The 61,346-nt window shown below is 31.9% G+C and overlaps 1 protein-coding gene across 1 annotated transcript; it reads right to left on the bottom strand.

The window, feature by feature from the left end:
* Positions 1-6,052: 6,052 nt before the first annotated feature.
* On the bottom strand, positions 6,053-55,174 carry LOC143228839 (LIM/homeobox protein Awh-like; the record flags this gene model as incomplete). The annotated part of the gene is made up of 5 exons (XM_076460226.1): positions 6,053-6,923; positions 8,702-8,710; positions 9,139-9,373; positions 21,774-21,991; positions 55,035-55,174. Coding segments are annotated over 5 exons (711 nt in total), but the record flags the coding sequence as incomplete, so codon positions are not given.
* Positions 55,175-61,346: the final 6,172 nt, after the last annotated feature.

Below are 61,346 nucleotides of genomic sequence, written 5' to 3'. Positions count from 1 at the left end.
ATCCAACTTTTTCGTCTTTTCAATCGCACTCAGGTGGTTGGTAATGTTTGACTTGCTTATGCGTAGCTTTTCTGCAAGCTCACGTACTGTTGTGTGATGATCTGTCTCAACTGCTTCCCTTAATGTGTTTTCATCTAAGGATGGTTTTCTTTCACGACCTTCACGGTCTTCAAGACTTTCATTTCCATGTGGAAACCTTTGAAACCAACGCTGAACTGTACGCTCAGTAACAGATCTATGGTAGAATGTCTGGTTGATGTCCCGTTTAGTTTCGGTAGCTTTTCATCCAAGTTTGAAGTCGTAGAGGGAAGTCAGATGAAAGTCCTTCTTGTCCACGCTGCCTTAGGGATTGTGAAACGTATTGTGACTAGAGTTGAAACAGCAGACAATTAAGACACACTTGTAAGCGACAACACTTAATATCCAGCTTCTAAATATTATCGTGAGAATTTCGACATTTATTTCTGGACAACCTAATATATTCATTATATTTTTTATATAGTAATTATTAGTGAGTGTTGAAAGGACGTTTTGTTAAATTACATGTATTATTCTGTTTGTCGTGAAGTGTCTACATATGTACTTAAGCTAAAAAGTATTTTATATCTCTGACTGGCAAACAATAGTGTCGATCAATCTAAATGAATTCATTCTTACCACCATTGCTGAATGGTGTTTGTATTATAGATTTTTGTGGTGTTGCAGTGTTACGTTATTAAATATAGATAGGTTGAAGGTTCGTTTTTCTCAAGTACAAAGTTACACAGTGTGTTATATATGCTACATCTCCACAGATACTGAAACCCTGGATTTAACGTTGTCAACATACAGACTTACTACAAAGCCACTAGGGTCTTATGTTAAAAACACTATGATTCGTAAGTTTAGTTTTTCTTCATCTAAGTACGTGCACTTGTAAGTGTTCGTTACAAGGTTTTAGTTCTCATATTCTGGATTATTATTCTAATTTAGTACTTCTGAATCATGGTAATTTTACAAGTTATACCATTTACCATTCGATACCAGTTTGGCCTAACAGAATGCATCTTTTTAATATAACATAAGTATCGTTTGCTGAGCTATTCTGACAAACATGACACCTTCCATTTGTGTAACTTTCAGTTCAAATTTTGAACTAATTGTTATAAATTTAAATATTTTTTTTAGGTTTAGAGCACTTGGTACAAAGCTGATAACGTGCTGCGTGCAGAACTTCTGTATCGTCCTTAATATATTGAAATAATAAAACTTTGTCCCTAAAATATTCAACAAGTATTTTTCTTTCTAGAAACAAGATGGAATCTTCAATAGCAACGGTTGTAATTAGATCTGAAGTCGGTCAAGAGAGGGAGATATTAGCTAATATTTTGTACTTGAAAAAAACAAACAAACACCAACTTAGAGTCATTCTATGATCCACTACAAGGCGGCTGAAAGATTACCGAAATATAAAAAAAAATTTAGCTAATTATCACTGTCTTCATTAACGGGTTAACAGTTTACACACTGTATAATTATATTTTTCCTGGTGTTAACTTTCGTATTCTTATTTATACACACACAAAAAAATAAAATATAATCTGAAATAAATATCATTGTATTTATTTCCACAGTTGTTAAAATAACAGCTGAAAATTATCATTTTTTAAAAAGATTTAGGGATTTTATATTCACCAACAATAATTAAAATTTCAAATTAAAGAAATGTTACTTATTCTTACGTTCAGGCAGGTGGTAAGGTTTCACCTGGTGTTGGAAGTTGTTTGCGTATAAAATAAGTTTGTTTTTTAATTTCACGCACAGCTACACGAGGGCTATGTGCGTTAGTTGTCCCTGGTTTAGCAGTGTAAGACGAGAGGGAAAGCAGCTAGTCATCAATAAATAAACAGTATTGTCTTCTAATACATTTTTAAGTATATTATTCAAATACACGTGCTTATAAACAACTGCGTGTGCGAGTATACTATTCACGCTACACAATGTTTGTTCATTCTGTAATCACGATTCTTGTTCATGAAATAACCTCAGGTAATGTAATAAAAATCTATTAGATGGTTTAGTCTACATAAGCCCAATATGGCCAGGTAGTTACGACGCTCGACTCTTAATCTGAGCGTTGCGGGTTCGAATCCCCATCACAACAAACATGCTCGCCCTTTCAGCCGTGGGGGCGTTATAATTTTACGATCAATCCCATTGCTCTTTGGTAAAAGAGTAGTCCAACAGTTGACAGTGGGTGGTGATGACTAGCCGCTTCCGCCCAAGTTTTACACTGCTAAATTTAGAAGAGCTGATGCAGATAGTCCTCGTTTAACTTTGGGCGAAATTCAAAAAACAACGAAACAAAGTTTAGTTTATGTAAATATTTAGTCATTGAAATATGGTCATGCTGTAAGATATATCTTAACAACAATATATCAGTCATGGTAAATATTAGGTCCTTGTAGTTTCATAGTAATTCACTAAACTCGTTACAATACTCAAGTGGCCATTGACCACTGCACTGAAAATGTTTTTAACAAGGGAAAATCAAAGGTATATGATGAATGTATACGAAGCAACATTATCTGTTTGGGTGTAATACTAAATGTTTTACAGCGGAGATGAACGCATTTTATAATATATTTATCGATTAAATTTTATGAACAGATTCATTAATTAAGACACCATTCTAATGTGTTGTTGTCTGCGGGTGCAAATTAACATATTCAGGTATTTGAGTTACCAAAAAGTGTTAATAAATGTTATCTACAGAAACTAGTAGACTGGCAAAGGTAAGTAAACCGTGAGAGAAAACAACATGAAAGACAAGATACATAAAAAATAAGTGAAACACTTAAACTAATAAAGATGGAATCCTAATGTGAAGACGAGATTTCGTTATGTTACTTTAAATATTTTGCCCTGCTAATTAATACCTTAATTGTAATTCATTCAAAATGTGTACTGTGTTTTGTGTTATACACCGATGACAATGTTATTGTTTTTTGTTTTAAGAATTTCGCGCTAAAGCTATTCGAGGGCTATCTGCGTTAGCCGTCCCTAATTTAGCAGTGTAAGACTAGAGGGAAGCTAGTCAACACTTCCCACCACCAACTCTTGGGCTACTCCTTTACCAACGAATTTTGGGATTGACCGTCACGTTATAACACACCCACGTTGAAAGGGCGAGCATGTTTAGTGTGACTGGGATTCGAACCCGTGACCCTCAGATTGCGAGTCAAGCCCCTTAACCACCTGGCCTGGTTGTAGGTAGTTAGCACACGCTTCTTACATAGTATAACATTTTCCTATGTTAAAAACGCTATGTTTTCTCAGTCTGAAACAGATGCTTCTTCAGGGCTCGCAGAGATCTCAGGAAACTAGTAATAGTGCTTCCCTTCGTAAATACGCCCCCCTCCAGTGGCACAGCAGTATGTCTGAGGACTCACACCGCTAGAAGTCAGGTTTCAATACCCGTGGTGGTCAGAGCACAAATATTCCATTGTGCAGGTTTGTGCTCAATTCCAAACGAACAAACATTCGTAAATACACTCATTTTGATCGTGTTTATGAAATAAAAGGTTTTTTATTCACTGTTTTAATGTAGAAACCAAAATGTCGTCCCCTTTTTATTTCAGCCTATTAAAGTTCTGAAACCTACTACGTATCCTCTGTCTTCGTAAACCTCCACTGAAACAAGTGTTATTGTGTGTGGTATCTTTCTTTTCCGGATCTCAATTTGATACTGGCCGACACTGCCAGGTGGTTTAGGCACTCGACTTGTAATTTGAGGGTCACGGGTTCGAATCCCAGTCACACTAAATATACTCGCCCTTTCAGTCATAGGAGTGTTATAATGTGACGGTCAATCCCACTATTCGTTGGTAATAGAGTAGCACGAGGGTTGGCGGTGGGTGGTGATGACTAGCTGCCTTCCCTCTAGTCTTACACTGCTAAATTAGGGACGGCTAGAGCAGATAGCCCTCTTGTAGCTTTGCGCGACATTCAAACTACATGTTAAGAACAATTTCTGAAGTTAATTACATTCGTACAGCTAACATTATCTATAAAAGTTTTATCATTATCAATCGTTTCTTAACGGGTAGAATAAAATTATTCGTATAATTAAGAGGATTTTATCAGTTTGAAAACATTAAGTTCAGCCACTACTCTTCAAACAAAGACGAAAATCCAAATTCTTTGTTTATAGTTAGACATAAAGCTAAGTAATGGACTATTTGTACCTACCACGGATATCGAAACCAGGTTTATAGCGTTATAAATCCACAGACGTTCCGTTGTACCACAGCTGGATAGGGGCAAACCCCAATGTATGTTATTATATAACGTTCATTACAAAACAATATATAACGCTTGGTTTATAAGTGTACGTTAGTATACGCTGGCTTTGTATAAATAATTTATTAGGCGTATTATGTTTCGTTTTATAAAATTAAAAAAATAATAATAATCAGAAATCATAAATTCTCAACCAGCACGTTAGTATTTTTAATTTTAGAAGAACGAAAACAAAAAGACAGATAAATGAACATTTGAATTTATAGACACCTAAACAGAAGCATTTTATGTACAGGATTCACAGACGTGGCCAATCGCTGATGACTATTTTAATTTTTGACACACACACACACACATATATATATATATATATATATCATCACTATTCAAAGAAGTCCAGGTAGATGATAGACTGTTTAGTATGGGATCGAATAGTTGTGAGCAAACCACGTGTTTCGATAGGTAATACCAACATAGCTTCATCGTCACTGATTATTAAAATAAAATTCACATCCACTGAAACTGTAAGAACGTGGCTCTAGAACATGCTTCACTAGCTCACGATTTACTTGTAAATAAGATATGATTAAATATTATTAAATAAGATATTATTTTGTACCGGGATATTCTGAAACATCACCAGTAGTTTCGGTCTATCGTGCGAATCTTGGGCAGCTTTCTAAAAGCAACTAGTCTCATACAGTCCGTGTTTCACATGATCACTGACCAGTTTGGATTTACTCCAAAGTTGGACAACTCCTCAGAAACTTTCAGTTTGACATGACTCCCCTATATATATTCAGCCTTATTCAATACACACGGGGCAACCTCCTATAAGCTGCCCAGCTTCGAAAAGTTGGAAGCCTCACGCAGCCAGCCCTCCAAGGAAGAGCTTACCAGTTCAGTTTTATTCACACACTACACAGCTCCGAAAAGCCGGGGGCGTCAGATGGTTGCCAGCATCCAAAAGATTGTTTGACCAATTCAGTTTTATTCACACACTATACAGCTCCGAGAAGTCGGGGGCGTCAGATGGTTGCCAGCATCCAAAGGATTATTTGACCAGTTCAGTTTTATTCACACACTACACAGCTCCGAAAAGCCGGGGGCGTCAGATGGTTGCCAGCATCCAAAAGATTGTTTGACCAATTCAGTTTTATTCACACACTATACAGCTCCAAGAAGCCGGGGGCGTCAGATGGTTGTCAGCGACCAAAGGATTATTTGACCAGTTCAGTTTATTCACACACGACGCAACTCCAAGAAGCTGGGGCGTCAGATGGTTGCCAGCATCCAAAAAGATTGTTTGACCAGTTCAGTTTTATTCACACACTATACAGCTCTGAGAAGCCAAGGGCGCAGATGGTTGCCAGCATCCAAAAGATTGTTTGACCAATTCAGTTTTATTCACACACTATACAGCTCCAAGAAGCCGGGGGCGTCAGATGGTTGTCAGCGACCAAAGGATTATTTGACCAGTTCAGTTTTATTCACACACGACGCAACTCCAAGAAGCCGGGGGCGTCAGATGGTTGCCAGCATCCAAAAGATTGTTTGACCAATTCAGTTTTATTCACACACTATACAGCTCCAAGAAGCCGGGGGCGTCAGATGGTTGCCAGCATCCAAAAGATTGTTTGACCAGTTCAGTTTTATTCACACACTATACAGCTCTGAGAAGCCGGGGGCGTCAAATGGTTGTCAGCGACCAAAGGATTATTTGACCAGTTCAGTTTTATTCACACACGACGCAACCCAAGAAGCTGGGGCGTCAGATGGTTGCCAGCATCCAAAAGATTGTTTGACCAGTTCAGTTTTATTCACACACTATACAGCTCTGAGAAGCCGGGGGCGTCAGATGGTTGCCAGCATCCAAAAGATTGTTTGACCAATTCAGTTTTATTCACACACTATACAGCTCCAAGAAGCCGGGGGCGTCAGATGGTTGTCAGCGACCAAAGGATTATTTGACCAGTTCAGTTTTATTCACACACGACGCAACTCCAAGAAGCCGGGGGCGTCAGATGGTTGCCAGCATCCAAAAGATTGTTTGACCAATTCAGTTTTATTCACACACTATACAGCTCCAAGAAGCCGGGGGCGTCAGATGGTTGCCAGCATCCAAAAGATTGTTTGACCAGTTCAGTTTTATTCACACACTATACAGCTCTGAGAAGCCGGGGGCGTCAAATGGTTGTCAGCGACCAAAGGATTATTTGACCAGTTCAGTTTTATTCACACACGACGCAACTCCAAGAAGCCGGGGGCGTCTGATGGTTGCCAGCACCTAAATAATTATTTTTACCAGTTCATTTTTATTCTCACACTACGCAGCTCCGAGAAGGTCGGGTCCTCAGATGGTTGCCAGCATCCAAAGGATCCTCTGCCTGTTTATTTGTATTTACATTTTACACAGTTCCAGAGAAACTGGAAGTCTTACACTACCAGCTTTCCAACAATCTTCTATTTGTTCAGCTTCATTCACCCGTTCCACAGTTCCTGGAAAGCTGCCAGTCTTATAGGTTTCCCATTGTCATGCTACCTGAACCATATTAGCATGGAGAGAAGGCCTAGAACACAAACAGTACATCATCCCACATCCGGGACATACAGTGGCCGACGACACAGGGTTAAAACTGTCGCTGGAAGAAGGAAAAATACTGTTAAAATTATTAATAGTCATAAACACTTTACGTATGTTTTACTTGTATGTGCCAAACCAAAAAGTAATAATAAGAAAAATATTTCCATCAGAACACGTGCAAAAGATGTTAAAAGTAGGACGTAATATTTTGCTTTAACTGTCCTTCACTTAGGAGCTTCACGTAAGAGTGATTAATTTGAAGGGTCAAAAAATCATATTTAAGTAACATGTTTTAAACTAAGTATTTATCTTACTGTCTTTCAACTGGATGTCACATCTAATAGGCCTAGCATGGTTAGGTGGTTAAGGCACTCGACTCGTAATCTAAAGATCGCGGGTTCGAATCTCCGTCGCACCAAATATGCTCGCCCTTTCAGCCGTGGGGGCGTCGTAATGTGATGGCAAATCCCACTATTCTTTGGTAAAACGAGTAGCCCAAGAGTTAATGGTGGGTAGTGATGACTAGCTGCCTTCCCTCTAGTTTTACATTGCGAAATTAGGGATGGCTGGCGCAGATAGCCTTCGAGTAGCTTTGCGCGAAATTCAAAAACAAACTCTCACGCAATGAAACAATCAGTAATTCAATACACTTCCGTTTGGGGGCGCTGTACGAAAAGACAGAGAACGTTTTCAGTTAATTTAAATATTTAAATTTTAAAAGCATTGCTATTTTATTTTTTACTTCACTGAATTCTGATGTGAAACTAACGTAGGTTTAGAAAACATACATTTCAAGCACGATTACTATAGCATGCGTTTGGTAAACAGACTTTTGTCTATGTTAAAATACATTTATTGCGAACTTTTAGTCCTACATCGGGCAACAACAAATTTCGTCACTCAGTGTGCTGTTGTCCGATGAAAGCTCCGGAAAGAGGGCTGAAACCTCGCTATCAAAGTAACTTAACGTGGAGAATAGTCCGTTTATAGTTCTAAGCATTAACTTATCTGTGTTACGAGTCTTAAACAACAATTGTAAAACGTATTTGTTGTGTGTTATTTGATTTTTAATTTCGCGCAAATCTACGCGAGGGCTATCCGCACTAGTTGTCTTTAATATAGCTCTGTAAGATTTGAGGGAAGGCAGCTAATCGTCATCACCCACCGCCAACCCTTGGGCTCCTCTTTTACCAACGAATAGTGAGACTGAGCGTCACATTATAACGTCTCCACAGCTGAAAGGACGAGCATGTTTGGTGCGACTGTTGTTTGTTGTGTATACCAAGGTATAGTAAGTCTCTGGTTAAATGTTACTGTTATATAATGCAACACAAAAATTTTTTATGTCCCTTAGATACAAAATATACCGTTACGTAGTCTATCAGTTTTTCCTCTTTTATAACATTAAAACTGTTAAGACTCAAATACGGCATTTCTAGTTTATACTTTAAAACAATCACCTCAACGATTTTCTGTTTTGACTTACTCGTAAAAAAAAACAATACTTTATTAACATTCTCACAGGCCCGGCATGTCCAGGTGGGTTTAGGCGTGCGACTGGTAATCTGAGGGTCGCGGGTTCGCATCCCCGTCGCGCCAAACATGCTCGCCCTTTCAGCCGTGGGGGCGTTATAATGTGACGGTCCATCTCACTATTCGTTGGTAAAAGAGTAGCCCAAGAGTTGGCGGTGGGTGGTGATGACTAGCTGCCTTCCCTCTAGTCTTACACTACTAAATTAGGGACGGCGAGCACAGATAGCCCTCGAGTAGCTTTGTGCGAAATTCCAAAACAAACAAACAAACAAACAAACAATTCGAATCCCCGTCGTACCAAACATGTTCGCCCTTTCAGCGGTTGGAGCGTTATAATGTGACAGTCAATCCCACTATTCGTTAGTATAAGAGTAGCCCAAGAGTTGGCGGTGGGTTGTGATGACTAGCTGGCTGCTTTCTACTCTTATACTGCTAAATTTAGGAACAGCTAGAGCAGATAGCTCTCGTATAGCTTTGCGCGAAATTCAAAACAAACGAAGGACTCGTCTTCCTAAACATTTATGTTTCTATAGCGACGAATACTGTACCTGAACAACCTGTCAAATGAAAAATTCGTTCTTGCTGTAAGTTTAAAGTCGCTAACACACGACCTGATGTAAAAAAGATGAACAGTTTCGTTCTGTATAATTTTAGTCACGTTAACCAAGTCTCAAATATGGTTGAACAGATACACAGACAGACAAACAATGACAGTAATATTCCCTTACTTACAACCAGACTTCTTAGCTTGGTTCGAGAGATATTTTTTTTGCCTAGCTCTTGAATTCTGGAACCAAACCTGAGTGACCCTCTTACTGAGCCCAGTGATTTGAGCGATCCGCTCGAGGTCCTGCCCGTCAGGATTTGAATCTAGATTGAAATTGGCTTGCAAGACCTGCAGCTGTTCCTCTGTGAAGGTTGTCCTGACCCTTTTGGTCTTCGTCTTCTGGTGGCATTCCTGGTCACCACCACTCTCTTGAGAAAAAGACAAATAAAGAAATGAAAACGTGACTCAACTGTTTATTTCAGAGCAAAGCCACAGTATACTATCTGCCATGTGCGCCGTGGATTGTAGTATTTAAGTCCGTAAACTTGGCACTGTTCTACTGAGGCACAGAATCGTGGCGTCATATCATGGGGGGGGGGGACTTGAAACAGAAAAAAAACTTCCTCCCTCCCATTTGTTCTTCTAAAAAAATGGAAGCGAGTTCTAATCATTCTAGTGAACCAATTTTGAATTCTTAATGAGAACAAAAGTAATTCGAGAGAACAAAGAAACTATACGTACCAATTTTTGTTACGAACAAACTCTTATGATTCTTATAGAATTTTAATCCAATGTTTTCTGATCAGCTGTCATAAACCTCTTTTTCCACTTTCAGTAGATCATAGAATGTAAATGTTATTGACACATTCAACAGTTTTAAACATAACTGATTGGAATTAAACATAAAGCTATCTGTGCACTGCCCACCACGGGTATTGAAACCTGGTTTCTAGCGGTGTGAGTTGGCAGACATACTGAGGGACAATTAAGCATAATTAACAGACGTTGGTTAGACTTGAAGTTCTGACAAAATAATTCTTCCAATAGTAATCCACCTAAAAACTATGACATCAGTGGGTCAGCGGTAAGTCCGATGGTTTTTTAAAATTCTTTTTCTGTTAAGGCGACAGTAAATAATTGGAAATTAAGATGGAATAATGGACCATAAGATACTGATCCACCATGATATACCCAGTGGGTGTGGACCATAAGATACTGACCCACCAGGATATACCCAGTGGGTTTTGTATTATTAGTAAAGGATTCTACTACCAAGAAGATATTGACCCCAAACATTCATTCAACCTATGCATAAATTACTTAGCTAAGAGTACCCCGCTGAGACAGCGGAAAGTCTACTGATTTACAACGCTAAAATCAGGAGTTCGATTCCCCTCAGTGGGCACAGCAGGTAGCCCAATGTAGCTTTGCTATAAGAAAAACACATTTAGTTAAGAAAGAAGCTGCTGGAGTCATTCAAATGATGCAATGACCCTCACAGAGCCCCAATCTCGACCCAAATGATTAGATATGGGATTTGATAGATCAAAAACTTGACAAATCCAAAGTTACTTCCAAAGAAACTTTACGAGAGCGTATCGCTGAACTCAAGCACTTCCATTGAGTTTCTGTTATACTAAATATGAAAATTAATAAAACTTTGATGTTTCACTTGTGACTTACCTTCCACTGCTCTTTGAAAATAGCTTGAAATCTAATTTTTGCCTTTATTCTAACACTTTTGCACAGCACTGTACGTTTGTTTACATTGTGCAATTTATGTGGTATTTGGAAACCTATCATTAACGCATTCATAAATCCATGGTCCCCGGGAGAATAGCGGTATTTCTGCGGATTTATACTGCTAGAATCCAGGTTTCGATACCCGTGGTGGGCAGAGCACAGATAGCCCATTGTGCTTACTACACACAACAATATAAACCTACAAGTAATTAATAAAACCAGTGAAGCATACGTGGCTAAAACATTTGTGTTGAAACGGTAATAATTACCAAAAACGAGAGACAGAGAAAGTGATTTAGTTTTTCAAATATTTTTTTCTATTCGAATATACATCTCCGAAGATCAGAACATCACGTAATCTTTACTCGTTATAACAGTCGTGTTTACCTACTCAGTGTATAACATTTCGTCGGCGGTGTCACATTTTATTTAGGAAGGTTTGAACTTTGACCTCGGCCCAATGTATGATACGGTCTCGATAACAGATGAACACATTGATTCGGAGAAAGCTAATTAACAATCATCAAAACAAGGACTTTTTTCGAACCGAATGCTAGATTGATTTCTTAACGTAAATCACCACCATATCAGATGTCATTAACGGCCTCTGGTGTTATCGTATCAACTAAAGATAACATTACTTGGTGATTTCCAGATGTCCATTTATTTTGGGATGATTATGTCAACGAGAGAGAACAGTTTTAGTTCATCTTCACAATTAGTAAGAAGCTTCTCCTGATTGGTTGTATTCAGCGAATAAAAAATTAAAGACTGCTTCTAACTAGTTGACTGAAACCAGTAATATCCAGTAAAAATATACGTTTCCTATCTGGTTATTGAACAAGTAGGATCCATTAACTTCTTGTTGTTTTTCAGTCAGAGTTAGATAATCCTTGTTATTATTACTGATGATTCAAAAGTGTTATAAATTCAAGATTTTACTTGAACAAAATATTATAAGTAAATTTTATTTTAAGTTAGTGTGAAGAAGTTAAGAGTTTTTTTAAATTACACGCACCATATCGAAAGATGGAAAACTCGTACAAAATGTGCACGTGGAATTCAAAATAATTCGTGAATATCATCTACACAATTAATTTTTCTTTTATTTATCAGGAAAAAACGAAGTATCATTTCTTCCGAAATTGGCCCTCTAGTGGCACGGTAGCAAGTTTGCTAACTCACTGCGCTAGAGACCGAGTTTGGGCAGAACACAGATAGTCCACTGTGTGTGTGGCTTTGCACTTAACTTAACTTAACTTAACTTAAAAAAAAAAAAAAAAAAAAAATTGTTGCCAAATTTTAGCATATTTCAGTGTAAGTAATAGAAAGACAGAATATTTAACTGACAAATTAATGTAATTCAATTTTGTATTTTTGGTCTTTCAAAAATATATTCTTGATTTGTGAAATCAGATAGCAAATCCGCTCAAAGTTGTCAAAAACACGTTGATTGTATTGTTTAAATTTATAAATATATCGTATCGTTTTTAAAAATTAAACTTCACTGGATTAACGCGTTTATTTTAATAACCGTAAGAGCCCGAATGTTCTAATTATTCATTCACAAAATGGTTTAAGAATTTCAGTTTAACAATTAAATTAGGTTTAGAGACCGAAGAGCTGTACTATTTATATATTATATAAACAAATGATATAGTGGTCTGTAATGAAACTAGTTTTGTTTAATGAAACCGACGTATTGTTAAACCAACACACTCGATTTTAATTACGTATTTAAATTGTGTTTGTTTGTGTGACATTACATCAGAATACGATTTATAATTTTAACATTTGTTAAAGGCTCGGCATGACCAGGTGGTTAAGGCTCTCGACTCGTAACCAGAGAGTCACGGGTTCGAATCTCTGCCACACCAAAGATACTTGCCCTTTCAGCCGTACGGGCGTTGTAATATGATGGTAAATCCCACTATTCGTTGGTAAAAGAGTAGACCAAAAGTTGGCGGTGGGTGGTGATGACAAGCTGCCTTCCCTCTAGTCTTACACTGCAAAATTAGGGATGGTTAGAGCAGATAGTCCTCGTGTAGCTTTGCGCGAAATTCAAAACAAACCAACATTTATTAAAAATTGTCATTTTCACTGTAACTCAAAACTACATAAACAAACCCATCAGAGATCTCAATTCGCTGGCATAAGGCGTGTTATGCCATAATAATTTATTACTCCATGTATTAATTAAACGTTTCAACAATACCTATTGTAGTTTCTGCCCTTTGAGTTCTTAATGTGTTATAGGTGGTTAAGCGCTCGACTCGTATTCTGAGAGTCGCGGGTTCGAATCCCGTCACACCAAACATGCTCTCCTTTTCAGCCGTGGGGACGTTATAACATTACGGTCTATCCCACTATTCGTTGGTAAAAGAGTAGCTCAAGAGTTGGCGGTGGGTGGTAATTGATACCTGCCTTCCCTCTAGTCTTACACTGCTGGATTAGGGACGGCTAGCGCAGATAGCCCTCGTGTAACTTTGCGCGAAATTAAAAAACAAAAACAAAACAAAAAACTGTGTTATAATATAGACGTCCCCGAAATAAATTAAGAAACAGAATATTACAAATAACACATTTTCTCTTGTTATTTTTGTCGTTTAAAAACATCTGTTAGTTTTGATCTTGAGCTCGAAGTTATTCCTTCAAATTTCGTTTAAAGATGTTTTATATTTTCCACCACAAAAAGATACACTTTTCATCGAAGCTGAGTAGCAATGAATAGTTTCACGTTACCAGTTTTATTTTCTTACTTTGTTAAAAAATAATGATATTAGTTATTTATTTCTCTGCTTAGCAAATAATACTAAATAATACTGAATCAGCCAAAGCAAAACTCGGTGCACTGCTCTGTTTGTCTGTTGTTTTTATCAGGAGGTGGTGATGGTATGAAATCAAGCTTCCCGGTTATGAACGAGTTGTCTCTGAAGAGGAAAAGAAAAAACAACAACTTCGGAGATGTAATTTATTTATTTATTATTATTTTTAAGGAAGAGTTGATACTAAAATAGGGACAACTCACGTATCTAGCTGTATCCATAAGATTATCGCGTGCGCGTGGAGTACTTGTGAATGATCAGAAATATTCTAGGCGCATCCGTCGCTGGAAGTCACCAGATAATTTGATCAAAATCAAGAAGAGAAGAATTCGATGGTACGAGCATCTCTACAGATTGACATTTTCAAATATGTCACTACTTTCCTGCATGCTTTCCATCACTCTTGTAGAAGCAAGTTGGAGCCACTTCTTTGTACTTGAGGGAAAAGTGGACGATCCAGTTCTGTTCTACCAAATATTTGTTGGAAAAAGTGTACAGGAACAGAACAGCCAAGACCGGAAAGATTGGTTTTATCCAGAAAACCGGTATATTTCTTCAAGTTCTCGAAGGTTATGAAGCCATGCCAGTATTTATTCACTAGTCCTCTTCAAAACTGTGACGTGAAGATAATATTTTCTGGTGTGAAAGAGCAGTAGAAAGACCAGAGGAACCAGGAGGGGTTAGGCGATTCTACAGTTCTCAACAGACATAGGGATGAATTGTGTGTAATAATGCAACATTGTGAATTATTGAAAAGGCAAGTAGAGTAAAACGAAGGTAAATCTATTGAATTGAAGTAAAATAAATCAAAAACTTACTTAGATTTTTATTTATAAATAACTGTAAATAAAGACAAATTGGTTTGAATTTCGCGCAAAGCTACACGGGAGCTATCTGCGTTACCTATCTCTATTTTAGTAGTGTAAGACTAGAGGGAAGGCAGCTAGTTATCACCACCCACTGCCAACTCTTGGGCTACTCTTTTACCAACGAACAGTGGGATTGACCGTCACATCATAACGCTCCCACGGCTGAAAGGGTGAGCATGTTTGATGTGACTGGGATTCGAATCCGCGACTCTCGTATTACGAGTCGAGTGCCTTAACCACCTGGCTATGCCGTCCCCAAAGATAAATCAAATTATTTACAAACTAGTTTATCCTGATTTATACGCAAAATTATTTCCCTAAAATAAAAATCCTAAACATAACAAAAGCTTCCAGGGCGTGTTTCAACGTTGGATCCAAATATTTCCAATCAAAATTGTTGGTTTTTTTTTTGTTTTTTTATCGAAATCGCCAGAAAGCCGCAGAAATGTTCTCTGCAAACACTATCACCACTGTAGGCATATTTCAAAATTTTCCGTTGGCTGGAGAGAGATGCTTCTGCTAAAACAAATTTGTCCCGGTTTTTCACGTACGAAATCTGGTCGCCCTGAGTTCCAGAATAAAAACATTGAACTGGAACTAGGAAGTTCAATGCAAACAATCAATCAGAAGACGACACACGCTACCTCTTTTTGGAAAAAAATATTCCCGAGCTAATGTTTCCAGATTAAAAAAAGAAAATGAAGAAATTAGAATAATTGTTGAACCTAGAACCCAAGGATTAAGTTTTTTAAAAAATCTGTTCTTATCTAATATTTCGTTGAGTATTTACATATTAACATACTGTTTATTATCAGGTGTACATCAACTGGAACTTTTCGAACTTCATCAAATAATATATATTAAATTCACATTTTTACACGACTGTTATTTTAGCCCCTAGTGGCGGAACAAGAAGTTTACAGGTTTACGATGCTACAGTTTGGATTTCGATACCCGTGGTTGCCAGAGTACTGACAGCCCGTTTTATCGCTTTACGTTTAACAACAAACAAACCAAATGACAGGGTTGACGCTGTTTAGTATTCATCAACCACTGTTTAGCGCCCTCTATCCCTGTTTTGTATTTTGGATAAAGGTTTTCTTTTCGGAATCAACCTCCTAGTGCAGTGGTTCTTAACCTGGGGGTCGTTTGAGGTTTCTTGGGGTCACGGAAGGTTTGGGAGTTATTGGGGAAATCACGGAGCAGTTTGTAGTTTTTGTGGCAAGTGCATGTAACCTGCCCACCAATGAGAAACACGCTGATGTGCGGCACTTGAACCACGTCGAGATGCTTGTTGCGCAACCACCTGTTTAATTTTGAGTAAAAATGTTCATATATTACAACGTTTAGAATTGTCTAAATTTTTTTAACTATATAATATTAATATAGAATTTAAAATTTAGATATCAGAGTTTCCATCGTATTAATATATTTTCTCATTATATATCAACCTTCACACTGAGTGAATATGTAGGTTTTGTATGCTGTTCAGTAATTCCATGGATTTTGCGTTTATCACTTGTAGCATTTTTCAAGGTCATTTATTTGTAACATTTTCAATAAATTAGGACCTTTATATAGTTTTGTTTTATTCCACCTTTACGCAAAGTTCAGCATTACAAAAATTATTATACGGGTCACGGTAATACCTTGGAGGGTCTCAGGGGGTAAGACGAGGAAAAAGGTTAAGAACCACTGTGACCTAGTGGCACAGCAGTAACTCTGCTGACTTACAACTTTAGAAATCGGGTTTCGACACCCGTGGTTGGTAGGTCATTGTGTAGCTTCGTGCTTTATTTCAAAACCTACAAACTTCTCAATAACATGTGAATATCGTTTTCAATATGCACGACAAATGTCAAATAGACCGCGGACTTACAACGCTAAAATCAGGGGTTCGATTCCCTTCTGTGGGCTGAGCAGATAGCCCTTTGTGGCTTTGCTATAAGAACAACACACACACTCAAATAGACCGTTTCAAATAACGCAGTGTTTCAGAATAGCTAAATGGTATTGTAGAATTTTGACATTAACTACTGTCAACTTATGATACGAAAGGTAGGTCTTTCTGGCTACAGGGGCCTCGCATGGCCTAGCGCGTTAAGGCGTGCGCTTCGTAATCTGAGGATCGTGGGTTCGCGCCCGAGTCGCGCCAAACATACTCGCCCTCCCAGCCGTGGGGGCGTTAGAATATTACGGTCAATCCCACTATTCGGTGGTAAAATAGTAGCCCAAGAGTTGGCGGTGGGTGGTGATGACTAGCTGCCTTCCCTCCAGTCTTACACTACTAAATTAGGGACGGCTAGCACAGATAGCCCTCGAGTAGCTTTGTGCGAAATTCCAAAACAAACAAACAAACAAACAAATTCTGGCTACGGGATTAAAACAAAACTTTGAAAGTGTTCGAACTTTGTTGGTTGTAAAATTAGAATCTACTGCATTTAAAAAACAACTCAAAGTCAGTTGCTCCCGTTCTCGCTAACATCAATCTATCTTCCATCTAATCGCTTCTCCAGGTTATAACTAATAGTAGTAAATGGGACCTCCTGATCAACACGTGACACCCGCGATGTTTCCTTTCCCACCCAGCCCGACATGGCCAGGCGGTTAAAGCAATCGACTCGTAATCCCCGTCGTTGGAATCCCCGTCATACCAAACATGCTCGCCCTTTCAGCCGTGGGGGCACTATATTGTGACGGTCAATCTCACTATTCGTTGGTAAAAGAGTAGCCCAAGAGTTGGCGGTGGGTGGTGATGACTAGCTGCTTTTCCCTCTAGTCTTACACTGCTAAATTAGGAACGGCTAGTGCAGATAGTTCTCGAGTAGCTTTGCGCGAAATTCAAAAACAAACAAACAAACAAATAGTCCGAACACGCGATATAAACGGAACGAATCTCGATGGTCCTAACTGACTCGAAAACATAATACAAAATACAGGTTTGATCTTATCTAGAACGAAATTTTCCAATGCAAATCTCTATTAACATATCAAAACGAACAATAATATTTACATGGTGGTCAAAAGCCAAAACAGTGATTCTTGATATAACATAATCGTGTAAGTGCTATAAAAATACATTAAACACGTATTTAAAGAATATTTTTTGTTTGTTTGTCGGATTTCGCGTAAATATAGTCATGACTAACTTGCCATCTCTATAGGCTGATAGAGAATGTAAATGATCAACATCCATCGCAAACTGTTACTCTTATCACATCTAATGGTTGGATTTAACCGACAATTTTATAACGAATCCACGGCTCCAAAACTGTTTGTTTGTTTTGAATTTCGCGCAAAGTTACACGAGGGCTATCTGCACAAGCCGTCTCTAATTTAGCAGTGTAAGAGTAGCGGGAAGGCAGCTAGTCATCACCACCCACCGCCAACTCTTGGGCTACTCTTTTTTACCAACGAATAGTGGGATTGACTGTTACATTATAACGTACCCATGGCTGGAAGGGCGAGCACGTTTGGTGTGACATTCGAACCCGCGACCCTCAGGTTACTAGTCGAGTGTCTTATCCACGTGGCCATGCCGGGCCTTGCAGAAATGTAAGCCATTCACAATGGCTCCATTGAATACTGGCTTTCAACGAACAGAACGACGACAAGTACAAATAAATTGTAAAAGATAAACTTGTGATTATATCCATAAATAACGAAAATAATTCTAAGGTTCCAACTACAACTGTGTACCAGCTTTAAATAAACAATGAGTTTAAATATGTATTCTAAAATTGCCCTTATAGTTGTTTTTATGGGGCCATTTATTTCGTTAAGACTGTTCAAAAATAGCACTTTAGGACTTTGAACTATTTTTATTTTAAAACCTGCGGATAGTGCTATTTAAGAGTTTGGCATTATCTTCGATATTTTGTGAAACCGTAAGAACCGGGTACATAGCTATAATCTAGGAATACTGAGTTGTTGTTTTTTTATTTATTAAAACGTCCACTGCTGAGACGGCGGTAAGTCTTCGAATTAAACAATGCTAAAATTAGGGGTTTGATTCTCATCGGTGGACCCAGCAGATAGCCCGTTGTGGTTTTGCTGTAAGGAAAACTCACAAACACACATTTACTAAAAGTTTTCACAGAGTTGTAGTTTACGAGTTTCCAGAAAATGAATGTAGGTCCTTAATTAAATGTCAGTGAGACAACAACAAAAGACAATATTCAAGGAATGATCAGCTTTTTTATATTCCAGCTATAACAACAAGCGACTTTTGATGATGTCAGTGGGACAATGAGTGAACAGCCATGTAAACTGATGTGTAAGTATCCTTCCTCTCATGGAGTCTATAGCCTCAACCTATTATTTGTATTCCCAGAAACATTTATAAAGAGAATCAATGAGCTGCTGGAGAAAATGTTGATCGCTGCTTTATCAGAAATGCTTCCAATTTATTAATACTGTTAGCCAAATCACTCGCTCTCCGGCCTCTTCCCTGAATATCTCATAAACATTCATTTGGATGTTCCATTCACACGATACTATATTCTTACCGGAAGCTGCTGACCAGTTGGGAACTCTGGCATGGCTCCGTATCAGACGAATTTTGACCATCATAATATTAACGTTAATTTCGGTATCACTATATTGCATGGCCTTTACCGTGCGTTGTCATTGCATATGTTACAGTCAATGTGGCTACCATATACCCTGTTGAGACTTCCGGTTAACCAATTGATCTAAAGGCGGTCAACATTTTGATATCTTGCGATTCTTATAGTCACTCTGCAATGACAAGTCTTTAACCAGCACCTGGATGACCTATTTCCCTCATGGTCATGGAAATCTCTAGATGTTTTCGTCGAAGTATTTGAATGTTTCTCTTTCAATGTGGACTCCTTTCAATATCCTACCGTTGTTTTCCTAAATTAGAATAGATTGTGTTACCTTCACCTTTGTACAGAACTGAAATGTGCATGTCAGCCCACATGATCGACAATCTGACATAACACTGGGAAGGGTCTCTGATATTATCTAACAACATTGTGTCATAGATAAAATATCGATAACTCTTCTCATTCCCCGATGGTTTTTTGAATAGCGTGTCATTATACCAGAGTTAACAAAACAGTTATAACGAAGTTTGAAATATTAATCTAATATCTTTGGATCAGCTATTAACTATATATTAAACAGAATAAAACAAGCACTCCCATATGCATGTTGTTAACAATAAATAAACACAACATGTAAATTTTGTTGTGCCGCGAAAACATTTCGAATAATGATGAGAAACTTATAACTAGAATGTTTACAATGAATCAAAAGTATGACTGCAATGTTCACAATGTGCTTACTGCAGAACCTTAAGGACGAACAAAATCTCTCTTATGGTAGGAAAAAGGTTCTTTTAGGGTCTATTTGTAATTTTATTTCAAGTAACATGTTTTTATTTATTATAAAAATAAACTTCGCAGTCTTTGATTCGATAAACTTTGTTTTGAATTTCGCGCAAAGCTACACGAGGGCTATCTGCGCTAGCTGTCCCTAATTTAGCAGTGTAAGACTAGAGGGAAGGCAGCTAGTTATCATCACCCACCGACAACTTTTGAGCTACACTTTTTACTAACGAATACTGGGATTGATCGTGACATTATAACGTCCCGACGGCTAAAATGGCGAGCATGTTTGGTGTGACGGGGATTCGGACCCGCGACCTTCAGATACAGACTCGTCTGCCTTAACCACCAGGCCATGCCGAGCCGTTTGATATGCTACCAAAACATAGTCAATAAACTCGGGACACATTTCAACAAACTTTTCGTAAACAACAAATTAATGAATATATATGCAAAATTTGTTTTATTCATTTACTATAACAGCTTTCAGGAATATATCTCATTTCAACTACAATATCTAAACTTCCAAGTTGGCGTTACACATTTTCAGTAACTCTTTTCACAGTTTTACTAGGCACATCTATTCTATCTGCTGTGTCTACCGCAGGAAATCGAACCTCGAATTTTACAATTTAGCTTACCGTTGTCCAACCTAGAGACCTATCAGATTTTAAAGTCATTAAAATAAACAAGAAAATTCAGCTATCTCCAAACAGCAGTCCCAGTCATAACTTAGTCATAGTTTGTTGACTGGCGAATTGTTATTAAAGTAAAATCACACACATTAGACTATCTACAGTGTGTCAACCTCAGGGAGTCAAACCAAGGGCTTTGAAATAAAAGCTTATAAAGTTACCGCTGAGTCAGCGGATGGGGAAGCAGTGGGAACTGAGACATTTTGTATAAACTTATGAAGCGTAATTTACAAATTAATTACTATTCTGATTTTTTTAACAGGATGACTGAACTTTTATATGAATATTTAAAAACCTCCTAGTAACAACAAAAAAGATCACTGACCCCATTTTTTATGAATATCTCAACCTTCTAGTGACAACAAAAATATCACCGACCCCATTTTTATGAATATCTCAACTTTCTAGTAACAACAAAAAGATCACTGACCCCATTTTTTATGAATATTTCAACTTTCTAGTAACAACAAAAAAAGATCACTGACCCCATTTTTTATGAATATTTCAACTTTCTAGTAACAACAAAAAAGATCACTGACCCCATTTTTTATGAATATTTCAACTTTCTACTAACAACAAAAAAGATCACTGACCCCATTTTTTATGAATATTTCAACTTTCTAGTAACAACAAAAAAGATCACTGACCCCATTTTTTATGAATATTTCAACTTTCTACTAACAACAAAAAAGATCACTGACCCCATTTTTTATGAATATTTCAACTTTCTAGTAACAACAAAAAAGATCACTGACCCCATTTTTATGAATATTTCAACTTTCTAGTAACAACAAAAATATCACTGACCCCATTTTTTATGAATATTTCAACTTTCTAGTAACAACAAAAAGATCACTGACCCCATTTTTTATGAATATTTCAACTTTCTAGTAACAACAAAAGATCACTGACCCCATTTTTATGAATATTTCAACTTTCTAGTAACAACAAAAAAGATCACTGACCCTATTTTTATGAATATTTCAACTTTCTAGTAACAACAAAAAAGATCACTGACCCCATTTTTATGAATATTTCAACTTTCTAGTAACAACAAAAAGATCACTGACCCCATTTTTTATGAATATTTCAACTTTCTAGTAACAACAAAAAAGATCACTGACCCCATTTTTTATGAATATTTCAACTTTCTAGTAACAACAAAAAAAGATCACTGACCCCATTTTTTATGAATATTTCAACTTTCTAGTAACAACAAAAAAGATCACTGACCCCATTTTTTATGAATATTTCAACTTTCTAGTAACAACAAAAAAGATCACTGACCCCATTTTTTATGAATATTTCAACTTTCTAGTAACAACAAAAAAAGATCACTCACCGTCATTGGAGGCGTTGTTTCCTTCAAGGAATTCTAAGTAATGTGTTTTACAGAGCACCCTGTTGTCATATAAAGCAAACTCCTCTCCTGTTGATAACTGTCTCTTGCAAGAATCACAGGCAAAACAAGCTAAGTGGTAAACCTGCTCACGTGCCCGCCGTACCCAGTCTGTTGACTGTATTGTTCTGCCACATTTGGAACATTTGGCTCCAAATTGCCTGAACGAAGCACAGAAATAGCTTAAATCAATCAGAGTGTTTATCACAGTATTTATTAAGTGTCGGTTTAGAAGTAGGTAATAAATATGTCACGTTTTTAGCCTGTTTAATTCATTTTCATGGAGCTGCGCATAGAATTAAAATAAAAGACAAATCACTAAACATGTTTCACATAACGTGTACTTTTCTCTAAATATAAAATAATTAAATCTTTTTTCATCTATACTTAAATCTAACAGGCTTACATGTAAATTGTCATTTGTCACACTAAGTTGTCGCAGAATACGTCGTAAATATACGAGTATCGCAAACTTGATTTTGTGATTTCGTCTCAACATAAAACGTTTTTTTTCTTTTTATGACACTGAGTATGTACAGCTGTGAGTAAAAATTAATGTTTTTGTATTTTTAGCGTACAAAACTGCTCAACAGATTATTTGCATTTTGTCTCTCTTGGGGATTCAACTCCGGATTTAAGCGATGTAAGAGAAGTCGAATCTATAGCACCATGAACAGAAGTTTCTGTTCTGGTATCAAGTTCTTACACAAAGTAATAAAGTATATTTAGTTATTAACAACTCCAACAGTTCTAACACAAAGTAATAATGTATATTTAGTTATTAACAACTCCAACAGTTCTAACACAAGGTAATAATGTATATTTAGTTATTAACAGCTCCAATAGTTCTTACACAAAGTAATAATGTATATGTAGTTATTAACAACTCCAACAGTTCTTACACAAACTAATAATGTATATTTAGTTAATAACAACTCCAACAGTTCTTACACAAAGTAATAATGTACATGTAGTAATTAACAACTCCAACAGTTCTTACACAAGGTAATAATGTATATTTAGTTATTAACAACTCCAATAGTTCTTACATAAAGTAATAATGTATATGTAGTTATTAACAACTCCAACAGTTCTTACACAAACTAATAATGTATATTTAGTTATTAACAACTCCAACAGTTCTTACACAAAGTAATAATGTATATTTAGTTATTAACAACTCCAAAAGTTCTTACACAAAGTAATAATGTATATTTAGTTATTAACAACTCCAACAGTTCTTACACAAAGTAATAATGTATATTTAGTTATTAACAACTCCAACAGTTCTTACACAAAGTAATAATGTATATTTAGTTATTAACAGCTCCAATAGTTCTTACACAAACTAATAATGTATATTTAGTTATTAATAACTCCAACAGTTCTTACACAAAATAATAATGTATATTTAGTTATTAACAACTCCAACAGTTCTTACACAAACTAATAATGTATATGTAGTTATTAACAACTCCAACAGTTCTTACACAAACTAATAATGTATATGTAGTTATTAACACCTCCAACAGTTCTTACACAAACTAATAATGTATATTTAGTTATTAACAACTCCAACAGTTCTTACACAAAGTAATAATGTATATTTAGTTATTAACAACTCCAACAGTTCTTACACAAAGTAATAATGTATATTTAGTTATTAACAACTCCCTCAGTTCTTACACAAAGTAATAATGTATATTTAATTATTAACAACTCCAACAGTTCTTACACAAAGTAATAATGTATATTTAGTTATTAACAACTCCAACAGTTTTTACACAAAGTAATAATGTATATTTAGTTATTAACAACTCCAACAGTTCTTACACAAAGTAATAATGTATATTTAGTTATTAACAACTCCAACAGTTCTTACACAAAGTAATAATGTATATTTAGTTATTAACAACTCCAACAGTTTTTACACAAAGTAATAATGTATATTTAGTTATTAACAACTCCAACAGTTCTTACACAAAGTAATAATGTATATTTAGTTATTAACAACTCCAACAGTTCTTACACAAAGTAATAATGTATATTTAGTTATTAACAACTCCAACAGTTCTTACACAAAGTAATAATGTATATTTAGTTATTAACAACTCCAACAGTTCTTACACAAAGTAATAATGTATATTTAGTTATTAACAACTCCAACAGTTCTTACACAAAGTAATAATGTATATTTAGTTATTAACAACTCCAACAGTTCTTACACAAAGTAATAATGTACATGTAGTTATTAACAACTCCAACAGTTCTCACACAAAGTAATAATGTATATTTAGTTATTAACAACTCCAACAGTTCTTACACAAAGTAATAATGTATATTTAGTTATTAACAACTCCAACAGTTCTTACACAAACTAATAATGTATATGTAGTTATTAACAACTCGAATAGTTCTTACACAAACTAATAATGTATATTTAGTTATTAACAACTCCAACAGTTCTTACACAAAGTAATAATGTATATTTAGTTATTAACAGCTCCAACAGTTCTCACACAAAGTAATAATGTATATTTAATTATTAACAACTCCAACAGTTCTTACACAAAGTAATAATGTATATTTAGTTATTAACAACTCCAACAGTTCTTACACAAAGTAATAATGTATATTTAGTTATTAACAACTCCAATAGTTCTTACACAAACTAATAATGTATATGTAGTTATTAACAACTCGAATAGTTCTTACACAAACTAATAATGTATATTTAGTTATTAACAACTCCAACAGTTCTTACACAAACTAATAATGTATATTTAGTTATTAACAACTCCAACAGTTTTTACACAAACTAATAATGTATATGTAGTTATTAACAACTACAACAGTTTTTACACAAAGTAATAATGTATATTTAGTTATTCACAACTCCAATAGTTCCTACACAAACTAATAATGTATATTTAGTTATTAACAACTCCAATAGTTCTTACACAAACTAATAATGTATATGTAGTTATTAACAACTCCAACAGTTTTTACACAGAGTAATAATGTATATGTAGTTATTAACAACTCCAACAGTTTTTACACAGAGTAATAATGTATATTTAGTTATTAACAACTCCAACAGTTCTTTCTCAAAGTAATAATGTATATTTAGTTATTAACAACTCCAACAGTTTTTACACAAAGTAATAATGTATATTTAGTTATTAACAACTCCAACAGTTTTTACACAAAGTAATAATGTATATTTAGTTATTAACAACTCCAACAGTTCTTACACAAAGTAATAATGTATATTTAGTTATTAACAACTCCAACAGTTCTTACACAAAGTAATAATGTATATTTAGTTATTAACAACTCCAACAGTTCTTACACAAAGTAATAATGTATATTTAGTTATTAACAACTCCAACAGTTCTTACACAAAGTAATAATGTATGTCTAGTTATTAACAACTCCAACAGTTTTTACACAAAGTAATAATGTATATTTAGTTATTAACAACTCCAATAGTTTTTACACAAAGTAATAAGGTATATTTAGTTATTAACAACTCCAACAGTTCTTACACAAAGTAATAATGTATATTTAGTTATTAACAACTCCAATAGTTCTTACACAAAGTAATAATGTATATTTAGTTATTAACAACTCCAACAGTTTTTACACAAAGTAATAATGTATATTTAGTTATTAACAACTCCAACAGTTCATACACAAAGTAATAATGTATATTTAGTTATTAACAACTCCAACAGTTCTTACACAAAGTAATAATGTATATTTAGTTATTAACAACTCCAACAGTTCTTACACAAAGTAATAATGTATATTTAGTTATTAACAACTCCAACGGTTCTTACACAAAGTAATAATGTATATTTAGTTATTAACAACTCCAACAGTTCTTACACAAAGTAATAATGTATATTTAGTTATTAACAACTCCAACGGTTCTTACACAAAGTAATAATGTATATTTAGTTATTAACAACTCCAACAGTTTTTACACAAAGTAATAATGTGTATTTAGTTATTAACAACTCCAACAGTTCTTACACAAAGTAATAATGTATATTTAGTTATTAACAACTCCAACAGTTCTTACACAAAGTAATAATGTATATTTAGTTATTAACAACTCAACAGTTCTTACACAAAGTAATAATGTATATTTAGTTATTAACAACTCCAACAGTTCTTACACAAAGTAATAATGTATATTTAGTTATTAACAACTCCAACGGTTCTTACACAAAGTAATAATGTATATTTAGTTATTAACAACTCCAACAGTTCTTACACAAAGTAATAATGTATATTTAGTTATTAACAACTCCAACGGTTCTTACACAAAGTAATAATGTATATTTAGTTATTAACAACTCCAACAGTTTTTACACAAGGTAATAATGTATATTTAGTTATTAACAACTCCAACAGTTTTACACAAGGTAATAATGTATATTTAGTTATTAACAACTCCAACAGTTCTTACACAAAGTAATAATGTATATTTAGTTATTAACAACTCCAACAGTTCTTACACAAACTAATAATGTATATTTAGTTATTAACAACTCCAACAGTTCTTACACAAAGTAATAATGTATATTTAGTTATTAACAACTCCAACAGTTTTTACACAAGGTAATAATGTATATTTAGTTATTAACAACTCCAACAGTTCTTACACAAAGTAATAATGTATATTTAGTTATTAACAACTCCAACAGTTCTTACACAAAGTAATAATGTATATTTAGTTATTAACAACTCCAACAGTTTTTACACTAAGTAATAATGTATATTTAGTTATTAACAACTACAACAGTTTTTACACAAAGTAATAATGTATATTTAGTTATTAACAACTCCAATAGTTTTTACACAAAGTAATAAGGTATATTTAGTTATTAACAACTCCAACAGTTCTTACACAAAGTAATAATGTATATTTAGTTATTAACAACTCCAATAGTTCGTACACAAACTAATAATGTATATTTAGTTATTAACAACTCCAACAGTTCTTACACAAAGTAATAATGTATATTTAGTTATTAACAACTCCAATAGTTCTTACACAAAGTAATAATGTATATTTAGTTATTAACAACTCCAACAGTTTTACACAAAGTAATAATGTATATTTAGTTACTAACAACTCCAACAGTTTTTACACAAAGTAATAATGTATATTTAGTTATTAACAACTCCAACAGTTCTTACACAAAGTAATAATGTATATTTAGTTATTAACAACTCCAACAGTTCTTACACAAACTAATAATGTATATTTAGTTATTAACAACTCCAACAGTTCTTACACAAAGTAATAATGTATATTTAGTTATTAACAACTCCAACAGTTTTTATACAAAGTAATAATGTGTATTTAGTTATTAACAACTCCAACAGTTCATACACAAAGTAATAATGTATATTTAGTTATTAACAACTCCAACAGTTCTTACACAAAGTAATAATGTATATTTAGTTATTAACAACTCCAACAGTTCTTACACAAACTAATAATGTATATTTAGTTATTAACAACTCCAACAGTTCTTACACAAAGTAATAATGTATATTTAGTTATTAACAACTCCAACAGTTTTTACACAAAGTAATAATGTGTATTTAGTTATTAACAACTCCAACAGTTCTTACACAAAGTAATAATGTATATTTAGTTATTAACAAAGTAATAATGTATATTTAGTTATTAACAACTCCAACAGTTCTTACACAAACTAATAATGTATATTTAGTTATTAACAACTCCAACAGTTTTTACACAAAGTAGTAATGTATATTTAGTTATTAACAACTCCAATAGTTCTTACACAAAGTAATAATGTATATTTAGTTATTAACAACTCCAACGGTTCTTACACAAAGTAATAATGTATATTTAGTTATTAACAACTCCAACAGTTCTTACACAAAGTAATAATGTATATTTAGTTATTAACAACTCCAACGGTTCTTACACAAAGTAATAATGTATATTTAGTTATTAACAACTCCAACAGTTTTTACACAAAGTAATAATGTGTATTTAGTTATTAACAACTCCAACAGTTCTTACACAAAGTAATAATGTATATTTAGTTATTAACAACTCCAACAGTTCTTACACAAAGTAATAATGTATATTTAGTTATTAACAACTCCAACAGTTCTTACACAAAGTAATAATGTATATTTAGTTATTAACAACCCAACAGTTCTTACACAAAGTAATAATGTATATTTAGTTATTAACAACTCCAACAGTTTTTACACAAGGTAATAATGTATATTTAGTTATTAACAACTCCAACAGTTTTTACACAAGGTAATAATGTATATTTAGTTATTAACAACTCCAACAGTTCTTACACAAAGTAATAATGTATATTTAGTTATTAACAACTCCAACAGTTCTTACACAAACTAATAATGTATATTTAGTTATTAACAACTCCAACAGTTCTTACACAAAGTAATAATGTATATTTAGTTATTAACAACTCCAACAGTTTTTACACAAGGTAATAATGTATATTTAGTTATTAACAACTCCAACAGTTCTTACACAAAGTAATAATGTATATTTAGTTATTAACAACTCCAATAGTTCGTACACAAACTAATAATGTATATGTAGTTATTAACAACTCCAACAGTTCTTACACAAAGTAATAATGCATATTTAGTTATTAACAACTCCAATAGTTCTTACACAAAGTAATAATGTATATTTAGTTATTAACAACTCCAACAGTTTTTACACAAAGTAATAATGTATATTTAGTTATTAACAACTCCAACAGTTTTTACACAAAGTAATAATGTATATTTAGGTATTAACAACTCCAACAGTTCTTACACAAAGTAATAATGTATATTTAGTTATTAACAACTCCAACAGTTCTTACACAAACTAATAATGTATATTTAGTTATTAACAACTCCAACAGTTCTTACACAAAGTAATAATGTATATTTAGTTATTAACAACTCCAACAGTTTTTATACAAAGTAATAATGTGTATTTAGTTATTAACAACTCCAACAGTTCTTACACAAAGTAATAATGTATATTTAGTTATTAACAACTCCAACAGTTCTTACACAAAGTAATAATGTATATTTAGTTATTAACAACTCCAACAGTTCTTACAGAAACTAATAATGTATATTTAGTTATTAACAACTCCAACAGTTCTTACACAAAGTAATAATGTATATTTAGTTATTAACAACTCCAACAGTTTTTACACAAAGTAATAATGTGTATTTAGTTATTAACAACTCCAACAGTTCTTACACAAAGTAATAATGTATATTTAGTTATTAACAACTCCAACAGTTCTTACACAAAGTAATAATGTATATTTAGTTATTAACATCTCCAACAGTTCTTACACAAAGTAATAATGTATATTTAGTTATTAACAACTCCAACAGTTCTTACACAAAGTAATAATGTATATTTAGTTATTAACAACTACAACAGTTTTTACACAAAGTAATAATGTATATTTAGTTATTAACAACTACAACAGTTCTTACACAAAGTAATAATGTATAGTTAGTTATTAACAACTCCAATAGTTCTTACACAAAGTAATAATGTATATTTAGTTATTAACAACTCCAACAGTTCTTACACAAAGTAATAATGTATATTTAGTTATTAACAACTCCAACAGTTCTTACACAAAGTAATAATGTATATTTAGTTATTAACAACTCCAATAGTTCTTACACAAGGTAATAATGCATATTTAATTATTAACAACTCCAACAGTTCTTACACAAAGTAATAATGTATATTTAGTTATTAACAACTCCGACAGTTTTCACACAAAGTAATAATGTATATTTAGTTATTAACAACTCCAACAGTTCTTACACAAAGTAATAATGTATATTTAGTTATTAACAACTCCAACAGTTTTTACACAAAGTAATAATGTATATTTAGTTATTAACAACTCCAATAGTTCCTACACAAACTAATAATGTATATTTAGTTATGAACAACTTTAATAGTTCCTACACAAACAAATAATGTATATTTAGTTATTAACAACTCCAATAGTTCTTACACAAACTAATAATGTATATGTAGTTATTAACAACTCCAACAGTTCTTACACAAAGTAATAATGTATATTTAGTTATTAACAACTCCAATAGTTCTTACACAAAGTAATAATGTATATTTAGTTATTAACAACTCCAACAGTTCTTACACAAAGTAATAATGTATATTTAGTTATTAACAACTCCAACAGTTCTTACACAAACTAATAATGTATATGTAGTTATTAACAACTCCAAGAGTTCTTACACAAACTAATAATGTATATTTAGTTATTAACAACTCCAATAGTTCTTACACAAACTAATAATGTATATGTAGTTATTAACAACTCCAACAGTTCTTACACAAAGTAATAATGTATATTTAGTTATTAACAACTCCAATAGTTCTTACACAAAGTAATAATGTATATGTAGTTATTAACATCTCCAACAGTTCTTACACAAAGTAATAATGTATATTTAGTTATTAACAACTCCAACAGTTCTTACACAAAGTAATAATGTATATGTAGTTATTAACATCTCCAACAGTTCTTACACAAAGTAATAATGTATATGTAGTTATTAACAACTCCAACAGTTCTTACACAAAGTAATAATGTATATTTAGTTATTAACAACTCCAACAGTTCTTACACAAAGTAATAATGTATATTTAGTTATTAACAACTCCAACAGTTCTTACACAAAGTAATAATGTATATTTAGTTATTAACAACTCCAACAGTTCTTACACAAAGTAATAATGTACATTTAGTTATTAACAACTCCAACAGTTCTTACACAAACTAATAAGGTATATTTAGTTATTAACAACTCCAACAGTTTTTACACAAAGTAATAATGTATATTTAGTTATTAACAACTCCAACAGTTCTCACACAAAGTAATAATGTATATTTAGTTATTAACAACTCCAACAGTTCTTACACAAAGTAATAATGTATATTTAGTTATTAAACATTCCAACAGTTCTTACACAAAGTAATAATGTATATTTAGTTATTAACAACTCCAACAGTTCTAACACAAAGTAATAATGTATATTTAGTTATTAACAACTCCAACAGTTCTTACACAAAGTAATAATGTATATTTAGTTATTAACAACTCCAACGGTTCTTACACAAAGTAATAATGTATATTTAGTTATTAACAACTCCAACGGTTCTTACACAAAGTAATAATGTATATTTAGTTATTAACAACTCCAACAGTTCTTACACAAAGTAATAATGTATATTTAGTTATTAACAACTCCAACGGTTCTTACACAAACTAATAATGTATATGTAGTTATTAACAACTCCAACAGTTCTTACACAAAGTAATAATGTATATTTAGTTATTAACAACTCCAACAGTTCTTACACAAAGTAATAATGTATATTTAGTTATTAACAACTCCAACAGTTCTTACACAAACTAATAATGTATATTTAGTTATTAACAACTCCAACAGTTCTTACACAAAGTAATAATGTATATTTAGTTATTAACAACTCCAACAGTTTTTACACAAGGTAATAATGTATATTTAGTTATTAACAACTCCAACAGTTTTTACACAAGGTAATAATGTATATTTAGTTATTAACAACTCCAACAGTTCTTACACAAAGTAATAATGTATATTTAGTTATTAACAACTCCAACAGTTCTTACACAAACTAATAATGTATATTTAGTTATTAACAACTCCAACAGTTCTTACACAAAGTAATAATGTATATTTAGTTATTAACAACTCCAACAGTTTTTACACAAGGTAATAATGTATATTTAGTTATTAACAACTCCAACAGTTCTTACACAAAGTAATAATGTATATTTAGTTATTAACAACTCCAACAGTTCTTACACAAAGTAATAATGTATATTTAGTTATTAACAACTCCAACAGTTTTTACACTAAGTAATAATGTATATTTAGTTATTAACAACTACAACAGTTTTTACACAAAGTAATAATGTATATTTAGTTATTAACAACTCCAATAGTTTTTACACAAAGTAATAAGGTATATTTAGTTATTAACAACTCCAACAGTTCTTACACAAAGTAATAATGTATATTTAGTTATTAACAACTCCAATAGTTCGTACACAAACTAATAATGTATATGTAGTTATTAACAACTCCAACAGTTCTTACACAAAGTAATAATGCATATTTAGTTATTAACAACTCCAATAGTTCTTACACAAAGTAATAATGTATATTTAGTTATTAACAACTCCAACAGTTTTTACACAAAGTAATAATGTATATTTAGTTATTAACAACTCCAACAGTTTTTACACAAAGTAATAATGTATATTTAGGTATTAACAACTCCAACAGTTCTTACACAAAGTAATAATGTATATTTAGTTATTAACAACTCCAACAGTTCTTACACAAACTAATAATGTATATTTAGTTATTAACAACTCCAACAGTTCTTACACAAAGTAATAATGTATATTTAGTTATTAACAACTCCAACAGTTTTTATACAAAGTAATAATGTGTATTTAGTTATTAACAACTCCAACAGTTCTTACACAAAGTAATAATGTATATTTAGTTATTAACAACCCAACAGTTCTTACACAAAGTAATAATGTATATTTAGTTATTAACAACTCCAACGGTTCTTACACAAAGTAATAATGTATATTTAGTTATTAACAACTCCAACGGTTCTTACACAAAGTAATAATGTATATTTAGTTATTAACAACTCCAACAGTTCTTACACAAAGTAATAATGTATATTTAGTTATTAACAACCCAACGGTTCTTACACAAACTAATAATGTATATGTAGTTATTAACAACTCCAACAGTTCTTACACAAAGTAATAATGTATATTTAGTTATTAACAACTCCAACAGTTCTTACACAAAGTAATAATGTATATTTAGTTATTAACAACCCAACAGTTCTTACACAAACTAATAATGTATATTTAGTTATTAACAACTCCAACAGTTCTTACACAAAGTAATAATGTATATTTAGTTATTAACAACTCCAACAGTTTTACACAAGGTAATAATGTATATTTAGTTATTAACAACTCCAACAGTTTTACACAAGGTAATAATGTATATTTAGTTATTAACAACTCCAACAGTTCTTACACAAAGTAATAATGTATATTTAGTTATTAACAACTCCAACAGTTCTTACACAAACTAATAATGTATATTTAGTTATTAACAACCCAACAGTTCTTACACAAAGTAATAATGTATATTTAGTTATTAACAACTCCAACAGTTTTTACACAAGGTAATAATGTATATTTAGTTATTAACAACTCCAACAGTTCTTACACAAAGTAATAATGTATATTTAGTTATTAACAACTCCAACAGTTCTTACACAAAGTAATAATGTATATTTAGTTATTAACAACTCCAACAGTTTTTACACTAAGTAATAATGTATATTTAGTTATTAACAACTACAACAGTTTTTACACAAACTTATAATGTATATGTAGTTATTAACAACTCCAAGAGTTTTTACACAAAGTAATAAGGTATATTTAGTTATTAACAACTCCAACAGTTCTTACACAAAGTAATAATGTATATTTAGTTATTAACAACTCCAATAGTTCGTGACACAAACTAATAATGTATATGTAGTTATTAACAACCCAACAGTTCTTACACAAAGTAATAATGTATATTTAGTTATTAACAACTCCAATAGTTCTTACACAAAGTAATAATGTATATTTAGTTATTAACAACTCCAACAGTTTTTACACAAAGTAATAATGTATATTTAGTTATTAACAACTCCAACAGTTTTTACACAAAGTAATAATGTATATTTAGGTATTAACAACTCCAACAGTTCTTACACAAAGTAATAATGTATATTTAGTTATTAACAACTCCAACAGTTCTTACACAAACTAATAATGTATATTTAGTTATTAACAACCCAACAGTTCTTACACAAAGTAATAATGTATATTTAGTTATTAACAACTCCAACAGTTTTATACAAAGTAATAAGGTGTATTTAGTTATTAACAACTCCAACAGTTCTTACACAAAGTAATAATGTATATTTAGTTATTAACAACCCAACAGTTCTTACACAAAGTAATAATGTATATTTAGTTATTAACAACTCCAACAGTTCTTACACAAACTAATAATGTATATTTAGTTATTAACAACTCCAACAGTTCTTACACAAAGTAATAATGTATATTTAGTTATTAACAACTCCAACAGTTTTTACACAAAGTAATAATGTGTATTTAGTTATTAACAACTCCAACAGTTCTTACACAAAGTAATAATGTATATTTAGTTATTAACAACTCCAACAGTTCTTACACAAAGTAATAATGTATATTTAGTTATTAACATCTCCAACAGTTCTTACACAAAGTAATAATGTATATTTAGTTATTAACAACTCCAACAGTTCTTACACAAAGTAATAATGTATATTTAGTTATTAACAACTCCAACAGTTTTTACACAAAGTAATAATGTATATTTAGTTATTAACAACTACAACAGTTCTTACACAAAGTAATAATGTATAGTTAGTTATTAACAACCCAATAGTTCTTACACAAAGTAATAATGTATATTTAGTTATTAACAACTCCAACAGTTCTTACACAAAGTAATAATGTATATTTAGTTATTAACAACTCCAACAGTTCTTACACAAAGTAATAATGTATATTTAGTTATTAACAACCCAATAGTTCTTACACAAGGTAATAATGCATATTTAATTATTAACAACTCCAACAGTTCTTACACAAAGTAATAATGTATATTTAGTTATTAACAACCCGACAGTTTTCACACAAAGTAATAATGTATATTTAGTTATTAACAACTCCAACAGTTCTTACACAAAGTAATAATGTATATTTAGTTATTAACAACTCCAACAGTTTTTACACAAAGTAATAATGTATATTTAGTTATTAACAACTCCAATAGTTTTTACACAAAGTAATAAGGTATATTTAGTTATTAACAACTCCAACAGTTCCTACACAAACTAATAATGTATATTTAGTTATGAACAACTTTAATAGTTCCTACACAAACAAATAATGTATATTTAGTTATTAACAACTCCAATAGTTCTTACACAAACTAATAATGTATATGTAGTTATTAACAACTCCAACAGTTCTTACACAAAGTAATAATGTATATTTAGTTATTAACAACTCCAATAGTTCTTACACAAAGTAATAATGTATATTTAGTTATTAACAACTCCAACAGTTCTTACACAAAGTAATAATGTATATTTAGTTATTAACAACTCCAACAGTTCTTACACAAACTAATAATGTATATGTAGTTATTAACAACTCCAAGAGTTCTTACACAAACTAATAATGTATATTTAGTTATTAACAACTCCAATAGTTCTTACACAAACTAATAATGTATATGTAGTTATTAATGGCAGTGTTTGTGTTTTCCTTTGGAGAATGAATAATCATAAAGCGATTCTAACCCAGTGGCTTCGGGTTAGATACGACAGTCGGATCGTCTCTTAGTCCACTTTCTCTTAATCAAATTAATAAAAACGATATTCAGCGACGGCTGCCATCGGCTCTCTCTGTTCTTTATCCCCCCTGGATTTTCTGGAGTTTAAAACCTGATATAAGTTGATTCTTTTAAGAACATAATAGTAAAACTCAATCAATTCGTCAACATTAAATATAAATATCACTCAGTTCAAAACAAGAAATTACAAATAATGATTAGTCAAGTTAACAGCACTAGTAATCTATATAATAATGATTAGTCAAGCTAACAGCATGAGTAATCTATATAATGATGATTAGTCAAGTTAACAGCACTAGTAATCTATATAATAATGATTAGTCAAGTTAACAGCACTAGTAATCTATATAATAATGATTAGTCAAGCTAACAGCACTAGTAATCTATATAATAATGATTAGTCAAGCTAAAAGCACTATTAATCTATATAATAATGATTAGTCAAGCTAACAGCACTAGTAATCTATATAATAATGATTAGTCAAGTTAACAGCACTAGTAATCTGTGTAATAATGATTAGTCAAGTTAACAGCACTATTAATCTATATAATAATGATTAGTCAAGCTAACAGCACTAGTAATCTATATAATAATGATTAGTCAAGCTAACAGCACTAGTAATCTGTGTAATAATGATTAGTCAAGTTAACAGCACTAGTAATCTATATAATAATGATTAGTCAAGCTAACAGCACTAGTAATCTATATAATAATGATTAGTCAAGTTAACAGCACTAGTAATCTGTGTAATAATGATTAGTCAAGTTAACAGCACTAGTAATCTATGCAATAATGATTAGTCAAGTTAACAGCACTAGTAATCTATGCAATAATTATTAGTCAAGTTAACAGCACTGGTAATCTATATAATGATGATTAGTCAAGTTAACAGCACTAGTAATCTATGCAATAATGATTAATCAAGTTAACAGCACTAGTAATCTATATAATAATGATTAGTCAAGTTAACAGCACTAGTAATCTATATAATAATGATTAGTCAAGTCAACAGCACTAGTAATCTATGCAATAATGATTAGTCAAGTCAACAGCACTAGTAATCTATGCAATAATTATTAGTCAAGTTAACAGCACTAGTAATCTGTGTAATAATGATTAGTCAAGTTAACAGCACTAGTAATCTATATAATAATGATTAGTCCAGCTAACAGCACTAGTAATCTATATAATAATGATTAGTCAAGTTAACAGCACTAGTAATCTATATAATAATGATTAGTCAAGCTAACAGCACTAGTAATCTATATAATAATGATTAGTCAAGTTAACAGCACTAGTAATCTGTGTAATAATGATTAGTCAAGTTAACAGCACTAGTAATCTATGTAATAATGATTAGTCAAGTTAACAGCACTAGTAATCTATGTAATAATGATTAGTCAAGTTAACAGCACTAGTAATCTATGCAATAATTATTAGTCAAGTTAACAGCACTAGTAATCTATATAATGATGATTAGTCAAGTTAACAGCACTAGTAATCTATATAATGATGATTAGTCAAGCTAACAGCACTAGTAATCTATATAATGATGATTAGTCAAGTTAACAGCACTAGTAATCTATATAATGATGATTAGTCAAGTTAACAGCACTAGTAATCTATATAATGATGATTAGTCAAGCTAACAGCACTAGTAATCTATATAATTATGATTAGTCAAGGTAACAGCACTAGTAATCTATATAATAATGATTAGTCAAGTTAACAGCACTAGTAATCTATATAATGATGATTAGTCAAGTTAACAGCACTAGTAATCTATATAATAATGATTAGTCCAGCTAACAGCACTAGTAATCTATGTAATAATGATTAGTCAAGTTAACAGCACTAGTAATCTATATAATAATGATTAGACCAGCTAACAGCACTAGTAATCTATATAATAATGATTAGTCCAGCTAACAGCACTAGTAATCTATATAATGATGATTAGTCAAGTTAACAGCACTAGTAATCTATATAATGATGATTAGTCAAGCTAACAGCACTAGTAATCTATATAATAATGATTAGTCAAGTTAACAGCACTAGTAATCTATATAATAATGATTAGTCCAGCTAACAGCACTAGTAATCTATATAATAATGATTAGTCCAGCTAACAGCACTAGTAATCTATATAATGATGATTAGTCAAGTTAACAGCACTAGTAATCTATATAATGATGATTAGTCAAGTTAACAGCACTAGTAATCTATATAATGATGATTAGTCAAGTTAACAGCACTAGTAATCTATATAATGATGATTAGTCAAGTTAACAGCACTAGTAATCTATATAATAATGATTAGTCAAGTTAACAGCACTAGTAATCTATATAATAATGATTAGTCAAGTTAACAGCACTAGTAATCTATGTAAAAATGATTAGTCAAGTTAACAGCACTAGTAATCTATGTAATAATGATTAGTCAAGCTAACAGCACTAGTAATCTATATAATAATGATTAGTCAAGTTAACAGCACTAGTAATCTATATAATGATGATTAGTCAAGTTAACAGCACTAGTAATCTGATTAGTCAAGTTAACAGCACTAGTAATCTATATAATAATCAAGTCAAGTTAACAGCACTAGTAATCTATATAATAATGATTAGTCAAGTTAACAGCACTAGTAATCTATATAATAATGATTAGTCAAGTTAACAGCACTAGTAATCTATATAATAATGATTAGTCAAGTTAACAGCACTAGTAATCTATATAATAATGATTAGTCAAGCTAACAGCACTAGTAATCTGTGTAATAATGATTAGTCAAGTTAACAGCACTAGTAATCTATATAATAATGATTAGTCAAGTTAACAGCACTAGTAATCTATATAATAATGATTATCTAAACAGCACTAGTAATCTATATAATAATGATTAGTCAATAACAGCACTAGTAATCTATATAATAATAGTCAAGTTAACAGCACTAGTAATCTATATAATAATGATTAGTCAAGTTAACAGCACTAGTAATCTATATAATAATGATTAGTCAAGTTAACAGCACTAGTAATCTATATAATAATGATTAGTCAAGTTAACAGCACTAGTAATCTATATAATAATGATTAGTCAAGTTAACAGCACTAGTAATCTATATAATAATGATTAGTCAAGTTAACAGCACTAGTAATCTATATAATAATGATTAGTCAAGTTAACAGCACTAGTAATCTATATAATAATGATTAGTCAAGTTAACAGCACTAGTAATCTATATAATAATGATTAGTCAAGTTAACAGCACTAGTAATCTATATAATAATGATTAGTCAAGTTAACAGCACTAGTAATCTATATAATAATGATTAGTCAAGTTAACAGCACTAGTAATCTATATAATAATGATTAGTCAAGTTAACAGCACTAGTAATCTATATAATAATGATTAGTCAAGTCAAGTTAACAGCACTAGTAATCTATATAATAATGATTAGTCAAGTTAACAGCACTAGTAATCTATATAATAATGATTAGTCAAGTTAACAGCACTAGTAATCTATATAATAATGATTAGTCAAGTTAACAGCACTAGTAATCTATATAATAATGATTAGTCAAGTTAACAGCACTAGTAATCTATATAATAATGATTAGTCAAGTTAACAGCACTAGTAATCTATATAATAATGATTAGTCAAGTTAACAGCACTAGTAATCTATATAATAATGATTAGTCAAGTTAACAGCACTAGTAATCTATATAATAATGATTAGTCAAGTTAACAGCACTAGTAATCTATATAATAATGATTAGTCAAGTTAACAGCACTAGTAATCTATATAATAATGATTAGTCAAGTTAACAGCACTAGTAATCTATATAATAATGATTAGTCAAGTTAACAGCACTATATAATAATGATTAGTAATCTATAATAATAATGATTAGTCAAGTTAACAGCACTAGTAATCTATATAATGATGATTAGTCAAGTTAACAGCACTAGTAATCTATATAATGATGATTAGTCAAGTTAACAGCACTAGTAATCTATATAATGATGATTAGTCAAGTTAACAGCACTAGTAATCTATATAATAATGATTAGTCAAGTTAACAGCACTAGTAATCTATATAATAATGATTAGTCAAGTTAACAGCACTAGTAATCTATATAATAATGATTAGTCAAGTTAACAGCACTAGTAATCTATATAATGATGATTAGTCAAGCTAACAGCACTAGTAATCTATAGTAATCTATATAATGATGATTAGTCAAGTTAACAGCACTAGTAATCTATATAATAATGATTAGTCCAGCTAACAGCACTAGTAATCTATGTAATAATGATTAGTCAAGTTAACAGCACTAGTAATCTATATAATAATGATTAGTCAAGTTAACAGCACTAGTAATCTATATAATGATGATTAGTCAAGTTAACAGCACTAGTAATCTATATAATAATGATTAGTCCAGCTAACAGCACTAGTAATCTATATAATAATGATTAGTCAAGTTAACAGCACTAGTAATCTATGCAATAATTATTAGTCAAGTTAACAGCACTGGTAATCTATATAATGATGATTAGTCAAGCTAACAGCACTAGTAATCTATATAATGATGATTAGTCAAGTTAACAGCACTAGTAATCTATATAATAATGATTAGTCAAGCTAACAGCACTAGTAATCTATATAATAATGATTAGTCAAGTTAACAGCACTAGTAATCTATATAATAATGATTAGTGCAGCTAACAGCACTAGTAATCTGTGTAATAATGATTAGTCAAGTTAACAGCACTAGTAATCTATGCAATAATTATTAGTCAAGTTAACAGCACTGGTAATCTATATAATGATGATTAGTCAAGTTAACAGCACTAGTAATCTATATAATGATGATTAGTCAAGCTAACAGCACTAGTAATCTATATAATGATGATTAGTCAAGTTAACAGCACTAGTAATCTATATAATGATGATTAGTCAAGTTAACAGCACTAGTAATCTATATAATAATGATTAGTCCAGTTAACAGCACTAGTAATCTATATAATAATGATTAGTCAAGTTAACAGCACTAGTAATCTATATAATAATGATTAGTCCAGCTAACAGCACTAGTAATCTATATAATAATGATTAGTCCAGCTAACAGCACTAGTAATCTATATAATAATGATTAGTCCAGCTAACAGCACTAGTAATCTATATAATGATGATTAGTCCAGCTAACAGCACTAGTAATCTATATAATGATGATTAGTCAAGTTAACAGCACTAGTAATCTATATAATGATGATTAATCAAGCTAACAGCACTAGTAATTTATATAATAATGATTAGTCCAGCTAACAGCACTAGTAATCTATATAATAATGACTAGTCCAGCTAACAGCACTAGTAAGCTATATAATGATGATTAGTCAAGTTAACAGCACTAGTAATCTATATAATGATGATTAGTCAAGTTAACAGCACTAGTAATCTATATAATGATGATTAGTCAAGTTAACAGCACTAGTAATCTATATAATGATGATTAGTCAAGTTAACAGCACTAGTAATCTATATAATAATGATTAGTCAAGTTAACAGCACTAGTAATCTATGTAATAATGATTAGTCAAGTTAACAGCACTAGTAATCTATATAATAATGATTAGTCAAGTTAACAGCACTAGTAATCTATATAATAATGATTAGTCAAGTTAACAGCACTAGTAATCTATATAATGATGATTAGTCAAGTTAACAGCACTAGTAATCTATTTTATAATGATTAGTCAAGCTAACAGCACTAGTAATCTATGTAATAATGATTAGTCAAGCTAACAGCACTAGTAATCTATATAATATGATTAGTCCAGCTAACAGCACTAGTAATCTATATAATAATGATTAGTCAAGTTAACAGCACTGGTAATCTATATAATAATGATTAATCCAGCTAACAGCACTAGTAATCTATATAATAATGATTAGTCAAGCTAACAGCACTAGTAATCTATGTAATAATGATTAGTCAAGCTAACAGCACTAGTAATCTATGTAATAATGATTAGTCAAGTTAACAGCACTAGTAATCTATGCAATAATGATTAGTCAAGTTAACAGCACTAGTAATCTATATAATAATGATTAGTCAAGTTAACAGCACTAGTAATCTATATAATGATGATTAGTCAAGTTAACAGCACTAGTAATCTATGCAATAATGATTAGTCAAGTTAACAGCACTAGTAATCTATATAATAATGATTAGTCAAGTTAACAGCACTAGTAATCTATGCAATAATGATTAGTCAAGTTAACAGCACTAGTAATCTATATAATAATGATTAGTCAAGTTAACAGCACTAGTAATCTATATAATAATGATTAGTCAAGTTAACAGCACTAGTAATCTATATAATAATGATTAGTCAAGCTAACAGCACTAGTAATCTATATAATAATGATTAGTCAAGTTAACAGCACTAGTAATCTATATAATAATGATTAGTCAAGTTAACAGCACTAGTAATCTATATAATGATGATTAGTCAAGTTAACAGCACTAGTAATCTATATAATAATGATTAGTCAAGTTAACAGCACTAGTAATCTATATAATAATGATTAGTCAAGTTAACAGCACTAGTAATCTATATAATAATGATTAGTCAAGTTAACAGCACTAGTAATCTATATAATAATGATTAGTCAAGTTAACAGCACTAGTAATCTATATAATGATGATTAGTCAAGCTAACAGCACTAGTAATCTATGTTATAATGATTAGTCAAGTTAACAGCACTAGTAATCTATATAATAATGATTAGTCAAGTTAACAGCACTAGTAATCTATATAATGATGATTAGTCAAGTTAACAGCACTAGTAATCTATATAATAATGATTAGTCCAGCTAACAGCACTAGTAATCTATATAATAATGATTAGTCAAGTTAACAGCACTAGTAATCTATATAATAATGATTAGTCAAGTTAACAGCACTAGTAATCTATATAATGATGATTAGTCAAGTTAACAGCACTAGTAATCTATATAATAATGATTAGTCAAGCTAACAGCACTAGTAATCTATATAATAATGATTAGTCAAGCTAACAGCACTAGTAATCTATATAATAATGATTAGTCAAGCTAACAGCACTAGTAATCTATGTAATAATGATTAGTCAAGTTAACAGCACTAGTAATCTATGCAATAATGATTAGTCAAGTTAACAGCACTAGTAATCTATATAATGATGATTAGTCAAGTTAACAGCACTAGTAATCTATATAATAATGATTAGTCAAGCTAACAGCACTAGTAATCTATATAATGATGATTAGTCAAGCTAACAGCACTAGTAATCTATATAATAATGATTAGTCAAGTTAACAGCACTAGTAATCTATATAATAATGATTAGTCAAGTTAACAGCACTAGTAATCTATATAATAATGATTAGTCAAGCTAACAGCACTAGTAATCTATATAATAATGATTAGTCAATTAACAGCACTAGTAATCTATATAATAATGATTAGTCAAGTTAACAGCACTAGTAATCTATATAATAATGATTAGTCAAGTTAACAGCACTAGTAATCTATATAATGATGATTAGTCAAGTTAACAGCACTAGTAATCTATATAATGATGATTAGTCAAGTTAACAGCACTAGTAATCTATATAATAATGATTAGTCAAGTTAACAGCACTAGTAATCTATATAATAATGATTAGTCAAGTTAACAGCACTAGTAATCTATATAATAATGATTAGTCAAGTTAACAGCACTAGTAATCTATATAATGATGATTAGTCAAGTTAACAGCACTAGTAATCTATATAATGATGATTAGTCAAGTTAACAGCACTAGTAATCTATATAATAATGATTAGTCAAGTTAACAGCACTAGTAATCTATATAATGATGATTAGTCAAGTTAACAGCACTAGTAATCTATATAATAATGATTAGTCAAGCTAACAGCACTAGTAATCTATATAATAATGATTAGTCAAGTTAACAGCACTAGTAATCTATATAATGATGATTAGTCCAGCTAACAGCACTAGTAATCTATATAATGATGATTAGTCAAGTTAACAGCACTAGTAATCTATATAATGATGATTAGTCAAGTTAACAGCACTAGTAATCTATATAATGATGATTAGTCAAGTTAACAGCACTAGTAATCTATATAATGATGATTAGTCAAGTTAACAGCACTAGTAATCTATATAATAATGATTAGTCAAGTTAACAGCACTAGTAATCTATATAATGATGATTAGTCAAGTTAACAGCACTAGTAATCTATATAATGATGATTAGTCAAGTTAACAGCACTAGTAATCTATATAATAATGATTAGTCAAGCTAACAGCACTAGTAATCTATATAATAATGATTAGTCAAGTTAACAGCACTAGTAATCTATATAATGATGATTAGTCAAGTTAACAGCACTAGTAATCTATATAATAATGATTAGTCAAGTTAACAGCACTAGTAATCTATATAATAATGATTAGTCAAGTTAACAGCACTAGTAATCTATATAATGATGATTAGTCAAGCTAACAGCACTAGTAATCTATATAATGATGATTAGTCAAGTTAACAGCACTAGTAATCTATATAATAATGATTAGTCAAGTTAACAGCACTAGTAATCTATATAATGATGATTAGTCAAGTTAACAGCACTAGTAATCTGATTAGTAATAACAGCATGATTAGATTAAGTTAACAGCACTAGTAATCTATATAATAATGATTAGTCAAGTTAACAGCACTAGTAATCTATATAATAATGATTAGTCAAGTTAACAGCACTAGTAATCTATATAATAATGATTAGTCAAGCTAACAGCACTAGTAATCTATATAATAATGATTAGTCAAGTTAACAGCACTAGTAATCTATATAATAATGATGATTAGTCAAGTTAACAGCACTAGTAATCTATATAATAATGATTAGTCAAGTTAACAGCACTAGTAATCTATATAATAATGATTAGTCAAGCTAACAGCACTAGTAATCTATATAATAATGATTAGTCAAGCTAACAGCACTAGTAATCTATATAATAATGATTAGTCAAGCAAGTTAACAGCACTAGTAATCTATATAATAATGATTAGTCAAGTTAACAGCACTAGTAATCTATATAATAATGATTAGTCTAACAGCACTAGTAATCTATATAATAATGATTAGTCAAGTTAACAGCACTAGTAATCTATATAATAATGATTAGTCAAGTTAACAGCACTAGTAATCTATATAATAATGATTAGTCAAGTTAACAGCACTAGTAATCTATATAATAATGATTAGTCAAGCTAACAGCACTAGTAATCTATATAATAATGATTAGTCAAGTTAACAGCACTAGTAATCTATATAATAATGATTAGTCAAGTTAACAGCACTAGTAATCTATATAATAATGATTAGTCAAGTTAACAGCACTAGTAATCTATATAATAATGATTAGTCAAGTTAACAGCACTAGTAATCTATATAATAATGATTAGTCAAGCTAACAGCACTAGTAATCTATATAATAATGATTAGTCAAGTTAACAGCACTAGTAATCTATAATAATAATGATTAGTCAAGTTAACAGCACTAGTAATCTATATAATAATGATTAGTCAAGTTAACAGCACTAGTAATCTATATAATAATGATTAGTCAAGTTAACAGCACTAGTAATCTATATAATAATGATTAGTCAAGTTAACAGCACTAGTAATCTATATAATAATGATTAGTCAAGTTAACAGCACTAGTAATCTATATAATAATGATTAGTCAAGTTAACAGCACTAGTAATCTATATAATAATGATTAGTCAAGTTAACAGCACTAGTAATCTATATAATAATGATTAGTCAAGTTAACAGCACTAGTAATCTATATAATAATGATTAGTCAAGTTAACAGCACTAGTAATCTATATAATAATGATTAGTCAAGTTAACAGCACTAGTAATCTATATAATAATGATTAGTCAAGTTAACAGCACTAGTAATCTATATAATAATGATTAGTCAAGCTAACAGCACTAGTAATCTATATAATGATGATTAGTCAAGTTAACAGCACTAGTAATCTATATAATAGCATGATTAGTCAAGTTAACAGCACTAGTAATCTATATAATAATGATTAGTCAAGTTAACAGCACTAGTAATCTATATAATAATGATTAGTCAAGCTAACAGCACTAGTAATCTATATAATGATGATTAGTCAAGTTAACAGCACTAGTAATCTATATAATAATGATTAGTCAAGTTAACAGCACTAGTAATCTATATAATAATGATTAGTCAAGTTAACAGCACTAGTAATCTATATAATAATGATTAGTCAAGTTAACAGCACTAGTAATCTATATAATATGATAGTCAAGCTAACAGCACTAGTAATCTATATAATAATGATTAGTCAAGTTAGCACTAGTAATCTACTAGTAATCTATATAATATGATGATTAGTCTATATAATGATGATTAGTTAACAGCACTAGTAATCTATATAATGATGATTAGTCAAGTTAACAGCACTAGTAATCTATATAATAATGATTAGTCAAGTTAACAGCACTAGTAATCTATATAATAATGATTAGTCAAGTTAACAGCACTAGTAATCTATATAATAATGATTAGTCAAGCTAACAGCACTAGTAATCTATATAATAATGATTAGTCAAGTTAACAGCACTAGTAATCTATATAATAATGATTAGTCAAGCTAACAGCACTAGTAATCTATATAATAATGATTAGTCAAGTTAACAGCACTAGTAATCTATATAATAATGATTAGTCAAGTTAACAGCACTAGTAATCTATATAATAATGATTAGTCAAGCTAACAGCACTAGTAATCTATATAATAATGATTAGTCAAGCTAACAGCACTAGTAATCTATATAATGATGATTAGTCAAGTTAACAGCACTAGTAATCTATATAATGATGATTAGTCAAGTTAACAGCACTAGTAATCTATATAATAATGATTAGTCAAGTTAACAGCACTAGTAATCTATATAATAATGATTAGTCAAGTTAACAGCACTAGTAATCTATATAATAATGATTAGTCAAGTTAACAGCACTAGTAATCTATATAATAATGATTAGTAGTAACAGCACTAGTAATCTATATAATAATGATTAGTCAAGTGTAACACTAGTAATCTATATAATAATGATTAGTCAAGTTAACAGCACTAGTAATCTATATAATAATGATTAGTCAAGTTAACAGCACTAGTAATCTATATAATCAATGATTAAGTCAAGTTAACAGCACTAGTAATCTATATAATAATGATTAGTCAAGTTAACAGCACTAGTAATCTATATAATAATGATTAGTCAAGTTAACAGCACTAGTAATCTATATAATAATGATTAGTCAAGCTAACAGCACTAGTAATCTATATAATAATGATTAGTCAAGTTAACAGCACTAGTAATCTATATAATAATGATTAGTCAAGTTAACAGCACTAGTAATCTATATAATAATGATTAGTCAAGCTAACAGCACTAGTAATCTATATAATAATGATTAGTCAAGTTAACAGCACTAGTAATCTATATAATAATGATTAGTCAAGTTAACAGCACTAGTAATCTATATAATAATGATTAGTCAAGCTAACAGCACTAGTAATCTATATAATATATCAATAACAGCATAGATATAATAGTCAAGTTAACAGCACTAGTAATCTATATAATAAATGATTAGTCAAGATTAACAGCACTAGTAATCTATATAATAATGATTAGTCAAGCTAACAGCACTAGTAATCTATATAATAATGATTTAGTCAAGTAATCTATATAATGATAACAGCACTAGTAATCTATATAATAATGATTAGTCAAGTTAACAGCACTAGTAATCTATATAATAATGATTAGTCAAGTTAACAGCACTAGTAATCTATATAATAATGATTAGTCAAGTTAACAGCACTAGTAATCTATATAATAATGATTAGTCAAGTTAACAGCACTAGTAATCTATATAATAATGATTAGTCAAGCTAACAGCACTAGTAATCTATATAATAAATGATTAGTCAAGTTAACAGCACTAGTAATCTATATAATGATGATTAGTCAAGTTAACAGCACTAGTAATCTATATAATAATGATTAGTCAAGTTAACAGCACTAGTAATCTATATAATAATGATTAGTCAAGTTAACAGCACTAGTAATCTATATAATAATGATTAGTCAAGCTAACAGCACTAGTAATCTATGTAATAATGATTAGTCAAGTTAACAGCACTAGTAATCTATATAATAATGATTAGTCAAGTTAACAGCACTAGTAATCTATATAATAATGATTAGTCAAGTTAACAGCACTAGTAATCTATATAATAATGATTAGTCAAGCTAACAGCACTAGTAATCTATATAATAATGATTAGTCAAGTTAACAGCACTAGTAATCTATGTAATAATGATTAGTCAAGTTAACAGCACTAGTAATCTATATAATAATGATTAGTCAAGTTAACAGCACTAGTAATCTATATAATAATGATTAGTCAAGCTAACAGCACTAGTAATCTATATAATAATGATTAGTCAAGTTAACAGCACTAGTAATCTATATAATAATGATTAGTCAAGCTAACAGCACTAGTAATCTATATAATAATGATTAGTCAAGTTAACAGCACTAGTAATCTATATAATAATGATTAGTCAAGTTAACAGCACTAGTAATCTATATAATGATGATTAGTCAAGTTAACAGCACTAGTAATCTATATAATAATGATTAGTCAAGTTAACAGCACTAGTAATCTATATAATAATGATTAGTCAAGTTAACAGCACTAGTAATCTATATAATAATGATTAGTCAAGCTAACAGCACTAGTAATCTATATAATAATGCTTAGTCAAGCTAACAGCACTAGTAATCTATATAATAATGATTAGTCAAGTTAACAGCACTAGTAATCTATATAATGATAATTAGTCAAGTTAACAGCACTAGTAATCTATATAATAATGATTAGTCAAGTTAACAGCACTAGTAATCTATATAATAATGATTAGTCAAGTTAACAGCACTAGTAATCTATATAATAATGATTAGTCAAGCTAACAGCACTAGTAATCTATATAATGATGATTAGTCAAGCTAACAGCACTAGTAATCTATGTTATAATGATTAGTCAAGTTAACAGCACTAGTAATCTATATAATAATGATTAGTCAAGCTAACAGCACTAGTAATCTATATAATAATGATTAGTCAAGCTAACAGCACTAGTAATCTATATAATGATGATTAGTCAAGCTAACAGCACTAGTAATCTATATAATAATGATTAGTCAAGTTAACAGCACTAGTAATCTATATAATAATGATTAGTCAAGCTAACAGCACTAGTAATCTATATAATAATGATTAGTCAAGCTAACAGCACTAGTAATCTATATAATAATGATATAACAGCATAATAATGATTAGTCAAGCTAACAGCACTAGTAATCTATATAATAATGATTAGTCAAGTTAACAGCACTAGTAATCTATATAATAATGATTAGTCAAGTTAACAGCACTAGTAATCTATATAATAATGATTAGTCAAGTTAACAGCACTAGTAATCTATATAATAATGATTAGTCAAGTTAACAGCACTAGTAATCTATATAATAATGATTAGTCAAGTTAACAGCACTAGTAATCTATATAATAATGATTAGTCAAGCTAACAGCACTAGTAATCTATATAATAATGATTAGTCAAGTTAACAGCACTAGTAATCTATATAATAATGATTAGTCAAGCTAACAGCACTAGTAATCTATATAATGATGATTAGTCAAGCTAACAGCACTAGTAATCTATATAATAATGATTAGTCAAGCTAACAGCACTAGTAATCTATATAATAATGATTAGTCAAGCTAACAGCACTAGTAATCTATGTAATAATGATTAGTCAAGCTAACAGCACTAGTAATCTATATAATAATGATTAGTCAAGTTAACAGCACTAGTAATCTATATAATGATGATTAGTCAAGCTAACAGCACTAGTAATCTATGTTATAATGATTAGTCAAGTTAACAGCACTAGTAATCTATATAATGATGATTAGTCAAGCTAACAGCACTAGTAATCTATATAATGATGATTAGTCAAGCTAACAGCACTAGTAATCTATATAATAATGATTAGTCAAGCTAACAGCACTAGTAATCTATATAATAATGATTAGTCAAGCTAACAGCACTAGTAATCTATATAATGATGATTAGTCAAGCTAACAGCACTAGTAATCTATGATATAATGATTAGTCAAGTTAACAGCACTAGTAATCTATATAATGATGATTAGTCAAGTTAACAGCACTAGTAATCTATATAATGATGATTAGTCAAGCTAACAGCACTAGTAATCTATATAATGATGATTAGTCAAGCTAACAGCACTAGTAATCTATGTTATAATGATTAGTCAAGCTAACAGCACTAGTAATCTATATAATAATGATTAGTCAAGTTAACAGCACTAGTAATCTATATAATGATGATTAGTCAAGTTAACAGCACTAGTAATCTATATAATGATGATTAGTCAAGTTAACAGCACTAGTAATCTATATAATGATGATTAGTCAAGTTAACAGCACTAGTAATCTATATAATAATGATTAGTCAAGCTAACAGCACTAGTAATCTATATAATAATGATTAGTCAAGTTAACAGCACTAGTAATCTATATAATAATGATTAGTCCAGCTAACAGCACTAGTAATCTATGTAATAATGATTAGTCAAGTTAACAGCACTAGTAATCTATATAATAATGATTAGTCAAGTTAACAGCACTAGTAATCTATATAATGATGATTAGTCAAGTTAACAGCACTGGTAATCTATATAATAATGATTAGTCAAGCTAACAGAACTAATAATATAATTAAATACTTGGATGTACAGGTGAACATCTGTTTAACTGTGTAAGCTGATCTGGTTCCAAGTACCGAAGTACTGGTGTTTATGTAACAACATGTGTTGCATAGTGAACGTGCACAGCAATGTAAAGCACACTTAAAAAAAAAATCTCGTGTCTTCAGTCGTGCAAGACTCACTATTTATTTTAGATTTTTCTATGAGACGATACGAAGTGATTGATTTATCTTTAAATATCTCTCGGAAGTTTGAAGTCATCCTTAAAATTATGTTAGAAATCAGGGTGTTTTGCGTTCAATTTTACGATTGATCGTTGGAGCTGAATTGTTTATATCTACAGAATAATCCTCAACATTAAAAAAACAACAACACGACAATCTCCCAACCTTCTGGGTGAAATCGTATTCGGAATTGCGTAAGCGACAGAGGCGGCGAAACTGCGATTTGAGAATGGTATTTTTAGTGGATATGAGATGACAAGAGTCGTATGTAAAAGGGACACATTGCGAGTCAGTAGGCGTACACCAGAAGGATGTTGATGTGACGGTCTCTATAGGTAACGCGAAATTGTTGTTAAGGTAGTTTAGTGAATGGTTTTAAACGTTGATTAGACAAACCAAGAGCACTAGTAAGTAATAATAATTAGTCTAGCTGAAAGCACAAGTAATCTATGTAATTAGTCGTTTGTGTTGTATTAAGGATAATATAGCCATTTATTCATTATTAGTGGGAGGCCCTGTTATTAATGAACTCAGTAAATAGTGTATTATATATATTCGTAAATGCATCTGTATAAAACAAATGTGTTTTTACAGTACCTACGTTCTTTCTGTCGTGAAAATGCGCGGGCAGTTCATTATGCAGCATATTAAATGCTTGTCAAAGTTATTATAAAGGTCTAACTTTGAATAACGTTATAAGCTCATTTATGAATATTAGTAATTATGGTAAAGTCTAGTCCGAAGTGAACTAAAAGAAAATACGTACGTAAGATACACTGTTAATTAACCTCTTTGTTCGAGTACAGACCATCCTTTAAAAAAAAAAAGTCTTAGTTAACATTAGGCCTAAGAGAAGTGCAGTCATAGATTTTGGTATACGAGATAAAGAATTTTCTGTACTATTCTATAACTACTGTGGTGAAAAAGCTGTTGTTACAATAACGATATTAATTTGACCGCAAATGTTTTGCGGGTCTTTCAAATTATACTGTAATAACAACTAGTTATATACAGCGTAGCCTATCAAAAAATTTTAGCGTTTCAAACAACACAGAAATATTTTAAACAAATATCATTGTTGTGTGTGTGTGTAGATTTCTCTTTTTTGTTTTCACCATAGGAGAAATTGAAAAGAGAATTTGTAAAAGAAAGACTTAGTACACCATAAATATCACTATTTTATAAGACCGGAATGTATGAAACAGTACAAACAACATTATAACTTTGATTGTCAACTGTTAAAATCAACATAACTGTTACTTAACTAGCGATATTTGAGCGTAATAAAAATGTGGCAGGGTTATCAAGTAAAGACATATTTAAAATAATTATAACTTTAAAAAATATCACGTCTTTGGGCACACTAACCACAAAGCCACGCCCGATCCTTACAGGTGGAGACATTTATCGTAAATGCCATTCAATGCTTTACAATTTGAATGTTGATTTTTGAAATGTATGCTAAAATGTATTGTTAGTTTTATACCAAGTACGAAATGTCGTTAATAATATGCGTTCTTTTTTTTTTTTTAATTTATGACTTCAATTAATTTTATCTTCTTGTTTATAAACGTCGAAGATAATTTAGTCGTTTATCTTATATTAAGGACAACGTAGCCATTTAGCCTTTACTAACTAGAGGCCCGGTTATTAATGAAACAATAAACAACGAATTATAAATTCATAAAGGACTGAAATACAACAAATTATGCTATAATAACAACCATAATGAGTTTAGGTAGGGCGCAGCCTAATTATATTCTATATCAATAAAAACATTAAGGCTTAAGTTAACCCATTGGTTATTTGTTCAGTTATCTCTCGTACTGTAATTCACGCATGCACGTAAGACCCTCGGTTAAGGTCGACATTTTAGATAAATTATATTGTTAGTAAACTATGCAAAGTGTATTCATAATAAACACTGTCTTCATACGAGATATCAAATAAAAGACAGTGTTATATGAGCTACATCTTTTATATCGAAACATACGAGTTGTGTATGTTAACCTTGAACAAGACGCAAAGGCGAAACGTTGGTTAAAATAACCTGGGGAGTAAAGGTCTTTTTTTCTTTACTGAAACTTTAATAAAACTATGTAAATCCCTTCAGTATGCACAATAAATTTTACAACAACACAATATACCACAACAGGATACTGCTATTTCATTGTACTTTAATACAATTTATTTTAAAAATCACTGTTAGAAACAAACTTTAAATGCATGCTACATGCACACATATTGACATTACATATTTTATATCAGTTCTATCACCTGTGTTGGTAGCGCCTCAGTGAAATAAAATTTAAGTAACCATGGATACCAAACTCAACGTCACTGTTTTAGACTGGTCTTGTGAGAACTCTTATAACTCTACATAAACAAACGAAATATGATCGCATTTTCAATACCTTCTCAGCTAATTTTTGTTTGTTTGTTTCAAATACGAATGAGTTTAACAATTGACTATGTTTTATTCAAATACGTCACCTTTAGTTCACAATTACCTGAACGAGTATAGATTAAAACCCAGCCATTATGGTTTATGACTTAAAAACCCCAAATTCAGGCATAACCGTCCGTAGTTTATAGCAGCTGAGCAGCAGTGAGTGCTACATTTACAAGAATAACAGAATTGTCTACCACTATTATAATGCTAGTTGTACTTCGGCCGTTACGATACGGATACCGACACCAGGTCACGGTCACCTCTCGCCATTTATAATTAGCATATCAGCAACATGTACCTGTACGTGTCCTGTCGTTCAAGTCATAAACCGTTCTTTGATTCGTCACCTTTGCAGTAGACTAGTTTCGTAAAATTCACGGTCCACCAGAACTACTTGTGAGAGGGATGTATTTAAATACAGTAAGCCCCGTGTGGCGGTGGAATGTAAAGCGACACCTAAGAGTTTTGCTGTAAGGTCCTTTTCTTACCAATAATAACCTAAAAATACTTAGCAAAACATGCGGTCATATCGTCACAATTGGTTACACGCTATTTTCCAGTTTGTTCATACACCTAAAGTACCTTGGCTATTAGTGATGAAAAAAATGATTATAAATCCAGTACTTCAAAAATATTTTTAAACCAATTTTAACAGCTTGGTGTAAATTTAAGGCCAAAAAGTTGGAAAATAATTCTTTTCTCTTCAGAAAATGAAAGCGTGGTTTTATTCGAGTACAAGAACACCCGAAAACGCGCGGAAACATTTAACCCTAAATATTATTAACTTAGTTATTAGTGAAACAAAACACTTCTCCATAAAAATGTCCATCAGCAACAACTAGTAAATGTAACTTTTGATATCTCAAGCAAGACCAGGGTTAGTGTATAATAGAAAAGCAGGATCTTGTATAAGATTCGCAAGTCGAATAACATTTTGGTACGGTACATTCATTTCAACAGTAACATGCTATTTCGTTTATGGCTTCTAATTCATCATTGACTAACTAAACCCTTTCGGCAGATCCACAGGGGTTATCTAATTAAAAATCTACAAACTACGAATCTCGTCTGTTCTGGAATAGTAACTACCTGCCAACTCCTGTGGAATGAAACTTCATTGACGGAGTTCAAACTGACAAAAATATAAGAAGTAAACAGGAAACATATTCACGGAAATATGAGTTTCGTTACATAAACAGAAAGTTTGTTACGTGAGGACCCCAACAAAGCCAGCGATTGTAAGACGTTGTTACCTTCTAAATCTCTATAAACTGTCAACAGCAAAGCTGTAGTTTATTAAGAAAAAATAAACATAAATTAGCAAGCAGCAAAAGAACAGAAAATAATCTATGTGTAAACCTCAGTCACATAAACACGAATTTGTAAACCAAGTTTCCTGAGCTATTTATTTTACAGTGAAAGGGCGTAAGATCTACATGAAACTTTGTAGTATGGGCAGCAACTGCTTGTTGTGGAGACACAAGTGTAGAGGACGACGTTTCGAAAGTCTTCCGCCTTTCAGAAGAAGAAAGGCGGAAGACTTTCGAAACGTTGTCAAAGTATCACAAAGTTCTCAAGTAACAGTTAGAACGGAGAAGTTACCCATTTAACCCCCCTCAAAATAAATAAATAAACAAAATAAAAAAAACACGTAGATGCCGCCATAATCGTCAAGGGTTGTCATGTTCGATAGGGATAGCGGGCCACAAGCCTTGGTTAAAGCAGAAATGATGACAATGTATGTAACTATCGACTGGCTTAAAAACGCACTCGTGGAGGGTATGCAACATACGAAACACGTTACATAAAATTTATGTAAGAGATATGTTTATCTTAAGCGTGTCAATTAGCAGCAGGCTCCCGAAAACAATGCAAAATAACATTCACTTACCCAATGTTAGCAGGACAAAGGACTGGCCCAACCCAAGGTGCAGCTTGTGACGGCGCCGACGATCTACGTGAATAATCAACCAAAGCTGCCGTGAACACGACGCCTGGAGTTCGGTTTTGAGTAACTTTCCCTTGCGATCTTTAAAATACTACGATGGCAGCACTGGTTTAATGATACTTTCTAAGGCTTCTTAAGCAAGTGAACGCTAGGATTTCTCCTCTACAAGCATGCGACTATAACTTAAGCTCTTCAAATGCAATTGCTAGATTTCAAATACCGTTGACTCGAACGAGCGTTTTCGTAGCGCGCACGCATTGTAAACCAGTTCACCATTAACGCTCGCGGCTGCGTACGAACTTCTGAGATATTATTTTAGGCTCCATCTAGTATTAATTAAAAGAACTATTTTGTAAATCTTGAGTAAAACCAGTAACAGAAGTTCCTCCACACAGGCCTTCGATGGTTTTATTATCTTTAAATATGTGCAGTAATTTCTGTTCGCTGAATCAGAAAGTGATATCCATTTTCTCCATCACACATAATTTTTTCACAAAATATATGTGCTTTTATGTAAGTGAATCATTTTCATTGAAATTGGGTCGGATTTTGTTATGCTGAAAATTTTCGCATCCACTTACTTCCTGTAGATATCTCTAGACCAATCGCGACATAAGTCTTGTCGATCGTTCTAAAACCCGTGAGAAACACGCAGCTAGTATATAAACTTTTTATAGGCCTCATGACGTGTCATTTCTGCATCATATTTGTCTGTGTATGCAATTTGGTATTATTATTTTTCAATATCACTTATACGTCACTACAGCTACAAGAAGTTATGTAAACGGCAAAAACTCGTGTAGCTTCGCGCGAAATTCAAAACAAAGAAACATTCCAAACTCCAGCAGGCGAAACAATGAGCCACACACACGGTTCTTTCAAGAAAGTGTACGTTCATCGTATAAACGATAGCATTTAATAAATACAGCCATAAAACTATGCTCACCAGATAAAATTAACGATGAATGAGACAAAATAAAACAATACTTCATCAACATCAATAAGTTTCCTCCACAAACCGTAGAAAAAATTATACGCACACACCTAGACACAAAGCAAAATCAACCAACAAAAGTAAATATATCTCACGAATCAAAATCACGAAACCATATACTGCTGCATATCATATATTCCTGACATCAGCAGAAAAATAACCAACATTTGGCAAAAAACTAGCAACAAAATATGACATTCCAGTTAATACCAAATTTATTCAAAAACCAGGCACAAAACTGAGGTCTATACTGTGTAAAAACTACACTGACAAACACCACACCAACATTATTTACAAAATACAATGTGATAACTGCCACAACTTCTATATTGGAGAAACAAGTAGAAAAAATGGAAACCAGATTCAAAGAACATAAAAAGTCACCTTCACACGTTTTCGAACACTGCAAGTCAAATAAACACAACATAACCATAATAAACACTCAAATACTAAATAAAGAAACAAACATAAACAAACGCAAAATTAAAGACGCCTTGCTTATACAACAACTTAAACCCAAAATAAACCAATATAAAGGAACGCCTTTATACCTATATTAAAACTAATAAAATAAATAAAATTATATAAAAGCTATACTTGTTATATACAGACTCAATCCGCATCCCAGTAGCTAAGCGGTGAACCTGTACAATCATGCCCCTAACAATCAAGTTTTAGTACTTATGTACTAAATGGGCACAACGTAGATAGCCCATTGTATACTCTTCGTTTGACAACAAACAAATATTTCATTAAATAAATATTTTCATCACCAGGTGGTTAACGCTCAAGTTTTATCTAACGAAATTAGTCACGTGCTTAGTGTGACAAATAATAATACAATATAGGGAAGAAAAGGTTCCATTGGCAGATTTATATTATTATTTTGTATTTTGCAGAAATAATTACCGACAACGTCTCACGAGTGTCTTACAGGTGTGTTCACCTAAATATAAAAGTTGCGACTTAAGCCCCTTTTTATTTGTTCTGTCTCTGAACATGCAACATGACATTTAATGTTTGTTATTAGCGTTTAATGAATATATTTCTTAAGGTTTGGTTTTGTTTGTTTTGAATTTCGTTGGGCTACTCTTTTACCAACGAATAGTGGGATTGACGGTCACATTATAAAGCCACCACGGCTGAAAGAGCGAGCATGTTTGGTGCGACCGGGATTCGAACTCGCGACCCTCGGATTACGAGTCGAAACTTCAAACAAACTTTGCTCCGAGAGTAAATTTCAGGAATTTCTCTAGCTCTATATTTCACAATGATTAGCACTTCAGACTCGTAGTCACAAAGTTGCTGGATTGCAACATGTAATTTGTCCTTGGTTAACCTTGGGTAAGACACTTTTCTATTTTATCCATCTGTTTTAGTTAATCCAATAGTATAATGGTTACCAGTGTAGGTAAGTTAAGCAGGATGTTAAATAAGAGGTAATCATAGGACAAACCGTTCAACTCAACAGTTAGGGTAATATGGATGGCTAGGGATACTTTACTAGCGAGTAAAGAGTTAATCTACGATGGACTGTCATCTCGTCCAAGTGAAATCTGTCACAGTTCTCATCAATTTGTGGCACAGGGAACCGAAAATAATCATCGCTCTTGATTGTATTTCAAACACCACGAGAATTAATAACATGTCACTTCGAGAAGTGCAAATCTTTAATTCATTTATCCGTGAGCCAATAACACTTAAAATTGGGTTTCAACACAGCTTGTCCACAGGACAAATAAAAGGAGTCCATATTACAAATTATTTGAACAATAAACTTCATGTTAGAGGCTTCGACATTGTTCGCTCTTTCTCTTTCTGTTGTTGTATATCTGTCTCACTATCTAGTCTTCCCAGGTTGCGTTAATAACGTTGTTTTTTTCTAATTTATGATACCTTACAACATACGATGTAGTTGCTTCACGTGTCCACCCTGTTTGTGTACGTTTGTTTGTTTGTTTTGAATTTCGCGCAAAGCTACTCGAGGGCTAGCCGTCCCTAATTTAGCACTGTGAGACTAAAGGGAAGACAGCTATTCATCACCCCCCACCGCCAACTCGTGGGCTACTCTTTTACCAACGAATAGTGGGATTGACCGTCACATTATAACGTCCATACGGGTAAAGGGGCGAGCATGTTTGGTGCGACCGGGATTCGAAGCCGCAACCCTCGGATTACGAGTCGAACGCCTTAACACGCTTGGCCATATTTGTTTGTGTAACGGAGTTTTAGTAACAGTTGTTTATACCAGACGTCACAGGTTTCCGTCTCTTGAACACAAGTAAACAGTATGTTGTGGTGGTTTGTTACGCTCATCAGTGAAACATACGCAAGAAACACTTTTTAACCCTTACTTACGAAGAAGACACCATGGGTATTGACCGTATTGCAATCGGTTTCGTATGTCTGTCTGTGTTTTCGCGCACTGTATTTCGAAAACTAACAGGCCGATGCACACGAAATTTTTACATAAGATCAGAAGTTAATGTTGGACAGTTCTCTCCAAATCCGGATTCTGGATCATTTTGAAGCTTTTTTTTTTTTAATAGTGGGAGGCATAGGGTAATTTCGCGGATTGGGGGTAGTTACCCTGTAAATTGTGTTCGGATTTGTTTCAATTTTCCTGATCACATTACGATTGGTTGGATTCCTGTTCACACTAAAAAATTAAATGGAATGTTGATCATCTTGGATCTGAGAAGGATTTTCTGAGTTTTAGAAGGTGACATTTGGCTTTATTCGATATAAACACATGCAATCTCGAAAAGGAACGTCGGAAAGGAGAGAACACATTCTCTCTGATTGTTCTTCTTCTTGTTTTGTTTTTATTAGAATATAGTCCATCTTTCTGTACGGTGATGTCTTCTTAACACTGATTTCGGTTACCACAAAAGTTTGTATAATTAACAACAGATGGCAGTCTACAATTGTTTTTAATATATTTTGTTATTTTTCAGTTCGAAGTTACACAGTGGGATATCTGAGGTGTGTCTAACGCAGGCAATCGATCTCCAAAGTGTAGCTTTATAAGTCCCTAAACATTTTATAACTACCAAAAGTTCGATTGACAAACAGTTAATGAAGCGATTTTTTATCAGCTTTTAGTCACAGATTGGTTTCAACAATCTTTAGGACTCGGCACGGCCAGGTGAGTGAAGGCGTTTGACAAGTAATCTGAGGGTCGCGGGTTCCTGTCGCACCAAGCATGCTCGCCCTTTCAGCCATAAAGACGTTGTAAAATTGCGTTCAATCCCACTATTCGTTGGTAAAAAAGTAGCTCAAGAGTTGGCGATGAGTAGTTGCCTTCCCTCTAGTCTTACACTGCTAAATTAGGGACTAGCGCAGATAGCCCTCGAGTAGCTTTGCGCAAAATTAAAAAACAAACAAACATTGTTTGAAGTTAAGCACAAAGCTACACAATGAGCTGTCTGCGCTCTGCCATCCAAGGGTATCGAAACCCGGTTTCTAGCATTCTAAGTCTGCAGACATACCACTGTGACATTGGGGGGGCCAACTTTTATAGGTAGGTTAAGCAGGATGTTAAATAAGAGAGAATCATAGGACAAATAGCTGAACTTAGCATTTCGGGTAATGTGGATGGTTAGGGATACTTATATCGGATTTGTGATGTTTTATATTCCGAAAGCATATCCTATAGAAAAGCTATAACTGTTTTACTTCGAAAACTACGAAAACATAGCAGTTCTTTCAACATTAGAGCAAAATAATTACCACTACTATTGGCACCAAATAGTTCAGACTAAGTTTAAGGTATTGTAAGGCCCAAGATTGTATTTAGACACTCGTGGTGGGTAGACAGCAAACGGGCCATCGTGTAGCTTTATATGTAATAACAAAGCAAGCTGCTAGGATTAAACGTTTATGTGACAGTATTTTACCTGAGTCTGATACAGATGTTATATATACAACAAAAGGAAAGGCTTTCCTTTAGTGCTTATATCTCTGTAAAACTTATCTTGTGAAACTAAATTTGAATGTAGATTTCGTTAATGTTGTAATTTTTTAACTATTTAAAAATAAACTTCACATGAATACTTATTTCTCTTAAGTGGTGACGCTTTAAAAAACATACATAAAATAACCTAACTTACTTTTGTTATTATTATAAATTTACTGAGTTTAAAATGCTACAATTCACCTGCAGATAACACCACTTGCGCAGCGCACTTTGTTTATGGGAACAAAGTTCGGGTATTTCCGTCGTAATTGCTAAATGTTGTTTTGTTTTTTTTCATATTCTAATTCAGAGTAACTTCATAAGTACTCATACCACAGGTCAGATAATATCAATTTTCTTGTTTGCTCTTTCTGTTTAGTTTTTCTTTAATGGCTGCGACCCAAATTCTGATCGCAGGATCAGCTAGACACCATTTTTAATCGCTATACAAGGGTGAAGAATCTTTGCCCTAAGGCATCATAAAATCGCGTTGCTAAAATCAGTGGGTGAAGCACGAATCATAATTTCTAACAGTCAGTGTGAGGTTTGTCGGTTTTTTTAAATTTCGTACAAAGCAACACGAGGATTGTCTACACTAGCCGTCCCTAATTTAGCAGTGAAGGCAACTAGTCATTACCACCCACCGCCAACCCTTGGACTACTACTTACCAACGAATAGTGGAGCTGACCCTCACATTATAACTCTCAAACGGCGAAAAGCCAGTATGTTTGGTGGGACGAGAATTTGTAACCACGATTCTCGGGTTGTCCGTTCTCGAGTGCCATAACTCCCTTGCGATATTCGCCCCCAAAAAATAATGATGTGTTCATGTTACACTTACAATTGTTAAAATAATTTTACAGTTGCTTGTAATTAGGCTTAAAAGCTTACAGTGTTATACAGATGTTCTAATAAATTATTACAACGTAACGTTCGAATATGCCTGTTTGTTTTTTTGAATTTCGCGCAAACCTACTCGAGGGCTATCCGCGCTAGCCGTCCCTGATTTAGCAGTGGAAGGCAAGAGAGAAGGCAGCCAGTCATCACCTACCACCACCAACTCTTAGGCTGCTCTTTTACCAACGAATAGTGGGATTGACCGTAACATTATAACGTCCCCACGGCTGAAGGGCAAGCATGTTTGGTGCGACTGGGATTCGAACCCGCGACCCTCGGATTACGAGTCGAACGCCTTAACACGCTTGGCCTCGTTCGAATATGACTTAACTATACTGGCAAGCACTTTTTTAATATGCATTATTAAAACGTATAACCAAAACACCGCGAAACATTACTGGCAAT

Source organism: Tachypleus tridentatus, chromosome 10 (genome assembly GCF_004210375.1).
Source record: "Tachypleus tridentatus isolate NWPU-2018 chromosome 10, ASM421037v1, whole genome shotgun sequence".
NCBI lineage: Eukaryota > Metazoa > Arthropoda > Merostomata > Xiphosura > Limulidae > Tachypleus > Tachypleus tridentatus.
The sequence above is the reverse complement of the archived record's forward strand: the minus strand, read 5'-3'. Positions and strand labels throughout refer to the sequence as shown.